Raw genomic sequence first — 72089 nt, forward strand, 5'->3', positions numbered from 1 at the left:
TAGCAACATGCCACTGCTAGCAGCTTGTCTCAGTGGCACAGACAGAGACACACAGCCTGAGTTCAATAAAAAAAAAAATCCTGCAGTTAAATGAAAAGCATGGCTTGCTTGGCACAGTATCAAAAAGGAAGAAATATCTTTTTCAATGGAAAATTATATCAAACTACTAGAAATTGAATATATCTCCCACCCACAACACCCAAATCCTGCTTGCACCCTACCCCAGGGGGGTAAAATATAAAAATAACCAGCAACATGCCACCGCTAGCAGCTTCTCTCAGTGGCACAGACAGAGAGACCTTCTTAGATCAATAAAAAAAAAAAGTGCGGTCAAATAAAGCATGACTAGCTGGCAGCACTGCAGCCAAATCGAAGAAATATCTTTTTCAATGGAAAATTCTATCAAAGTAGCGAGCAATTGAATACAGATTTCAGACACTCAGACTAGCTCTCAGTGCAGCCACCTCCTTGGACCACCTCCCCAGACCATCCCCACAAAGAAAGTGAGTGGCACGCCGCATGCTTAACGTATAAATAGTTCTGTGTCATCAGGAATAGTGTCACGGAGCACTGAGTGAGAGCGGCAATTGACTGCATTAGAAAAATGCTTAGCTCTGATAGGTTGCATTCTGGTCTCCTTGCCAACCTGTCTGACCCACTCTATGACAGGGCTGTAAGGTCACTTATGACTCACAGGAAAGGGCTGGTTTTTGCTATCTCCTATTTCAAATGGCTGCTAAGAAATTACTGCGAGCCAAAAGAATGAAACTAATATGATATGTGTATTCGTGGGGGATTGCGATGCATTTCGCGAACCCACGAATACAATGAATAGGGACTTATGCATTGTGGATTGCCAATGCGTTGAAAACGAATGCACATCTTTAGATTTATTACATAAATTCAATCTAAGAATGAGCTTTTTGCAATATCATACTATGTATGTAATAAATTAATCCACACTCATGATCACATGATAATTACTCCCAATCTCATAAGTGACAAGAATGTTCTACCATGTAGCTTGAATGCTATCCGATAATATAATCACATCATCACAGAACAGGAGCAACCTCTCTCATGTTTGAGCTTTTGGTCTTATGTGCAGAATGAGTTTTTGACCAAGTTATTTTATCAAGTGGATGTTTATTGTGCTATGAAATATGGTAAATATTTAACAAGTTTACAAATGTTTGTACAGCTTCCAGAATTGACCATACCAGTACATGCAAAGCTATTTAGTTGAGACACAGAAATATATTATTCCATAGAAATAGAGAATAGTAAACAAACAAGCACAACAAATTGAAATGCATTATAAATAAAGGATTGCAATCCCCATCATGACATGCAAAACCTGACCAACATCTCTCTCACTTCTGACTGCCAGTACCTTGAATAGTTTCATAACTATGCAAATCTCACACAAGATTAGCACAGCTGGCCTGCAAGATTTGAAACTGCTTGCTGTGCCAGCATTGGGAAAGGGATTGTCAGCCAAGAAGGAGCAGGTTCAAGAATGGGAGAATGCAGCTGATTCTCAGTGGGGGAATTTCCCTGTGCTGTTGGTTTTCAGAGAGGGCTGCCCACCTGATGGCTAATTCTTGGGTGGACATTTCCAGGGGCATGGCACTTTGCTCAAAAATTTGCTGAGCTCTGCCATAGATGCTTCCCATACTCATGAGTCCCTATTCTTGTCAATAGCATCCCACGGTTATGAATTATTTGCTAAACTACCTAGTTCTTAGTAGGAGGTAAAAAAGGCATTTCAAAATTAGGCATTTAAAGCTAACATTGGTGCAGCACTGAACACCACAACCAGGCACCTCATTAATTTTGTTGATATTCCCCTTAGGGATATTATTATTAATTCAAAATAAAAAGAAATGGACTATAAAAGAAATGGGAATCTTTGATGTTTAGTCTGGCATTTCCCTATGAGACCATTGTAGATTTCATTCATTCTTCTGTTCATTTATGCATGCTATAATCTTTCAGTCTAGAGAAAAACACTTGAAAATAATCAGATTTTCTTTCTTAAAGAACAGATAAGTGCTAAGTGATGTGAATAGAAGCAATGTATAATTTTCCCTTTATTATACTAGAAGCAGCTATTTTCATACTGGTTGTAGCATAATGATTCACAGTGTTTCTACTTTTATTTTAATGATATGATAGTGCCATAGACATTTTTAAGCAACTACATGTTTCAATTTAGGAAACAAATTTAAGTCACCAATAAAAAATAATTGTAGTCAAACCATACAGATGTGTTGAGAGAAATCATAATAGCAGAGAGCTTCTGGCAGAATAAAAATGTACTGGGAGCATTTTTCCAACTATATGTAACCCCACTTGGGGCACAAAAATGTAACCAGTTACTGACGAAGGAAAAATCCAAATACATACACCGACTACTGGGTTCTTATAAAGAGTGGTTGATCAATTGTTGTAGTGGACCATGCTCTCAGGTGACAGGGAGACTTTCCCTTCTATGGATGAACAGTTTACCCCCAAATGTGTAGCTTCTTCAAACACCAGACAATTATTTATTTATTTATTTTATTTATATTCTTTTAATATACCGATGCTCAAGACCATGTCTTATCTTACGATAAGACATGGTCTTGATTAGCAATGGTCTTAATTAGCAATCTTCACCTCAGGCAAACCCGAATCCTGCAACAGAACTGAATCCAAGCCCATTTGGTGGTTCGAATGTGCTAAAATTTATTTAACATAAAACTTGAATGACTACAATGTTCACAGTCAGGTAACAAAAACATCCAGCAGCAATTAAATCTCTTTAGAGGCTACAGTTCATCTCCTAGCAAAAAAAAACCCATTTTCTCCACAATAGCAAATTCCACTTTCTACCATTGAGATGAAATCCAAAGATGAAACATCCCATCGATTAGATTCTTTCAGTGTAGTATTTCCAAATGAGTTTTTCTACCTACTATTATAAGAATCAACCTATAGAAACATAGAACATAGAAATGACGGCAGAAGAAGACCAAACGGCCCATCCAGTCTGCCCAGCAAGCTTCACACGTTTTTTCTCTCATACTTATCTGTTTCTCTTAGCTCTTGGTTCTATTTCCCTTCCACCCCCACCATTGAAATATCTAGCTTGATTAGTTAAGGGTAGTAGGGGGTAGTAACCGCCGCAATAAGCAAGCTACACCCATGCTTATTTGTTTTACCCAGACTATGTTATACAGTCCTTATTGGTTGTTTTTCTTCTCCCCTGCTGTTGAAGCAGGGAGCTATGCTGGAAATGCGTGATGTATCAGTCTTCTCCCATGCTGTTGAAGCAGAGAGCCATGCTGGATATGCATCGAAAGTGAAGTATCGGACACAATTGGTTTGGGGTAGTAACCGCCGTAACAAGCCAGCTACTCCCCCACTTTGTGAGTGCAAACCCTTTTTTCTTCTCCCCTGCCGTTGAAGCAGAGAACTATGCTGTATATGCATTGAAGGTGAAGCATCAGGCTTATTTGGTTTGGGGTAGTAACCGCCGTAACAAGCCAGCTACTCCCCTCTTTGTGAGTTTAAATCCATTTTTCCACATTTCCTCTTGCTGTTGAAGCTTAGAGCGATGTTGGAGTCACAGTAAGCATGTGTATGTTTATTGAATAAGGGTATTGTCTCCAGGCAGTAGCCGTCATTCTGGCGAGTCACCCACTCTTCATTGGCGGCCTCTTGACTTTATGGATCCACAGTGTTTATCCCACGCCCCTTTGAAGTCCTTCACAGTTCTGGTCTTCACCACATCCTCCGGAAGGGCATTCCAGGCGTCCACCACCCTCTCCGTGAAGAAATACTTCCTGACATTGGTTCTGAATCTTCCTCCCTGGAGCTTCAAATCGTGACCCCTGGTTCTGCTGATTTTTTTTCCTATGGAACAGGTTTGTCGTTGTCTTTGGATCATTAAAACCTTTCAAGTATCTGAAAGTCTGTATCATATCACCTCTGCTCCTCCTTTCCTCCAGGGTGTACATAAACTAGGATTTGTTGATATAACCTCAATCTCTTCTGTTAGTTGTATCCATAATCCTGTGAGGGATTTTGTCAAGAAGCTAGAGCAGATTATTGACATCTTTCCCTCCATTAAGTAAGTTGCCTCATGGGTCTAGTACTGTCTTACAGCACTCAATCAATCTCCTTGAACAACTCTGAATGGAATTACAGACCAGATCCATGCCTAATCTAAACTCCATCTCAACAGCTACATTTCTCATAGCTACATAACCTTACATACTTATACATGGGCAGAGTAGACATCATCATTTCTTAAAGATATAACTTCAAGGTTACCTCATGTAGCTAACCCACAATAGGTAGAGGTTATGTATCATTTGGTAGAGGTCAAGGACTGACCATTTGTATTTGCATATGAATATATGGGACTTATGCAATTTGGGACAAAGTCCACACATAAAGTTTACCCACGGACTTTGCCCCAAGTTTGAAAGCATATTATGTGCAATAGTTTCACTTTGAAAACTTGCCACAGATATAAAAATACCCACAGTTATTTGCACTAGGAATGTGAATTGGGCTTCGGACGATTGAAAATATCGTCGATATTTTCAAAATCGTCAGAAATCGGGGGCTTTCCCAAAACAATAGGAAAAAACCCACGATATTGATCGTGGGGCTTCCCTTATCGTTTGGGGGAGGGTGGGAAAAGCGGCACACAAAAATAACCCCTAAACCCACCCTGACCCTTGAAAAGTAACCCCTTAGCTTCCCCCACCCTCCCGACCCCCAAAAACCTTTTTACAGGTACCTGGTGGTCCAGTAGGGGGTCCCGGGAGTGATCTCCCCTCCGGGCCGTCCTCCGGCTACTGGGCCATCCTTTGCCCTTACCTTGTGATAGGGTATTCGTGCCATAGGCCGGATCCTGTCACATGGTAGGAGCACTGGATGGCTGGCGTATAGCAGGGCCCCTGGAGGCCATGGCTGAACCAGGGCGTCGATCCCGTGAGAGAACGGATCTCGCTTGCGGCTGAAGTATCTGGGTACTTGAGCATTGGACCTGTCCGCTAATAAGTCCATGTCCGGAATCCCCCAGTGATCCACAATCATCTGGAAGGCTGTGGGTGACAGCTGCCATTCCCCCCGGATTTAGGCTTTCTCTGCTGAGGAAGTCTGCCGTGGTGTTGTCCCTTCCAGCAATGTGGACGGCGGAGATGACCTGAAGATTCACCTCTGCCCAAGCCATCAGCGGGGCTATCTGTAGGGACACCTGTCAGCTTCTGGTTCCGCCCTGACGGTTGATGTATGCCACCATGGTGGCGTTGTCGGACATCACTCTGACTGCCCAGTTCTGCAGTCTGTGAGCAAATTGCAGGCAGGCTAACCGGACTGCCCGTGCCTCTAGGCAGTTGATGTTCCACCCTGATTCTTCTCTGTTCCACCGCCCTTGGGCGGTGAGTTCTTCGCAGTGTGCTCCCCATCCGCTCAGGCTGGCATCTGTGGTGAGCAGAATCCACGTGGGGGAGGACATCTTCGCCCCCCTGCTCGTGTGGTTGAACTGCAACCACCACCGTAACTGGGTCCGCACTCTGGCTGGTAGAGGTAGATGCACGGAATAATTCCGGAAGCGGGGGCTCCAGCGAGAGAGCAGGGAACATTGCGGAGGTCTCATATGGGCCCTTGCCCAGGGTACCACTTCCAGGGTGGATGCCATGAGGCCGAGAACCTGCAGATAATCCCAAGCTATGGGCCGGCTGGCTCCCATCAAGGAGCGTAGACGCGCCTGAAGTTTTAACCTTCTCTTGGTGGTGAGATTGACCTTGTCTGCCTGGGTGTCGAACTGGACTCCCAGGTATTCCAGTGATTGGGAAGGCTGTAGGCAACTCTTGTTGAGGTTGACTACCCATCCCAGGCTTTCCAGAAGGGCGATCACTCTGTTGGTTGCCCGATGGCTCTCCTCTCGTGATTTCGCCCTGATCAGCCAATCGTCTAGGTAGGGATGGACCAGGATTCCTTCCCGTCTGAGCGCCGCTGCTACCACTAAGATCACCTTGGTGAAGGTCCGCGGCGCCGTGGCTAGCCCGAAGGGCAAAGCTCGGAATTGGAAGTGGCGTCCCAGAACCTTGAAGCGTTGGTAGCGCTGATGATCTGGATGGATCGGGATATGCAGATAGGCTTCTGACAAGTCTAAGGCCGTGAGGAATTCTCCTGGCTGTACTGCGGTCTTGACTGAGCGCAGAGTTTCCATGCGAAACCTCGGGACCCTTAAGTATCGGTTGATTGACTTGAGGTCCAGTACGGGACGGAAAGTGCCCTCTTTCTTGGGTACCATAAAATAAATGGAATAATGTCCAGAATCCATTTCCCATGCAGGTACTGGGACTATGGCTTTCAAGGACAGGAGCCTCGCCAGGGTAGCTTCCAATGCTGCCTTCTTGTGGATTGGACATGGAGATTCCACAAACCTGTCCGGAGGGAGATGATGGAAGTCCAGATAATACCCCTCTCGGATAATGGCGAGGACCCACTGGTCCGACGTAATCTCGACCCATCTGGGGTAGAAGAGGGTTAACCTGCCCCCTATGGCTCCGTCCCCTGGATGGATCAGCTGATTCTCATTGGGAGGCGCGGCCGGGCCCTGAACCCGAGCCGGCTCCCCTCTTATGCTGCTTGGTCAGAAAGGACTGGTTCCTGGCCTGAGGACGGGGTGCCTGGTAGCGACTCCTATAGGGAATGAAGCGTTGCGAGCTTCTGCCTCTGGAAGGCCTCGGAAAGGCGCGCTGGTTTCTCTTGAACCTATCTTCCGGCAGGCGAGGTATTGGAGAGGCCCCCCATGTGCTGGCCAGTTTATCAAGGTCGCTACCGAACAGGAAAGAACCCCTGAAGGGCATTCTGGTGAGGCGTGTCTTCGAAGGAGCATCAGCTGACCAATTCCGTATTCAGAGCTACCTCCTGGCAGCTACAGAAGATGAGATCCCCTTGGCTGTTGTACGGACTAGGTCGGATGCAGCATCCGTGAGGAACAAGAGAGCGAACTCCATGTCTGCTGCTGGAGCATTGTTCCTGACCTGTGACAAACAGGAACGTGTCACCACTGTGCAGCAGGTTGCGATTCGCAAAGACAGAGCTGCCACCTCAAAGGTCTGTTTCAGGATGGTGTCCAGTCGCCGGTCATGTGGTTCCTTGAGGGCCGCCCCCCCCCCCCCCTCAACTGGAATGGTAGTGCGCTTGACCACCGCACTAACCAAGGCGTCCACCTGAGGGCACGTCAGCATCTCCTTGATTGCCAGATCCAGGGGGTACATGCCCATCAGGGCCCGACCCCCTTTGAATGAGGCCGCTGGTGCAGCCCATTCCAAATCTATCAGTTGCTGTGCGGCTTGCAAGAAGGGAAAATGGCGGGCTGAAAGGTGAAATTAAGGGATATATTATTTAGAGTTTGTGTGTGTCGGAGGTAATAAGCAAGCCAGATATAGTTAATTCTAGTGTCTGTCTTTCCCACCCACTCAATCCTTGATATTTAGGCACAAGACACTGTCTCATAAAAAATCAATCAGGCTCTTATCTAAAACATAATATTGTACCAGCCCTTATTGAAAGTTTAATCATCCCCTTGTAGTACACTAGCTAATTAATTACTAAATTCACCTGTAAATTTAAAGTACTCTCATTCCAACTCCCTTAGTATCCTAAACTTACCTAGGAACTCAATAAAACTAAGATGAAGGCAGCAGTCCAGCAGAAAGAGGGGGCTTTCCAGTCTTTTGCATTGAGTGTCACATGTATGATTTTTTACCCGCCGGTGAGAGATTGTATGTGTGCACTCGGTGCAAAGAGCTCCTGGCTCTCAGGGAACACCACTGTGTTCCCTGAGAGCCAGGGAGGCAGAGAGGTACATTGATGAGACCTTCAGGGACATAGTAGCCAAGTCCCAAATCCATTCTGACAGCCCCACTGCTGCCTTGGATCAGAAAGGTCTCCCAGTAGGAGAACATCACCCTGGTGTAGCAGGAAGTGATCCTGTAGCAAGGACCTGCTCTCCAGGTGATGTATTGTCCTCTCGCACTGAGGACAATCTCAAAGGGCTACTGCCCAGGAGGGAAGGGTTAGGCCGGCCATCATAGTTGGTGATTTGGTTATTAGACATGTAGCTAGCAGGGTGGCTGGTGGATGTGAGGACTGCCTGCTTTCCAGTTGTTTGGGATAATTCGGAAATCATTAGCTTTGGTGATTTGTTACATATAGGCATATGAACTATGTTTGCTTTTAATGGAACCTCTCTGTTGGGATGCCCTAACTCTCCTGTTTCATTAGTATCCTTCAAGGATACATTTCTCCGAACCATGCACTGCTAAGTGACTGTCGGCTTTCCCCCTTGTTCTAGTTTAAAAGCTGCTCTATCTTCTTTTTGAAAGTTAGTGCCAGCACCTTGGTTCCACTCTGGTTAAGGTGGAGCCCATCCTTTCGGAAAAGTCTCCCCTTTCCCCAAAGGTTTCCCCAGTTCCTTACAAAGCTGAGTCCCTCTTCCCTGCACCATCGTCTCATCCACGCATTGAAACTCTGGAGCTCTGCCTGCCTCTGGGGACCTGCACGTGGAACAGGAAGCATTTCAGAGAATACTACCCTGGAGGTTATGGATTTAAGCTTTCTACCTAAGAGCCTAAATTTGGCTTCCAGAACCTCCCTCCCACATTTTCCTATGTCGTTGGTGCCCATATGTACCATAACTGCTGGCTCCTCCCCAGCACTGTCTAAAATCCTATCTAGATAATGCGTGAGGTCCGCCACCTTTGCACCAGGTAGGCATGTTACCAGGTGATCCTCACGCCCACCAGCCACCCAGCCGTCTACATTCCTAATAATCGATTCTCCAACTATGATGGCCGACCTAACCCTTCCCTCCTGGGCAGTAGGCCTTGGAGACATATCCTTGGTGCGAAAGGACAATGCACCACCTGGAGACCAGGTCCTTGCTGCAGGATCCTTTCCTGCTGCACAAGGTTGATGCTCACCAATCATGAGACTTTTTTCCTCCAAGGCAGCACTAGAGCTGCCAGTCTGAAGTTGGGATTTGGCTACTATGTCCTTGAAGGTCTCATCTATATACCTCTTTGTCTGCCTCAGCTCCTCCAGGTCTGCCACTTTAGCCTCCAGAGATTGGACTCTTTCTCTGAGAGACAGGAGCTCTTTGCATTGCATGCACATGTACAATTTCTCACTGGCGGGTAAAAAATCATACATGTGACACTCAAAGCAAAAGACTGGGAAACCCCCCTCTTGCTGCTGGACAGCTGCCTTCATCTCAATTTTTTCAGTTCCTAGTTAACTTTAGGTTGCTATGGGAGTAGGAATGTGTCTAATTAACGTCCTTTAAATGTATTAGTGAATTCACTATATGTCTGGTAGTGGCCTACAGGGAAATGATCAAACTCTAAATAAGGGGGTGGGGGGGGGGGGTGGTTTGTTTTGTTTTTTTATGAAAGTGGCACCACCTATAAATTAAAGGATGAGCCAGGGGTGGGTGGGCGAGGGGTGGGAGGGTTGGGAAATACAAAAAGTCTAACTTCAGTTAGTCAGCCAGAGTGACTCACTGCTCAATTGTAACAGATTAAGAGAGTTCTTGGGTATGCCTAGTAATAGACTATTATGGTAATCAACATGAGGGAAAATAAGTGCACATACAATGGTGTGAAAATCAGAGTTATGTAGCAAGTGATGTAGTCCAGCAATTAAACGTAATTTGTAAAAACCTGTTTTAAATAACTGATTTAATTTAAGATTGAAATGATAACATTGAATCAAGAATGTCGCCAAGACTTTTGATGGGATTATTCAATGAAAAGGTCAAATTATCAAGAGTAATTGTATATTATTGAGGGGTAGAATGAGGTCTATGTATCAACAAGAGTTCCATTTTCGCGGTATTAAGTGATAATTTGTTCTGGTGCAACCTTTGTTTTATAGATGACAAGCAAATCTGAAGATGATCTAGAGTATTTTGAACTAGCTGGAAAAGTACGTGACCTTGGAATAATAATGGACCCTGAAATCAATCTAAAACAGCACATATCACTAAAAGTAAAGGAAGGATATGCAAAACTCATGGTACTCAGAAAACTAAAACCACTACTAACTCAAAATGACTTCCGAACAATTCTACAGGCACTAATTTTCTCCAGCACGGATTAAGAACATAAGAACATAAGAAAATGCCATACTGGGTCAGACCAAGGGTCCATCAAGCCCAGCATGCTGTTTCCAACAGTGGCCAATCCAGGCCATAAGAACCTGGCAAGTACCCAAAAACTAAGTCCATTCTATGTTACCATTGCTGTAATGCACTGCTGCTAGGACTACCAAATACAGCATTAAGACCACTTCAAATACTTCAGAACACAGCAGCTAGAATACTAACCGAAAAAAGAAGGCGGGACCATATAACCAAAACCCTAGCGGAACTATATTGGTTACCGATTGAACACAGAATTAAATACAAAACCCTATGTACCATGCACAAACTAATTCATGATGAGAAATCAGACTGGCTAAACACAGCATTACGGGTACACGTCCCACACAGAAATCTTCGATCTGCAAATAAAGCACTCCTAACCATCCCTTCAGTTAAAACAGCAAGACTAACCCAAGTGAGGGAAAGGGCCTTATCACCAGCAGGACCCACAATATAGAACACAATGCCTCCAGAGATCAGATTACAAAGTGATCTCAAGGCATTTAAGAAAAGTTTAAAAACATGGCTTTTTAAACAAGCATTTTACAAGGAGACAGGAGAATAGAAATTATTCAGGAATAAGCAGATAAGCACCAACACACAGTACTTAGGATGGTACAGTAGAGTAGTCTATGAACCCCACATCACAACTAGCATATTGATAACACTATGTATGATAAATTTACCCGTGAAAGTACCTTCAGTACACTCGGTCATGACCCACTTCTCTAAAAATTATTTTGTCTAATGATATATTGTAACCGAACCTTTGACGGCACCTGTTAGAATGTACTATAAGTACACTTTAACCTACATTAAATATGTGCCTACATGTAAACCGTTGCGATGGTATATAACTTAGCGACGGTATAGAAAAGATTTTAAATAAACAAATAAATAAATAAATAAACTGATTATCATCAGCATACATTTTAAATCCATCAGTAATGCTTGCAAGGAGTTCATTGATGGGAGCAAGATAAACATTAAAGAGCATGGCGGATAAGGCTGAGCCTTGTGGAACACCAGACATTAAGTGGGACCTTCAGATTGCTGGTGGTTAGATTTAATTAACTGAGTATGGTCTTTAAGATAGTCAAAAAACCAATGTAGAACAGGACCAGCAATGACACATTCGCGAAGGTGGAAAAGCAAAATCTCATGATCGACTGTATCAAAGGCTGATGATATGACCAAAGACACCAAAAGATATTGGTGACCACTGTCAAGGCCATGTTTAACCCCTTTCAGGATGAGAAAACATAATACAATAGACTCACTGACGAATATGTTCGGAGTTGACCGGAAAGGAGTTAATAGTATCAATCAAGGAGTTTAATAATAATTCAGTGCTCATAAATCGACAAAATATGAACTGATGTGGGTTTAGAATCTCATTATCTTCTAAAATGTCAGTGAGTTCTATTCATCAGTTGCTTTGAAATATTCTTTATTATTGTGGTTTTACTATTGTGATGGATGGTTTATATATCTTGATTTTATTGTTTGATGTTTAATGAGGAATGGTGATATATTTCTGCTTTTCCACTTGCTACTGTTTCCAATTCAGTTTTTGACTGCATGTTTCTAGTTATACTTTATTGTCTCTTTATTCTGTATTTGGTGAGGGTCTGTCTGTGTTCTGCATGTAGGACTGAGGTGAGGTATTCTGCTAGCATGCATTTTCTGTGTAGGAATCTATAACAGTTTGGTTTGTTCTGTTTTTCTAATATCAAGTATATTGATGTTTTAGGGTCTAGTTTAATATTTTTTTCATAGGAGTGAGTTCCAGAGTTTGGGGCTTCCGAGAGTTATGGCTCTGTTGTGGGTTGAGGTTAGTTGTTTCAGTTGTACAGGTGGAATTTTCAAGAGGCCTTTGTTGGTTGAGCGGAGGTTTCGTTGTGGTGCGTGGAGTCTTATCTTTGTGTTTAACCAGTCAGTTTGCCCTTCATGTATAAGTTTGTGTATTAGATTCAGTATTTTATACTCTATTCAGAATTTTATTGGGAGCTAATGTAGTGTTATCAGAATTGGGGTGATATGTTCATTTTTTTTTGTTCCGATGAGGATTCTGGCCACTGCATTTTGTAAGATTTGCAGTGGGCATATCGTGGAGATTGGTAGACCGAAGAGTAATGAATTGCAGTAGTCCAGGTTGGAGAAAATGAGTAGTTGTAGGACAGTTCTGAAGTCGTGTGGGTTTAGGAAAGGTTTTAGTCGTCTTAATGTTAGTAGTTTGTGGTATCCCTCCTTAATTTTGGTGGTAATGTGGTTCTTGAATGATAGTTCACTGTCGATGATAATCCCTAAGTTGCGAGCGTGAGTGACAGGTGCAATTGCTGTTTTTTGTTTCTCAATTTTTAGTGAAGGAGGGGGTGATGGCTTCTTTTTTCTATCCAGGATGATTATTTCTGTCTTTTCTATATTTATTATGAGTTTCAAGTCGGTAAGTATTTTCTTTATTTTGGTGATATACGTGGCTGTTTTGATGTAGATTTCCCCTATTGTGTTATTTATTGAGATTAGAATTTGGATATTGTCTGCATATAGGAAATGGGTGAGCCCAAGGTCATCAAGGAGGTGATATATTGGAAGAAGGTACATGTTAAAGAGTATCGTGGATAGTGCTGAGCCTTGGGTAACTCCGGTGTTTAGGTTTATTTTCTTTGAGAGGGTATTGTTGAATGAGACCTGGTAGGTTCTGTTTGATAGAAATGATGAAAACCATTGTAGTGTTTTTCCAGTTGCTCTTATTTCAGTCAGACGGTCAATAAGGATTGAGTATTTGACCGTGTCAAATGAAGTGGATAGGTCTAGGAGGATTAGTAGGTAGCTTTGACCGTTGTCAAAGCCTCTGAGTATGGTGTCATTTAATGAGAGGGGTAGTGTTTCTGTGCTTAAGTGTTTCCTGAAGCCGAATTGAGTGGGGGAAAGGAGGTTGTTCGTTTCTAGGTGGTCGGTGAGTTGGGAGTGTACGATCTTTTCTATGATTTTAGCAAAGAATGGTAGGTTAGATATGGGATGGTAGTTTAGTGGATTGTCCGGGTCTAGGTTGTTCTTTTTTAAGATGGGTTTAATGATTGCTGATTTTAGGCAGTCTGGGTAATTTCCTTCTGTGAGGGATAAGTTGACTATGTCAGTTATCATTTTATTTATTGTTGGTTTAATAGCTTTGCTTGTTGGTATGGGTATGCTGTCGATGGGGTGCATTACTGGATTCATTTTTTTGATGATTGATTGGATTTCCAGTGATGAGGCAGTTTCAAAGTTTGACCAGCTTTGTGTATGTTTAGTTTACATTTTGATGATTTGTGTGTTATCATTGAGGTTGTCCTTGATTAGATTGTTGATTTTTTCATTGAAGAATTCTGCAAGTTCACTTCTTTTCTTGGACTGTGGTGTTTTCTGGTCGCTTGTGGTTTTGGTAAGGTTTTGGATGATTGTGAAAAGCATTCTGAGGTTATGTTGGAATTTGTTTATTTTGTTTGAGTAGAATTCTTTCTTTGCATTGTGGATACGTTTGCTAGGTGTGATCTGTATGCAGTGAGTAGTGTGGTTGATTTATTGTTATATGGTAATAAACACAAGAGGCTAATATCTACCCTTATACCTAACAAATCTGATATCAACACATAAGGGTACTAGGCAATATTTAAATTATAAAGTTTAACACACGTACAATACATAATCTTTATTATTTTATTACTATTAAAAAGTTACAACAGGTATAATATCTCAATACATAGTCGTATTCATCAATCTCAAATACTTAAATCTAGGACACCTGTACAGTGCACCAACACCCCTATTACACTATCATAAATACCCCTTATCTTTAAAATTCACATACATTCATCCATCCACATTCACACTTATTACATCACAACACATAATGAAATACTACAACCCTACTATACTTCATTGCACCATATTCCAATTTTTTGCTATAATTTACTTTTCTTAATCAAAACACATGTATTTAATGTTCATATCCAGAATCTTCAACTTATATTGGTATTTTATGCTTTCACTTTTAGGCTTTCTCATATAAGTCCGCCTCCCAAGGAACTTCGTTCACCGGTCAAGGCTTCTTCAAGGGATTATCTTCTCCAATTCTCTTTAATGTTACACTCCCAACTGGATTTGAATCTTCCCCTCTGTCCCGGACTTTCAAGTATTCTCCAATTCTCTCTAATATTGTATTTCACTCCCCACTGGATACAAATATTCCCCGCTGTTTCAGACTTTCAAATTCTTATATACCGGTGTCCAAAAAAATTCCTATAACATACATGTAGTATTTTATTACATTAAAAACATATAACCACATATTTCCCAATTATACTCCCAAAATACTCACTCTCCACGGCATGTTTTACATCACCAACTCATCTCAGATAATTACTGAAATTCTCCAAATTTTCTTTCCAAATTAACTATAACAAAATAGATATTTTTATCATATATCCCATCCAAAAAAGATACAATTGCGATGGAGAAGGTACAGAGAAGGGCTACCAAAATGATAAGGTGAATGGAACAGCTCCCCTATGAGGAAAGACTAAAGAGGTTAGGACTTTTCAGCTTGGAGAAGAGACGGCTGAGGGGGGATATGATAGAGATGTTTAAAATTATGAGAGGTCTAGAACGGGTAGATATGAATTGGTTATTTACTCTTTCGGATAGTAGAAAGACTAGGGGGCACTCCATGAAGTTAGCATGGGGCACATTTAAAACTAATCGGAGAAAGCTCTTTTTTACTCAACGCACAATTAAACTCTGGAATTTGTTGCCAGAGGATATGGTTAGTGCAGTTAGTATAGCGGTGTTTAAAAAAGGATTGGATAAGTTCTTGGAGAAGTCTATTACCTGCTATTAAGTTCACTTAGAGAATAGCCACTGCCATTAGCAATGGTAACATGGAATAGACTTAGTTTTTGGGTACTTGCCAGGTTCTTATGGCCTGGATTGGCCACTGTTGGAAACAGGATGCTGGGCTTGATGGACTCTTGGTCTGACCCAGTATGGCATTTTCTTATGTTCTTATGTTCAAATATCCTACATAATCATTTTAATATCAAAACCATATGCCACAAACTTACAATGTTTGTGGAATCCGGTTCACATTATTTCGTTATTCCTCACTGCCCTGAGTTTTCTCCGGACGCATCTCACTCACCTAAAAATAATACACATCTCCTATCACATCATATCAACTGTTTTAACTATCCCACATCAAACCATTGAGTTATTCGTTCTCACAACGCCAACAAACAACGTATCACCATACCGGAAACTCATCTCCGTTTCCGCCTTTTTAAATGTTTCTCAACACTCACAAGGATGTCATTCAATCTAATTATCTTAACCACACCCACAATTCTCCAACCAATCCATTCTTATCAATGCTACACACCCCTATCTCTTAGCAGCCTGACATATAAATCACACCCCTTCCTTTTACCAACCAGCCCACTTCATCCTGTGTATTACCAACAGTCTTGTATATCACCATGTTCAATTTCAAGCATAATATGCCGCCCACTCAATTTCAACTGTTGAGCCCCCAAGGGTAAACCAGTTTGACCACTGAAAGATACATTTCTGTTCGGTACGGCCAAAGCCATCTTGTCACCTCTCCTTGATACCACTTACACATTGTGTCAACACCAAAAACCTTAATCCTTAATTTCATGTTGAGCATTAACCAATGAGCTACTAAAGGAGCTCCTTCTTTTTGAATCCTGATATTGCTCTTGTGCTCTATGAATTCATTGCCGGATCTTACGTGTTAGTATGACCTATGTATATCAGTTGACAGGGACATACAATAGCGTATACAACTCTCTTAGAAGAGCAAGTAAATCGACCCTTAATAAAATATGTAATTTTCTTATCAGAATGTAGAAATCTGTCAGCTATCAGTACATTTCCTGGCGTGTAGCCAGATGGACTCAGAACGAATGGGTATAGTATGCTCGTGCTAGCAGTTGGAGACGGATCTGACGTCAGCACGGGTATATATACCCCCCAGGAAGCGTAGCAACTCAGTAATTTCCGTCTCCAAAGCAGTTTGGAGAGCCTGCACGCTCGCTGAGCATGTTTCCAATCTACTTTCTACTTTCTTCTTACTAAATTTCTACTGCAACATCGAGCCCCGCACTCCTGCGGTGATACCCTTGGGGTCCCTCCCCCAGTAGAGTTTCCCGGGGTGATTTCCGTGATTCCCCGGAGGTTTAAGACCTCGGTCCGGTGGCTGAATCGTGGCAGGGACATAGCCCCCGGGCAAGGCTCGGGCGTGGCGAGCGAGGCGCCTCGGTCCCGGCGTGGACGAGGCAGTGGGTGCATATCCTCAAACGCGGCGGTGAAGGTACTTGCCCTATCCCCCCGCAGCCGGAGACCGCCCGGGTTCCAGCCGGGAAGCGCCGAGGATCAGGTAAGGCGTACATCTCTTACTTTTGGTCTCCGAGGATCGTCGGCGTGGCACGCCGTGGAGGGCGCCATTTTGTGGGCCTTGTTCAAGTATTGAGCGCCCGTGATAGGCGCATGTCTATGACTAAGCGCATATTATATACATCATTGTGCGTATATTGCTGACCGCTTATTGCTGAGAGCATATTGCATACCATTGAGTGTGTATTGCCAACCGCTTATTGCTGAGAGCATATTGCATACCATTGAGCGTGTATTGCTGACCGCATATTGCTGAGAGCATATTGTATACCATTGAGCGTGTATTGCTGACCGCATATTGCTGAGAGCATATTGTATACTATTGAGCGTGTATTGCTGACCGCATATTGCTGAGAGCATATTGAATACTATTGAGCATGTATTGCTGACCGCTTATGGCTGAGAGCATATTGAATATCATTGAGGTATATTGCTGCCCGCATATTATTAAGCGCCTGTTATACTAAGCGTATATTGTTGCCGCATATTATTGCGCGCCTGTTATATTAAGCGTATAGTGCTGTGCCGCTTATTATTGTGCGCCTGTTGTATTAAGCGTATATTGCTGTCGCATATTATTGTGCGCCTGTTGTATTAGGCGTATATTGCTGCCGCTTATTATTGTGCGCCTGTTGTATTAAGCGTATATTGCTCCCGCATATTATTGTGCGCCTGTTGTATTAAGCGTATATTGCTTGCCCGCTTATTATTGTGCGCCTGTTGTATTAAGCGTATATTAGCTGTCGCATATTATTGTGGCGCCTGTTGTATTAGGCGTATATTGCTGCGGCCGCTTATTATTGTGGCGCCTGTTGTATTAGAGCGTATATTGCTCCCGGCATATTATTGTGCGCCTGTTGTATTAAGCGTATATTGCTGCCGCATATCATTAAGCGCATACTTTTCAATGGAACAGAACGCCTCAGCGTCTTCAGCGGGGGCGCCCCCTGCCTCCGGCATTAAAGCCCTCGGCCTCTGCTTCGCATGCCAGCTTAGAGCCACGCACAGTGAAGAGCCAGACTCCCTATGTGCCCAATGTGAGGAGGCCGTGGGACCCTCGGGCCAGGACCAGTCTCCAGCCACGATTTGCTGACAGTTCCCCAGGGGCTAACCCCGGATTTAGCGGGCAGTCTCGACCCAATCTGGATCCCGGGGGAATCTCTTTAAGGGGATTCTTGCCTTTGTACAGATGCAAACGGCTTCCCGTACAGGCCCTGCGGTTCCTGCTGTTCCTGCTGTTTCTGCTGTTCCTGCTGTGGCTGCGACTGCGGCGCCTGCTGCGGCTGCTGCTGCGGTTGCAGCTCCAGCGGATCCTGTTCCTGGACCCTCACGCCCTTATCGTGAGTGGGTCCTCCCGCCGCTGGACAGTTCGGATCAGTCGGACCAGGAGGTTTCACCGGACGAGTCCGAACTCCCGGACGAAGGGGAAACTTCCCTCAGGGATTGAGCCATATAGAACCATGAGGGGGTTCTTCCCCAAGGAGGATCTCTCGGACCTGGTGTCTCAGTGCCTGGTAGAGTTGGATATTACAGGTCCCAGCGCTACGGTACCCTCTGCGCAGAACCCCCTGCTGGAAAGTCTTCGTCCTACAGCCCGCCATTTTCCATTCTTGCAAGCAGCACAACAACTGATAGATTTAGAATGGGCTGCACCAGTGGCCGCATTCAAAGGGGGTCGGGTCCTGACGGGCATGTACCCACTGGCACCGGCTATCCAGGACCTGCTGGCATGCCCTCAGGTGGATGCCTTGATTAGCGCTGTGGTTAAGCGCACTACCATTCCAGTTGAGGGGGGGTGGCCCTCAAGGAACCTCATGACCGGCGACTGGACGCCATTCTGAAACAGACTTTTGAGGTGGCAGCTCTATCTTTGCGGATCGCAACCTGCTGCACAGTGGTGAAGCGTTCCTGTTTGTTACAGGTCAGGAACAACGCTCCAGCAGCAGACATGGAGTCAGCTCTCTCGTTCCTCACGGATGCCGCATCAGACCTTGTCCGGACAACAGCCAAGGGGATCTCATCCTCCATAGCTGCCAGGAGGCAGCTCTGGATTCGGAAATGGTCAGCCGATGCGCCTTCAAAGACACGCCTCACCAGATTGCCCTTTAAGGGCTCTTTCCTGTTTGGCAGCGACCTTGATAAATTGGCCAGCACATGGGGCGCCTCTCCAGTACCTCGACAGCCGGAAGATCGTTTCAGAAGGAACCAGCGTGCCTTTCCAAGGCCCTCCAGGGGTAGAAGCTCCCAGCGCTTCATTCCCTACAGGAGCCGCTACCAGGCACCACGTCCTCAGGCCCGGATCAGTCCTTTCGGACCAAGCAGCGCAAGAGGGGAGCAGGCCCGGGCTCAGGTCCTGGCCACGCCTCACAATGAGTATCCGCCGATTCATCTGGGGGACGGAGCCATAGGGGGCAGGTTAACCCTCTTCTACCCCAGATGGGTCGAGATTACGTCGGACCAGTGGGTCCTCGCCATCATCCGAGAGGGGTATTATCTGGACTTTCATCACCTCCCTCCGGACAAGTTTGTGGAATCTTCCTGTCCCACACACAAGAAGGCAGCATTGGAATCTACCCTGGCAAGGCTCCTGTCCTTGAAAGCCATCATCCCAGTACCTGCCTGGGAAGAGAATTCTGGACACTATTCCATTTATTTCATGGTACCCAAGAAAGGGGGCACCTTTCGGCCCGTACTGGACCTCAAGTCAGTCAATCGATACTTAAGGGTCCCGAGGTTTCGCATGGAAACTCTGCGCTCCGTCAAGACCGCAGTCCAGCCAGGAGAATTCCTCACGGCATTAGACTTGTCGGAAGCCTACCTGCATATCCCGATCCATCCGGATCATCAGCGCTACCTACGCTTCAAGGTTCTAGGACGCAACTTCCAATTCCGGGCTCTGCCCTTCGGGTTGGCCACGTCACCGTGGACCTTCACCAAGGTGGTCGTCGTGGTAGCAGCGGCACTCAGACGGGAAGGAATTCTGGTCCATCCCTACCTAGACGATTAGCTGATCAGGGCGAAATCACGAGAGGAGAGCCATCGGACAACCGACAGAGTGATCGCCCTACTGGAAAGCTTGGGCTGGGTAACCAACCTCAGCAAGAGCTGCCTACAGCCTTCCCAGTCGCTGGAATACCTGGGAGTACAGTTCGACACCCAGGCAAATACAGTCAGTCTCACTACCAAGAGAAGGTTAAAACTTCATACGCGTATCTGGTACTTGATGGGAGCCAGTCGGCCCATTGCTTGGGATTATCTGCAGGTTCTCGGCCTCATGTCATCCACCCTGGAAGTGGTACCTTGGGCAAGGGCCCATATGAGACCATTACAACACTCCCTACTCTCTCGCTGGAGCCCCCGCTTGCGGAACTATTCCACGCACCTTCCTCTGCCAGCCAGAGTACGGACCCAGTTACGGTGGTGGTTGCAGTCCAACCACATGAGCAGGGGGTCGAAGATGTCATCACCCACATGGACTCTGCTCACCACAGATGCCAGCCTGAGCAGCTGGGGAGCACACTGCGAAGAAGTCGCCGCACAAGGGCGGTGGAACAGAGAAGAGTCAGCGTGGAACATCAACCGCCTAAAGGCCCGGGCAGTCCGATTGGCATGCCTTCGATTTGCTCACAGACTGAAGAACAGAGCAGTCAGAGTGATGTCTGACAACGCCACCACGGTGGCATACATCAACCGTCAGGGCGGAACCAGAAGCCATCAAGTATCTCTGGAGATCGCCCCACTGATGGCTTGGGCAGAGGCGAATCTTCAGGACATCTCCGCCGTCCACATTGCCGGGAAGGACAACACCACGGCAGACTTCCTCAGCAGAGAAAGCCTAAATCCGGGAGAGTGGCAGCTGTCACCCACAGCCTTCCAGATGATTGTGGATCACTGGGGGATTCCGGACATGGATTTACTGGCGGACAAGTCCAATGCTGAAGTACCCAGATACTTCAGCCGCAAGCGCGACCCGTTCTCACAGGGAATCGATGCCCTGGTTCAGCCATGGCCTCCAGGGACCCTGCTATACGCCTTTCTCCGTGGCCCTCTGCTGGGCGCATCATCCACAAGATTCAGAAACACCGGGGGCCTAGTTTCTTCTAGTAGCACCAGACTGGCCAAGAAGACCCTGGTACGCGGACATGAGAAGACTACTGGCAGGGGAGCCTCTTCCCCTGCCTCCTCTCCGGGACCTCTACATCAAGGCCCCATCCTCCACGAGGATCTCGCTCAATTCTCTCTTATGGTCTGGCCATTGAGAGGGCTAGACTGAAGAAAAGAGGTTACTCGGAGCCCGTGATAGATACACTCCTCCGAGCTCGCAAGTTTTCCACATCCCTCACCTACGTAAGGATCTGGAGAGTATTTGAAGCATGGTGCGACACTCATGGCACCAATCCACATGCGACTACAATCCCTATTGTGTTGGATTTCCTGCAAGATGGACTTCAGAAGGGTCTCTCCCTCAGCTCCATCAAGGTTCAGGTGGCTGCGCTGTCTTGCTATGGTCCCAGGAGGGATGGCAAGACCATTGCCAAGCACCCAGATGTTTCTCGCTTCCTGAAGGGAGTCAAGCATATTCGTCCGCCACTGAAGTGGCCTTTGCCCTTATGGAACCTCAATCTTGTTTTGGATTTCCTCGCGGGATCCACCTTCAGACCCCTTCGGGGCCTGTCTCTCCGTTCTCTCACTTTGAAGATGGTGTTTTTGCTGGCCGTATGTTCAGCACTCCGCATCTCACAGCTACAAGCACTGTCCTGCCGTGATCCCTTTCTCAGAATCACTCCTGAGGCTATCCATCTTCGGACGGTTCCCTCCTTTCTACCGAAAGTGGTTTCACAGTTTCATCTTAACCAAACCATATCCTTGCCTACCACGGCGGGTTTGAAGAAATCTGAAGAAGGGCGTTTATTACGCCATCTCGACATTGGCAGATTGCTGCCCAGATATCTGGAAGTGACACAAGAAGTACGAAAGACGGACCATCTGTTCGTCCTGCACAGCGGAAAGAAACAAGGTGAAGCGGCCTCTCGGCCCACCATCGCCCGCTGGATTAAAGACGTTATCAGAGCAGCTTACGTAGAGGCGGGGAAATCTCCGCCTCTACAGGTCAAGGCTCATTCTACCAGAGCACAAGCGGCATCCTGGGCAGAATCTAGGATGCTGTCGCCTGCAGAAATATGTAAAGCGGCGACGTGGTCCTCCCTCCATACCTTCTCCAGGTTCTATCGTCTGGATGTCCAGGCCAAGGAGGACACAGCATTGCGAGGGCTGTACTACATGGTCCTCAGGCAGCCCTCCCGCCCAGGCTGGGAGTAAAGCTTTTGTACATCCCATTTGTTCTGAGTCCATCTGGCTACACGCCAGGAAATGTTGAGATTACTTACCTGATAATCTCCTTTTCCTTAGTGTAGACAGATGGACTCAGCATCCCGCCCAGCTGCCTGTGTACATGGGTTTCACCGATTCAAGGTAAGCCATGTCATCTGTTTCCATAAGAGCGTACACTCTACCAGGTGTCAACGCCTTCCGGTTGGGAATGCTGGCGGTCTCCAGCTACTGTCAATCGGTCAGGGGAATCCTGTTTCACTTTTCACTGAGCGTCAGTACACACATCCATAACAGCTTTTGCAAGGAAGATTACTAAGTTGCTACGCTTCCTGTGGGGGTATATATACACCCGTGCTGACGTCAGATCCATCTCCAACTGCTAGCACGAGCATACTATACCCATTCGTTCTGAGTCCATCTGTCTACACTAAGGAAAAGTAGATTATCAGGTAAGTAATCTCAAACATTTATCGGCATCAGTGTTCATAACCAGGGCTTGGAAAAGGGGCGGGGGGGTGGGCGGTCCGGGGTGGTCCGGGGCGGGGTGTGGCGTGGCCTGAGCCTCCAGGCACAGCGGCCATTTGCCGCTATGCCTGGGATCGCAGGCCGGCAATTGGCCGGCGCACGTAACTTCTTCAACAAAGGTAAGGGGGGGTTCTAGGTAGGGCTGGGGGACGGATTAGGTAGGAGAAGGGAAGAGAAGGTGCGGGGTGGCAGAAGGAAAGTTCCCTCCGAGGCCGCTCCAATTTCCTCTTCCCTTCATTTACATTCCGATTTCGGAGCGGCCTCGGAGGGAACAGAGGCAGGCTATGCGGCTCAGCGCACGCAAGTTGCACAATTGTGCACCCCCTTGCGTGCGCCGACCCTGGATTTTATAACATGCATGCGGCTGCGCGGGTTGAGTGAACAAATCTGCGACCGCGCGCAGTTTTAAAAATCTGCCCCTAAGTCTTTCATATTTGTTTAAACTTTCCCTATTTGTTTTGTTGATTTTTTTTTTTCATTTTTGTGAAATTTTTGTTTCGGTTTTGTGCACGTTAATTCAATTTAGTGCACGCTAAAATTGGAAAACAAATCGACCAAATGCACATCCCTATTACATTCAAGGCTGGCAAGTATGTTGGAATCATTATTTGATACTTACCTTTTCATTATGCTATGATTCTTATGAGGTACTTGTTTTCAGCATTGAAGTTTTGGATCTTATCAAATTAATTCCCTCAAAAATCATTTGCTTCATTGCTAGGAACTTTGCATATTCTAGCTAGATGTTTTCCTCCTTCATACTAAATATTTAAGTTTAGAAAGGAAGATTTGGAGGAGGGATGTGAGAGATGTCTTCATTGCCCACTGGAGTGCAGCCTAATATAGGGAATGTAGCAAAGTAATAGATAAAAAGCCATTGTGTTTTTGGCTGTAAACCTTTCCTTGAAGACAGAAAATTGATAACTCAATTTTTTTTTAAATAATTCCCCTAAAATAGTAAATCAGATTTTTTTCTGATTTTTAAATGAAAAAGTATCCAAATCAGAATAATGAGTGTTCGTACTCCAAATATGGCTTCTAATAATCTCTTGATCAGGACAATGTTTGTATGTACAAGGTCCCACATTATAAATTGCGTCAAGCCTTTAGTTTCTTTGCTGAGTTTCAGATAACTAAAAATCCATCTTCTTAAGTTGCTTCTCTTCAGAGACTATATTCTCAAACTGATATTTAATGTTTTTTTGATAAACTAAAATATAGTAATGACCTGTTAAAATCTGAACTTTCTAGCTCAGTTATAATTCTTCACAGCTCATTGATTCTGTTCAACACTGGAATCTGCTCAGAGACAGGCTGATTTCCTATCAGCAAAGCAATTGCTGTAAAAAATAATGAACTCACAATTGAAAACTGGCACTAAAAGCAGCTTCATAGGATAGCCAAATATATGGGCTTTGATCAAAACCACTGCATAATACGAACTCATCCATAGTTTTAGAATATTCATATCATTATAATCAATCAAATGAGATTACAAAAAAACATTAGTATCAAAGATATATTCAGTTGCATAGATGTAAGTACTATATTTTTAAATATTGTATTTCAGAAGTGTCTACAAATCCCTAAATTCTTAAACACATTTTTGGTTTAAATTTGTGTACCGTAATGTAGTTTGTTGTTAATTTTTGAAGACAGGAAACAAGAGTCTAAATATGTACATTTTTCTATCTTGTCCTATGGAGTTTCTTTCCCAAATAAAGTTGTAAATGACAACACCTATTTTTAATACAGACCACTAAGGGGTACCTTCTTTTAAAAAGAGCATAAGCAGTGTTATTATTAATCTGAAAGTCAAGCTATATAATTGCTAACAAAATATATAGAGCAGAAGGATGGTCTAGGAGAACTTGTCTACACTTCTAACCTTAAGGAAATATATTTCAGCTATCACAAATTATTTTCACATTTATTCACATATTCTTTCCAAATGGGTAATCAGTGCAGATGTCCAGTGGCAGGATAGATGTGTCAAAGTCCAAATGATGTCAGCTTTAATCATGAAGGAAGCTTTGACACATATGAAAGAGCTGAAAAAGTTTGTTGTAATCAATGAGGTCCAAATTCAGCTGCTGTCCTCCTAACAAACTTACCTCGATAAACTTACCTGGCTAACTTAGCTGGGATATTCCATAGTGTGGGCATACTCATCTGTCTTAAAGTTAACCCAAGTTTTTCCAGCTAACTATGGGGCCGATGCAATACAGTGCGCTCAGCCAAGCAAACTGTTTAACCCGCTGTCAGATGCGGGTTAAATAGGCGCTAATCCACCCCCTAATGCAATAGGGGGATTAGCGCCTATTTAACGCTAGTCCATTGCGGAGTGAATGAGTTAGCGCTCATTACATGCAAATGCATGTGAATGAGGCTATTACTCATTCACTCCAAATGCAAAAAAATAAATGTGCGTCTCACAGTTTATCGGCATCAGTGTTCATAACCGGCAGACTGCTGGTAACCACGGGGTTGCGTTAGCAAGGAGGCGCTAAGGTTGCACTAGCGACCCTAGCGCCTTCTTGCTAGCGTGACCCCCTAATTTGTTTATTGCATGGCGCCCCCTTGTGGGCACCATGCGTGCGCTAAGAAAGCGGGCACTGAAAAGTCAGCGCCCGCTTTCCACAAATTTTATTGCATTGGCCCCTATAGGACTGTTCCTTGGCTGACATAAATTTATCAGGCTCTGGTCTAGATTTATCAAAATGCTATAAATATAGCAGAAATAGTGCCCGCGATAAAAAAAAATAAAGCACCATACCTTAGCGCATCATGAGATGTATCAGAGCTTCACACAGTGTCAGCACGTCTTTCATAAGAAGCCGTGTGCCGCATAATTAGCCACATTATGTGAATAATAATGCATGGTGCACTATTTTGTTTGTTTATATATACAAGCTTCCTGCAGCTACCTCTTTGAGGGTGTGTCAGAAGTTTGAAAAAGAGGAGATAACTGTTGCTTAGTGGATAGTTGAATGTTAGAAGGTTCTTGAGATTACTAAGTAAGTTGTCCTGTTTGGTGTTCTCATCTGTTTCCCTTTTCTTTGGTCACATTTGTCTTTTTTTGTGTGTGAAAGTTTTTGTTAGTTTGTAACGTTTGTCTATCTGTCTTTTTTGTGTGGAGGAGTGAAGAGGAGTGGTGTGGAGGAAGTAGGACAAAGTGGTATGGTGGAGGAGTGAAGAGTAGTGGTGGTGGTGGAGGAGGAGTGGTGGTGGTGAGGAGTCATCATGGTTGTGGTAAGGAATGTGAGAGGAGTAGAGAGAGAGAGAGGAGAAGAGAGGTGTGAGAGGAGGAGGGAAAGGAGGTGGGAGGACAAGGGCAGGCGTGCTAGGAGGAGGAGTAGGAGTAGGGACAGAGAAAGGAGTAGAGATAGGCAGGAGGGAAGGAATAGCAGGAGGGCGGGAAGTAGAAGGGGATAGACAGGCGAGAATGGAGGGAAGAGGTCTGTGGGCTAGGGATAGAGAGATGGCAGGGGGAAAGGAGATTGGAGAGTAGAGGCAGGAGGGAGAGAGGAAGGGAGGGGAGAGGGAAGTGGGAGGGAGTTGATGAAAGGTAGGTCCCCTCTCTAGAAGCAGAAGTGGCACCCCTTTCTGGCAGCCAGGCAGCAGGATGCCCTCGTCTCAGTGCTCTCAAGTTCAGTGTACAGAACAATGAGATGGTGATTACAGAGATCCTGGAGTATTAGGCCATGCTTTTTAGCAACCATGCAGCCAAGACCTTGAAGTCGGCCAAGGACCAGATAAGTCACACCATTGCCCAGGGCGATCTCCAGGCATAGTGGTGTCCAATGCAGTGAGGAGTAGGTGGCTCACAGGTACTGGGAAATCAAAGCACAGTTGAAAGCAAAGATGGCGAGCCAAAATAAATATATATGCCAGACTAGAGGAGGAACTCCTTGTCCCATCATCCTCAAATCCATGGAGGAGTGCCTTGTGCAATGGCTGGGACCAGATGTGTTCAAGGGCATGGCTGAAAAGTTGGACATCATGTGAGCCGCAGTCGGTACTTTCACCTCACCTGTAAATGGCCAGGCTGTAACAGTTGTAGACATCACTTGGCATAAGATGTTCACAATGCTTTAGATTCAAAGTGCACTTTTGATACCAAATGGAAAATGGATACTTCCTGCCATTGATACTTATGTCTTATTCTTTGCTTCCACAGCTCTCGCCCACAAAGCTACCAGTCCCAGCCAACAAGCCTCAGGAACCTGCAGCACTCTAGCCCTTTTGCAGAGGGCCTTGCTGATGGATGCCCAGACCCAGGTGAGCGAGGAAGATGAGGATCATCAGCAGCAACATCTTCAGGAGGTGATGCAGATCCTTGAACCCTCTGGGCTCAGCCAGCCTACTGACTGTGTCCCTTAACAACTCCAGCATCATGAAGAACCCAGTATGGACTAGAAACCAGTTAATGCAATACAACAGCAAGCCAGCACACCACTGCGCCAGCCTAAACCACCAGGCCCTTGGCAGGAGCAGCCCAGCAGCCTACTCATTCTATATTTGGAGGCATGAATTTCAACACTCCGCACCACCAGCAGAGCACTGCCAGCAGCACCAGCCCCAGCACCAACAATATCCCCACCACTAACAGAGGAGTTGATATATGAGCATCTGGACCAGCTGGAAAGGAGGTATGGGGTACACCTCTGCCAGATATGGGCCGATCTAGTATGCCTCAGGTGACCTATGAACAGGCAGATCCAGGCCCTATGGGATAAGACTGCTGCACATATACAGGGTGAAACATTGCTGGCCACATCAATCAACACTATGACCAATGTGCTCATACAAATCCTTCAAAGAATTGCCTGAGCTTCCACTGGTGTCTTCCCCAGCATCACAGGTATCCATGCCCAGCAGCAGTCACAAGCCTGATAGACATTGAAGGGTAGGCCCCCAAAAGACATGCCCCCTCAAGTGGCAAGCCATGCCATAGCAAAGAGCCAAGAGGCAGCAGCGGTTGTGGTATCCAATGCCAAATAAGAAGAGCTGTACCAACAAGCCTGGCCAGGCCTTTCTACAGAGTTCTTGTGCCAGATAGATGGAAGAATCCTGCTGGGCTCATCCTCACTACAGAGTTCCTGGGTTGGCTAGATGGAAGAAGCCTGCTGGGCCCATCTTCACTACAGAGTTCCTGTGCCAGCTAGATGGAAAATGCCTGCTGGGCCCATCCTCACTACACAGTTCCTGTGCTGACTAGCAGAAGGGATGGTCTATTGTCTGCTACTGTGGTCCTGCTACCTAGCTCTAAAGCTCTCTTCGATGCTCTGCCAATACTCTAGCCTCCTTGATGCGGTCTTCAGTCATGGTCCAACTGCTGCCTCTTCTCATCATGTCTCATGTCCTGCTCCTGATGCTGGTGTCTCTCATCTCATCTCAACTCAACTCATGCTGCTGCTGCATCCATGCTGCTGTTTCATACCTCATCTCAGCTCATGCTACTGCTGCCTCCATGCTGCTATGTCTTAGCCAGGTCCTCGGCTTCCATGTTGTGCTCTCCAGTTCTGATCCTGCTGCCTGCTACTTTATCTTTACTGCCTTGGTCTTTCAACATGGACTACCTGGGGCTTTCACTTGAACTCTGCTGCCTTGGCCCTTAGACTGTCCTCCCTTTGAGTGTTCTCTTCCAACATGGACTGTATGGGCCCTTTTTCTTGCCATCACATAGTAAGGCTGTTATCAGCTCTTAAATTAGAGCTGTACTATAGCTATTGGGGTTGCCACATTGGCTTTCTATGTTCTTTGTTGTAATCATGATTGTACCAAAAGGAAAATATGCTAATCCTGTATATGTAATAATGACATTTCTAACAATGTATGTGCAGGTCTACAGTGAATGCACTCTTCAGGTCATTTACAATGTTATATGCTATTTGCTATCTTGTCCTTGCAGAATGTGATTACCAAAGATGTTTATTTTACTTTATTTGAAAACGTTGATTACATGTGTTCACTAATAAAGTAGTCACTGGTTTGAAAAATATACTTTCTGGTTGGGTAACTTCATTGTGTGGTTTTTGTCTTAAGGGGTCATTAGGTATAAAGTTTGCTCTCCATATGACCTTGCATGCTAGAGAACCCTTGCACATCCCAATCTCTAGCAGGAAAGACTATATAGGCTAGGCCATACAACTGAATGCTCAGTGTGTGCTATCAGAAAGACAGCAAGAGCTAATCAAGAAGCTCCTTATGTGGAGCTTCACTACTGGCTCCAGTTGTCTTCTTCACATGGGCCTGTATGTGAGATGGAGATTAGCTTACTAGGGTTCAGCTCCATATACTGACCAGTACAAAAGGTGTGGAAATACTTGGCTATAGGTGCAGTAGTTATGTCTTCACTCTGTAGGGGCCCAGTGGGTTGTAGAGCTATGCACCAGTCATAGTGGAGTGCTAACAACCCATTAGACTCTTCCATGGTGAAAATATGTCACCTCTGACTATACAATGGCCCTTATCTCTGGCTGTAGCACTGAATGCTCTCATTAAATCTATTTTGTCAGAGGCCTACTTGAAAAGTTACTCATGGTCAAAGTGTGGTTCATTTGTAGGGAGCTAAAATGTGCTGCTGCAGATCCCCAACCCAGAGAGTACTTTGTGTACATGTAGAGCTTGTGTAGTGTTAAGGGGAAGTTACAGTCATCACACAAGACTTTACCTTGGGCCCCCTTTCTTGTGTCATGACTCCACTTCAAAGGCTATCTGTACCCAACCCTTTTTATGTTTCACACTAAATAAACTATCATCTACTTATAGGCTGCAGGAACAGGGTTTCAGCTGTTGTAACAATTGAGGTGGAGGACTGAGGGAGTTGTCTTATATAGACAATGCCCACAGATCAAGAGCAGAGGGCCTAGAGGACTGCTGCTGCTGCTTGGGACCAGGCAGACTTTCACAGACTGGCTGGCACCCCTGTAGTGTAGCTTGGCTTGGGGATTTGTATAATAGGTGTAAGGTAAGGATCTCCTTCCATTCTGCCAGTCATGTGGATGAGCAAGGGCCTGCAACAATAAAACCATGGAAAGGTGGAGAGTGACCTTGGAAATGAACCAATCTGCAAGCTGTTCACACCAGGAGTGCTTAGTCTATGTTCTTTAAGGGTGGCCACAGATAGCATTAGGACTGTAATGGATACTAGCTATTGCTTCAAGCAAACTACTCTGCATATTTTCTGGGTACATATATACATACATACAGCAGCAGCAGCACATGACTATCTATATGCTACAACAGCCAAGGGCCTTGCACCACCCTGACATCTCCATATCTGACTAAGGCTACCTGTGATAGGTCAATTGACAGAAGGATCTTCTAACACACCTTAGCGTTAGGTTCTATGATGTGAATCCTTTCTTAGGAGAGATGTGGGTGCTCTTAGAGTCATTAGAATCTATATTTTCATGGTGACATTTCAGAAGTGATTGGAAAATACAAGTGAAGGCAGGATACTATCTGATTCCCAATCCTGCCTTCACATAATCGGACCTGCATCCTTGTATAGCCTCCCCGAGAAGCTAACTGAACCAAAATGACATCCCAATGGCCAAGGCCCTCACCTTCTGCACATGATAATTGACACAGAAGCCTAGGTAGATGTAGCAGGTACATGCAACCACAAAGAGGTAGGTTATCTTGGAAGGACCTGTGAGGATTGTGGAAATGGCACCATGTAGCATAGGCGCTTTACCCAAAGCTGTAAGTGAAGACATGCTAGGTGAGCACTCTTATGTCAGCAATAGGGTTACCAACTGCCTCCCAATTTTCAGGACAACTTGTTCTAGCCTTGGTTTTAACCCATTACATGCTGTGACTTGTTTTGATTTCCCTCTTGCATTTCCTAGGAAATGCAAGACTATAAATACCTGCATGCAAGGGAGTAAAACCAGGACTCAATCAACATATCCTGAAAAACTGGATCCAGTTGGTAACCATAGTCAGCAGTGGCTGAGGTTGTTCTGTCAGCAGTATCTTGGCACACCCATGTGACACCAAGCAAGGTGCTTGTAACCACAAAGAGGTAGGTTAGCTTGGAAGGACCTACAGGTACCTAACTTCACATGCACATGTTTGTCAGTTATGGGATGAGGCTGTAAAAAGGGAACTCTGTCATTGATACCTAAAACTGTCTACCTGTACCTTTAGGCTGTGCCTTTAATCTTCAGAGCCAATTGTGATTTATAGCTTTTCTAGAGCAGTTGCTCTCCATGCTCGAGGCCCAGCTGGAGTCCTATCACACCTATGGCATTATTTCACCCACATGTAAAATCTAGGACAGGGTACGATGGGGAGGTCCACCAAGCCAAACACCTCTAGCTAGGCCAAGCTATGTCCACTGTGTTGGCAGTTGTACACAAACTCTCTTGTGACACATGCCTCTTTTAGTCTCACTATCAGGCAGAAAACAGAATGCCAGCCACATGTATTTGATGTTATCATTACTTTGACTACTGTTTTTCAAGTACAGTCTACTGCTCCATTGCCAAGAGGAATCCTAAGTAGGCATACGTCTTTTCTGTTACACAGTGACCCAGACAAAGGAGCAATGAGTACAAGAAAGAAGATAGAAAGGAGAACACAAGCAAACATTCTACTGGCTTCACTTCCCTAGAAAGGGATTGGGTAGGTGAGGCTTAACAGGAAAAGTAGCTTTCTTTAAGGTTTGTTAAAGCTAGCTGCCATTCAGCATGGTGTCCTGGGCTTCTGTGGTACATATGGGGGATCTAGCGGTAGATCCTGAAGTATCTTTATTGGTATTCCATGGCATAAAGTGAGATTATGGAATACACAGCAGAGCAGCATTGTATCACCTACTTTGGGTGAGGCATATATTAAAGCTCCACCTGTTTTGTCCAAACAGCAAAATCTACTTTTGAGAACTCTGAAGGTGTGTTCTATGACACAGCTGGTAGAACATAAGCCCTCATTGTACCTCTTCTCCACCGGTGTATTGGCAACGGGGGTGAGAAGCCAGGTCCTGCAACTGTAATCAGAATCTTCTGTGGCATAGATAGATTTAGGGCATAAATCACAGCGCAGTCACTTGGAGATCTGGCTGCCAAACCACAGCATGCTATAAGACAGTAGAAACTAGCCTCTAGCTTAGCCTGAGCCTTAAAAGCCTATTTCACTACCCTTTGTGTATGCCACACTGTTCTGAGACAGTATATGTCCAGGACAGCAGTAGCCGAATCTAGCTCAGATCTTTTGGACTATTAAATAGTGTCTGGGGATTGCAACAAATGCGTGACAGGCCCTCACAACCAAGCTAAGGCTACTCATTTGTAGCAGTCAACCAACCTTGAAGCAATACATAGAAACATTAAAATGACAACCAAAAAGGACTAAACGGTCCATCCAGTCTGCCCACAAGCTTAGGGTAGTATCTGCTGAACCGTATAGGTCACCTCATACTTATCAGTTTCCCAGACTGTAAAAGTAAAGGCCCTTGTGGGTTGCTGTTTGAGTCCAATTCCCCATTACCTCTTGCCATTAAAGCAGAGAGCAATGTTGGAGTTGCAATACAAAAGAGCTGCCACACCTGCCCTAGCAGAAAACTGCTACCTCATGGTGTGATTGAGCAAGACCCTGGCTGCTCTGCAGTATGTCCTCCAGCAATACCAATTTGTGAGCCCTGCCACAGAGATTATGCCTGGCCCCCAAAATGCACAGGCCACTGCTTCTGGCTTAGTTGTGTGATGGCCAAGACCAACTGTACCCAACATCCTGGCTGACCCATCACTAACAGTCCACATGTGATCTGCCAGTACGAGCAGTGTGGACACTTCAAGCTTGTGATTAAGCAGTGAGAGTTCAACTGCTCCAAATGAGAGGATAGGAACAGATCACTTTTTAAAGTGAACACGTAGAAATTGTATAATGCCTGCTCACACACCAAGCTTTAGGGCAAGTGCATTGTTTGCCCTCACAAGATTAGCAGGCCTCTGCAGCATGGGGAGAAAAAGACAGGCCCTGGGACAATGGCCTGTAAACGTAAGTGTACAAGCCACTTGTAATGTCATCATCTCTCTTACATTGTTACATCCTTCACAGCCCCCCCCCCCCCCCCCCCCCCCCCCATGGATATGCCATTTGCCACAAACATATAGCCAGAGATGGAATAAAGAAAGAAGCATCTCTCTTATCTACGAGCCAACCATCACCATAGAGGCCTTCCTCAAAATTTACATACAGGCCCAATTGCCTAAGTACAAAGGAATCGTGCACAGCTCACGGGTACCTGGTCACCACATTGAGGATGCACATTTGAGCTTCACAGACTACTTGCACATTGATGGAGTGGAAGAGTTTTCTGTTGCAGAATATCTCCTCCCTGTCAAGGGTTTGGGATGATAGCAACGTGAATGCAGTCAATAGCTCCCAGAACATTGGGAAATTTGTAAAGGCATAAAATCCTCTCTTCAAGTCCATCAAGTCCTGCCAGTCCCGAAGAAATGCTATGTAGCGATTAATGTGGTCAAATAGCAGCTGTTATGATCTGCTCTGGACAGCAGGAAAAAGTGGTTTTGGATATTCCCCCCATGATCCCTACTGTCGTTTGGAAGGAGCCGGATGCCAGGAAATGCAGGGTGGCTAATAGTTTGGTGAGGCCCAGCACAGCATGGGACCTTTCCGTGACTGGATCCAGATCCCCTCTGATTTCTTCATATAATTCCAGTATAGCCCAAGAGCTGTGGTGATACCTGCTAACCACGTAATCCTCTGGTATGCCCAGCAATGAGGCTGGGAGAATAAATATGTGCTCCCTGTATCTTCTCCGCTGTAGCTGCCCGAATGCCAGGCAATGCCATGGGCTCCAACCCATTCCCTGCAGGGCCAGTAACTCGGGCTTCAGTGCAGAGTGTAGTTATTTCTGATATTAAATCCTGCATTATTGTGTGATACTCTACCACATTCCGTGCTAGCAGGCCCTCATTTCCATTAACTCCTCCCAAACTCCTCCCACTTGCATGCTAAATTTAAAATTTGCATACTAACGCACATTGCACTATTTATCGCACGTGTTAGAGCCATTTAACGCATATTCAGCCCTAACTCATTTCGATGAATGACTCTAACACGTGCGATAAATAGTGCAATGTGCGTTAGTACGCAAATTTTAAATTTAGTATGCAAGTGGGAGGAGTTTGGGAGAAGTTAATGGAAATGAGGGTCTGCCTTAAACTGTAAGTTGAACCTAATATCATCTCAAATTGCAGAAGTCAAAGCTACCATCTCTGAGTCTGGTACATGAATAAAAGAGGTAAAAGGCAGAGTAAGCACATCTGAGGAAGATATTAAGGTCCTGAAAGACAAAATAACAGCCATAGAAAACCGGAATGATGAACATACTGAGAAAATTGATGATTTAGAAAATAGGTCCCACAGAAATAGCTTGTGCCTAGTGGGTATCCTTGAGTTAGTGCCGGAATAAAATCTCTTGAATTTATTAGAATCTTGGTGCTCAGATATCTTGGAGTGGAAGATTTATGCCATAAAAATAACTTTGAGCTTGTGCACAGGCTGGGCAGCAGGCAGCAAGATGCAAGGCCGTGCAAAACCACGTATTGATAATGAAGGTTTTGAATTACATCCATAAAGTAGAAATCCTGCAAGTGTACAATAAAAAATGGGACCTTTCATATCAAAATTGGAGAGCATTGGTTTTTGAAGGCTATTCCAACTGTATGAAAGAGAATGTTTCTGTCTGGGTACATTCTTGGCACAGAAACATATATGTTACGTTTGCTGGTCACGGAGGGTCTTGACCGGCTTTGTGTCCTTACCTTCACCACGGCGGGGCTCAAGCGGGTCCTGGGATGCTGGTGATGGCAGGGAGCAGCTGCCGACGCAGCTCTTCCTCGCTGGCTCCCTGCCAGGATGATGCAGCTGTTTCTCGTTGCCAGCACGCGGCTGAATGCCGCCAAAGGCTCCCCCCAGGTGCCCTAGGCGTGTGTGTGCACCTCCTTTCAAAATTTAAAGGGAAAATGCCGTGGCCCCTCCCTCCTGATATCAGTGGCCCATCCTATTTAAGGCAAGGTCTGGCCTGCAGACCTTGCCTTGGCTACTTGGCTCCTTGCTCCTGATTTTCCCAGGAGTGTGTTCCTGAGTTTTTGAGTTCTTGACCCATCCTGCACCTCGGACTATCTTATGACCTTGACCTTCACCTGGATAACTGACCACAAGATTCACCACCTGCCTCAACCCTTGCCTGGATAACCAACCATGAGATTCGCCGGCAGAGGCCTCCGCCCTGTAAGCCATCCTGGTCCTGGTTCAGGAAATCCTGGAACAGCAGCGGGTCCTGGAGACATTGGCGGCATCCATATAACGCCTCAATGCTTGCTTAGACTCTGCAGCTTCAGCGAGTACGGCACCATCCACATCGAGCTCTCTGTTGGCGGCACCATCTTTACGCCCGGTCATTCCGCTGCCCATTCCACCTCGTTATGCTGGTGACCCCCAGTGGTGTCGAGGGTTTCTTAATCTGTACAATATGCACTTCTGCCTCCAGACCGCACTGTTTCTCGACAGTGCTACCAAGACCACATTTATCCTGTCCTTACTCGAGTGTAAGTCTCTGGCCTGGGCGTTCCCTTTGTGGGAATGCTCAAATCCTATTCTCCAGGAACTACCCTGGTTCCTGGACCTGTTCCGGATGGTGTTTGAGAACCCTGGATGTCTGGAAGCTGCAGGCACCATATCCACCATATCCATTTCTGCATATCCACCAGGGAGGGTGTTTTCTGACAGATTACACCATCACATTCAGAACCCTGGCTACCGAACTCCATTGGGAGGCGGCCTGCTTCAGATTCATTTTTCTGGATGGACTATCCTCGAAAATCAAGGATGAGTTGGAGGCCCCTGAGCTTCCCACCTCCCTGGATGCTTTTATCAAGATGACAGGCAGGATAGACTGCTGCCTGCAGGAGAGGGCACATGATCTTCAGGGCCCGAGGAGAAGTACGGCTGCTATCAGCCGCCCCCAACATCCTTTACCCACTTCGCAGCTTCACCCATCTTCGGAAGGACTGACAGAGGAGCCTATGCAGTTGGGCTGAGGGCCCTTGTCTCCCAAAGAGTGCCAAAGGCATCAACAGGCTAGTCTCTGCCTTTAGTTCAGAGACTCTGGGCACCTCATTGCTTACTGCCTTGTCCATCCGGTAAACTTCTGGGCCTAAGTCTCACTGGGGGAGTGATACTAGGCCTGACCACGTCAGCTCCCCTATTAACACTCCCAGTGACAGTCTCCATGGGAGGACATGATTTTCTGAACTAGCCTTAGTAAATTCCAGAGCGGAAAGACATTTCTTGATGCAGGACATTGTGGAGTAACTATTAATTCCCATGTGTCTATGTCTGGTCCCGCTGATCCTTTCCTCCATCCATGGGGATCCCCTTCCGGGAAGTATCACTCACCTCACTGTACTATTGAAATGCCTCAGCTTCTACGTCATTCAAAAGACCATCCATCCAGGGGTGCTCGTCATACTCTGGCTACAGCAGCACAACCCCCAGTTTGATTGGACCTCGCTACAGTTGACCCAATTGGGTCCCGCTTGCCAAAAAACCTGCTTGGAAAAGTTTTCTGATCCATCTTGTTCTTCCACTACTTTGGTCCTAAATGGGTTGCCTCCACAATATGGCCAATTTGCAGATGTGTTCTCAAAAAAGGCTGCTGATATACTATCCCCACACCGGGACTACGACTACGCCATCAATCTAGTACCTGGCTCCACACCTCCTCGAGGACAGGTTTACCCCCTGTCCCTACCAGAGACCCGCACCATGTCGGACTACATCCAGGAGAATCTGTAACAGGGCTTCATCCAATGATCCACCTCTCCAGTGGGGGCTGGCTTCTTCTTTGTTGGCAAGAAGGATGGGACCCTTTGGCCATGTATTGATTACCATGGTCTGAATGCCATCACCATGAAAGATCAGTACCCACTTCTCCTCCTAGCTGAACTGTTTGAAAGCCTTGAGGGGGCAAGGGTATTCTCTAAGCTGTATCTCCGGGGGGGCCTATAATCTGGTTCAGATACAGGAGGGTGGCGAATGGAAGGTGGCATTCAACACCTGGGATGGACATTATGAGTACCTGGTCATGCCGTTCGAACTTAGCAATGATCCCTCCATCTTCCAAAACCTCATAAATGAGGTGTTCCATGACCTCCTCTATGATTGTGTGGTCATGTATCTTGATGACATCTTGGTATATTCCAAGGACCTGCACGCTCATCGCTAGTATGTTGCCAAAGTTCTACGTAGCTTAAGGGAGAATTGCCTGTACGTGAAGTTGGAAAAGTGTGTATTTGAAAAAGAGTCCCTTCCATTTCTATGCTACATAGTCTCCAACCACGGGTTCCAGATGGACCCAGCAAAACTTAAGTGCATCCAGGATTGGCCACAATCAAGTGGCTTATGGCTCTTCAAAGGTTTCTTGGCTTTGCAAATTATTACCACAGTGTTATCTGGAACTATTCCAAGTTGGCCGCACCACTCATGGCCCTAACACGCAAGGGGCCAACACCCAGAACTGGTCCGCCAAAGCGGTAGAAGCCTTTCAAGCCTTCAAAGAGGCCTTTCTACAGAAGCTGTGTCTCTGGCACTTCTAATTTAGCAAAAAGAAGATGTTCCCGTAAATGCTGAAGAACATGGCGAACTTCTAAGCAGTGAGAGGCCAGGTCTCTGGAGTAGATTTGTACATCATTCAGGTAGAAGACTACATTGGTGTGGAGCATGTCCCGGTAGACTTCATTCATGAGGTTCTGGAAGATTGCCAGCATGTTACATAGGCTGAATGGCATTACCAGGTATTCATAATGGCTATCACGCATATTAAAGGCGGTCTTCCATTCGTCCCCGGGCTTGGTGCAGACCAGATTGTAGGCCCCGCAGAGATCCAACTTCATAAAGATTTTTTCCCCTTGGAGACGGTCCAGTAGTTCTGGAATAAGCAGGAGTGGATATCTGTCTTGGTGCAGGCCATCCAGTGCTCCTACCATGTGACAGGGGCCGGCCAATGGCACGGATACCCTGTCACATGGTAAGGGCAAAGGGCCATCGGCGCCATTTTTATTAGCACAGCCGACAGCCCGAGACCAGGAGATCTCTCCCGGGACTTCCGCTAGATCACTAGGTATTTGTAAAAAGTTTGGGGGGGGGGGGGGGTTTGGGAGGGTAGGGGAAGCTAAGGGGTCAGTTTTAAAGGGTCGGGGTGGGTTTTGTTTTTATCGGGCCATCTGCGCCATTTTTATTAGTGGCAGCCGACGGCCTGAGAGCGGGAGATCGGTCCCAGGGCTTCCACTGGACCACCAGGTACATGTAAAAAGTTTTGGGGGGGTTTGGGAGGATGGGGGAAGGTAAGGGATTAGTTTTAAAGGGTCGGGGTGGCTTTAGGGGTTGTTTTGGTGTGCTGGTTTACCCGCCCTGCCCCCAAATAACTCCCGTTAGTGGACACTAACCCGATTAACGATTTTTTTCACGATAAATCGGGGGAATTTATATTGTATCACACTCTTAACGATTATTGATGATTTAAAAAATATCGGATGATATTTTAAATCGTCAAAAAACGATTCACATCCCTATCCACAAAAAAGCAGGGGAGTAGCTTGCTTGATACGGTGGTTACTACCCCAAACCAAATAAACCTGATACTTCACTTTCAATGATATCCAGCATAGCTCTCTGCTTCAACGGCAGGGGGAATGATGAAAATATCTCTGCTTCATCGTCAGGGGGAATGATGAAAAGATGATGTGTATTCGGACAACAACCAACAAGGACTGAGTTGCACAGGCTGGATAAACATGTGTGGGAGTTGCTTGCTATGACGGTGGTTACTACCCCTAAACAATTAGCTAGATACTTCACTTAGATGCAGCTCCCACACTGCTAACTACATCGATGGTGGGGGTGGAAGGGAAATAGATCGATGGCGGGGGTGGAAGGGAAATAGAACAAAAAAGTCAGTTACAAGGGACAAGAGTAACAGATAAGTATGGGGGAAAAAACAAAGAAATGAAAGCTTGCTGGGCAGACTGGATGGACCGTTTGGTCTTCTTCTGCTGTCATTTCTATGTTTCTATGTTTCTATATATATATATTCTTCACAATGTGCAGTATATTTTAGCACCTCAATTAGTAGCACATGCTGACACTTTTGAACTTACTTGTCTAGGTAAATTATTCCTATAGCTATTGCTTTTAGTTTTCACGGGTAGTTTGGATTTAAACTGATTTTTACTAAAGTATCCCTTAGTGTTTTGAATACAAATTTTTGATAAGGAGTGCATTAATATGAATTATTGAACTAAGTTGATACACTATGTTTAGGGATACCTCAATTGTAGTTATTGGACAATGGCACTTAGGAACCGCTGTTTATTTAAAGATTATTTCCATACATTTGGTTCATGTAATCAAACTAGTTAGTTACTGTATTTTTCGCTCCATAAGACACACTTTTCTTTCCCCAAAATTGGGGGGAAAATGTCTGTGCATCTTATGGAGCTAATATATATATATAAAAAAAAAATTAATTACAACCCCCCCCTCCTGACCCCTCCCCAAGACTTGCCAAAAGTCCCTGGTGATCCAGCAGGGGTCCAGGAGCGATCTCCTGCTCTTGGGCCATCAGCTACTCCTTGTGGTGTTCTTGCCACTATCATGGTTCCTCAGTGTGTTGCTGCTAGTCTTTCTGCTGCTTTGTCCCTTTATCAGTGCCTTGTGGTTTTTTTCTGACACTCTTTCTGCTTGCTATGTTTCCACTTCATTGTGTTGTAGGATGTTGATGCCACTTGTCTTGCCACTTTGCCTGTCGTGCTGCCTTCGAGGGTTCATGCAACTGTTATTAGTGCTTTCTTTTGAAGCTTTGGTATGTTTTTGATACTCTCGCTGCTGTTTTGCACCTCTGTTAAAGCACTCTAGCCACTCTTGCCACTCCTGGTACCCCTTTGCCCCTTTACAGTGCCTTAGGCTATTCATGCCACTTTGGTGTCACTTTGCCACAGTCTAAGTACCTTGGAGCTCTTTTCTCGTTCTGATGATTGCTCCCCAGAGGTTTCATCAGAATTGATAATAAAACCCCAATTCCACAGCCAAACATAGGCTGCAAATATTTCCCCCATTGACTTTAATGCCAAACGAAAAATGAATGAAACTAATAAACAAATTGTTTTTTTCCCCCTATGAAACTAATGAAATGAATTGTGGTCCAGCGAAATGAAAATACGAAACAAAACAATTTTTTTTATTTCTGCACATCCCTACTTCCTATCTTTTTCCACTATATAAATTAATGACATCATATACATTAGAGCAGAGGTTCCCAAACCTATCCTGGAGGATCCTCAGGATATTCACAATGAATATGCATGAGAAAAAAATGTTCATGCTATGGAGGCAATGAATTCAAATATATCTCATGCATATTCATTGTGGATATCCTGACTGGCTAGGGTTCCTCCAAGACAGGTTTGGGAAACTTAGTTATCAAACAAACTCTTGCCTTACTTATACAAGAGTATTATTTATACAAGAGATCCTCATACCTGTAAACAGTTCTCTAGCTAATGCTCTAAATATTTGGAACACCGCCCTCACTGAAATAAATAAACTACTCACTGACAACTTTTTGGCCATTAACACCAACAAAACTGAGCTACTCATCACCTCACTGCCACACAACCCTGCAATGAATCAACATCCCTATCCCAAGTCTGCCCTCCCACTGCACTGCCCTCCCACTGCCCTCCCACTGCACTGTCCGCAGCCTTGGCATTATCATTGACAACCATTTTAAGTTAAAAAAAATCATCAATTCCACAGTTAAAAATGGATTCTTCAAGCTTCATACTCTAAAACGAATAAAACCTCTCCTACACCCGTATGACTTCCGCACAGTACTACAATCTACAATCCTGTCAAAGATCGACTACTGCAACTCATTACTATTAGGCTTACCAAAAAATACGTTACAACCATTACAAATGCTACAAAACGCAGCTGCCCGCATACTCACCAACACTCATCGCCACGACCACATCACTCCTGCACTTCGGTCCCTACACTGGCTACCCGTTGCATCCAGGATTATATACAAATCCATTACGCTAATACACAAGGCCATTCATAACCAAAACATGCAATGGTTTTCTGAACACCTGTATTTCAATAAGACAAACCAACCAACAAGAACTCAACACCTGGCCAAACTGCGGACACCTTCTCCTAAATTTACCAAACATGTATCGATAAAGGAATGTTCAATCATCATAGCAGGAACCATAGTATGGAACAGTATGCCCACTGAATTGCGCCAGGAACCTTGCCACAGAAAATTTAAACAAAACCTAAAAACCTGGTTGTTCAAAAAAGCATACCCAGGACTGACTTGACCTTCTACCGGCCGCTCACGTCACTGCTAACTTTCCACCTGTTCCCCCCCCCCATCTTGTCCTGCTCTTATTCCCTAGAAAAGCTCTCCACTGTATTTTTGCCTATACGTAGATTAAATTCTCTGTATATTGTGTTACTTATAAGTCAATGATATCTATTTTATTTTAAAAAAATGGTTCCAGTTGCTAAGTTGATTGTTAAGCATTCTGCATGTATTGCTCCGTTTAATATCTCATTGTAAAGTCTGTTGCTGAATTATTGTTTGCTGTAAACCGAGGTGATGTGCTGTACGTGCCGCGGTATATATAAATATAAAAATCTCTAAATAAATAAATTATTCTATCCAGACTGCCCACTGAATAAAAGAAAAATAAAAGAAAAACTACAGTTACCACAAAGATGGAAAGAATAAATATTTAGAGAGCAATATTCAGAAAGTTTGTCTAAGTTCGAGACTTAGCTGGGCAAACAGCGGGTTTCAAATTTCTCGCTGCTCTGAATAACCCCTATAAGTTAGCTAGATAATTTAGAGGCATTCTGGGGGCATTCCAGGGAGGAGTAAAGTTACCTGGATAACTTATCTGGCTAACTCAGATATTCAGAGTTAGCCTGATAACTTATCTGGCTAAATCTTGTTTTATTTAATTATTTATTTATTCATTTTTATGTGCTGATGTTCATGGGCACATCACATTGGTTTACAACATAGCGATATAAAAAACACAATTCAATTAATATACAATTAATTACATAATTAATTAAAGTACATTTAAATAAAATGAACAGAAAATTTCAAAAAGGAGACATCTTATAATAGTAAAAGACATTATAATAGATAAAAGATAATAGATAAAAGATAGATAAAAGTTAGAAATATATGTAACAAATGGCATCTGATACATGGAAATAAAATCTAAAAAGTGAGAAAGAGTTGCCATGTTCTGGTTATGTGAAAGCTTTCTGGAATAACCACGTCTTTATTTTCTTTTTGAAAGCTTGGGAGTTTGCCTCTAATCTTAGGTCTGATGGTAAAGAATTCCATATGCTTGGTCCTGCTAAGGATAGGGCTCACTCTCTTATGGTATTTAAATGTGCCAATTTGGAAGAGGGTATGGATAATGTGCCATTGTTTGTTGAGCGCATATTTCTTTGTGCTGTGTGTAAATGGAGGGCTGCATTGAGCCATTCGACTTTATCGTTGAATAATGTTTTATGAATTAATGTTAAGGTTTATTATTGGTAGCCAATAGGGATGTGAATCGTGTGCCATATCGTCTTAACGATTGAAATCGTGTGGCAGGAGAAGAAAATCGTGTTTGGCACGATAATTTCGTTGAAAAATCGTTAAAAATCGTTTTTTCCGATTAGTGCGCACTAACGGGAGTTAGTGCGCACTAACTGAAAATGATACAAATAAACACTTTCCAGGTCACTGAAGGTCAGTTAGGAATGAATATGTGTTCCTATTGGCTGGCTGCCCTCTTATCTATTGATGTTACCAAGGTTACCACTGAGGTGATGGTTGGGGGGATGGGAAATGGAACTGGAAACTCACGAACACCAACAGAAAATGAAACAAAGTGTTCACACTTCCCAGGTCAGTAAAGGTCACTTAGGAATGAATATGTATTCCTATTGGCTGGCTGTGCTCTTATCTATTGATGTTACCAAGGTTAACACTGAGGTAATGGTTGGGGGGATGTGAAATGGAAACAGTTGGAAGCTTGACAAAAAAAGTAATGTGATGATCAGCACTCAAGTGACTAGAACTTGTTTGTTTATTATTTTTGTTAGCAGGCACCTGAAATGCTAGTGCATGTTGAATTTGCCAATCACTGTGCATTTTAGAAAGGTGGTCCTGGCTGGAACTGTACACAGTTCAAATATATGTAATTGATTGTTGGTAAGTGTATTTTTTAAGTAGCCACACTGGCACCAGTATGTTTACTTTTCCTCCTACTTAACTCACTAGCTCAGCTTTGTAAGAAGGGCTTCTCTGCTTGTGTGTTGCTTTTGTTTGGTGTGAGGAGAGCAGAAACATCACATCTTTATTCAATCTACTACAGTCATCTCTTACAGTGCCCTATCCCTATTAATACCAGGAGTGTTGTGATCTTCCTGCACACACAGTGCCCTAACCCTGGCACCAGGGGTGTTGTGATTTTCCTGCACACAGTGCCCTAACCCTGGCACCAGGGGTGTTGTGATCTTCCTGCACACAGTGCCCTATCCCTATTAATACCAGGAGTGTTGTGATCTTCCTGCACACACAGTGCCCTAACCCTGGCACCAGGGGTGTTGTGATTTTCCTGCACACAGTGCCCTAACCCTCGCGGCAGGGTGTTGTGATCTTCCTGCACACAGTGCCCTATCCCTATTAATACCAGGAGTGTTGTGATCTTGTCCATTATCAAGTCCTCTAAGAACTGTGTCTGTGAGAGAGACAAGTAAAGTCTCTGTACTGAAAAATTTTCGGAAGCCATACTGTGCAGGGTACAGTATATTGTGTTTTTCTGAATGCTCAGAAAGTTGTTGATTTGCAACTTTTTCCATTAATTTAGCCAGAAATGGTAGATTGGAGACAGGCCTCAAATTGGATGGTCTGATGAATCTAGGTGGGGCTTTTTAAGGATGGGTTTAATTAATGCACATTTTAGATTTTCTGGGAAGCTTCCTTGATTTAAGGAGACATTGATAATGTCTGCTAGTGGTCTAGCAACTATATTAGATACTAGCTTTAAGGTTTTAATGGGAATTGCATCAAGTGGGTAAGCTGCAGGATTCATCTTTTTAATAAGTACCTCTATTTCAGTGGAAGATATGTTTTCAAAGGTAGACCATGTTACTTCTGGATTTTTGGGCAGGGTAATTTTATGCATGCTAGATATGGGGATGATTTTATTAATTTTAAAATCTTATCTCTGAAAAATTGTGCAAAATCATTGCATTTGGTTTCTGTATTATCTTGAAGTATTGCGTTTGGTATGGACTTTGTTAGGTCTGTTACATAGGAGAATAGGATTTTTGGATTAAATTGGTAATCATGAATATTTTTTTGAATAGAAGTCACATTTGGTTTTAATGATATTGGATCTATATTTGCAAAGGGTGGCCCTATAGATGCCTAGCACAGTGGGGGTTGGGTTTTTCCACCATTTTCTTTCCAAGTTTCTTAAGGTGCATTTGATCTTTTTTAGGTCAGATGTGTACCATGGTGCTTTGTATTTATTATTTATTTATTTATTTATTTATTTATTTAATGGTTTCTTATATACCGAGGCACGTTTGCAAAACATCACCTCGGTTCACAATGTAACATAACTTAGCAACAAGCTTTACAATAATAATAATAATAATAATAATAATAATAACTTAGGAACAAGCTTTACAATAATAACATTAACAGGTAGCGGTTAATAGGGCAGGGAATGATAATACGAGATATATATACAAATGTACATGTTAGTTTCAACAATAAAGTTATATAAAGCAATCAGGAAAATCAGCAGGGTGAAGTGAACGATGGAAGGGGAAGTTGAGGAGAAGACCTCAAGAGGTTGGGAGGGGGGGAGAGAAGATAGCGAGGGTGAGGGTCAATTGGGTAGGGAGAGAAAAAAGAAAGGGCGAGGGTCAGGTGGGCAGTCGGTGGGCAGTCGGCGGGCAGTCGGCGGGCAGTCGGTGGGCAGTCGGTTAGAAGGCGTTATCTCTTTTTTGATTATAGGGCATAAAGTATTAGCTAGATCAGTAGTTATTGTTGTGAGTGAACTGTTTAGTAGACCCTTGGGCTGACCTGTGAGAGACTGGGGAGAGGTGTACTATAGTCTCTAGTGAGTGACAGGTCGGGAGGCGGATACCAGGCAGGAGCTGGACGTGAGCTTCACCCTGGAAGCCGGTACTCCCCTGGGAGGAGCCCGTAGGAGCCCAGCCGCTGGGACTTAGGTGATTCACCCTGGAAGCCGGTACTCCCCCTGGAGGAGCCCATAGGAGCCCGACCGCTGGGACTTAGGAGATCACGGAAGCTGGAACGGGAGCAGGCAGGCAGGGATCAGGAGACAGGCAAGAACTGAAGCAGGCTAGGACTGAAGCAAGCAGGAACTGAAGCAGAACTGGCTACTGGAACCAGACAGGAGCTGAAGCAGGACTGGCTACTGGAACCAGACAGGAGCTGAAGCAGGACTGGCTACTGGAACCAGACAGGAGCTGAAACAGGACTGGCTACTGGAACCAGACAGGAGCTGAAGCAGAACTGGCTACTGGAACCTGGAACCAAGCTGGAACTGAAGCAGAACAGGTTACTGCAAGCAAGCCAGACAAAAGCAAGACTTGGGCACAGAGCAAAACAAGTCTCAGGCAGGATCGGAGTCGCTAACGCAATAGCACACTCCGGGGCACGGAGCAACAGAGGACCACAAGGAACCCCATTGCAAGGCAAAGTCCTGGGCTCCGCGACGGCCTTACATAGGCCGCGGCGTCTGACATCATCGATAGGGCGGAGCTTCCAGTGGCGGGAAATGGCCTTCATAAACGTGGATTGCGCTCATGCACGCGCCTAGGGAGAAGGCATCCAGGCAGGGCTTCTCGGCGGCGGCCCCCCCACGGAGATGCCGCAAAACAGGCCGCAAACCCTCGGAGACGGGCCGGGACCAAGGAGGTAAGGGCCTGGTCGTGGCTGCTGCGACTGGGACCGCAACAGTTATTGCATTCCAAGATGCTATGGCGGAATCAATGTTGGTTTTATTCAGATTTTTAAGGGCTTCGGGCAAGAGTTCTATTAAATCATCCCCCTGACATGGCTTTCTAAATTCAATCAAAATTTTAGGTGTTGGTAAATAGCATTTAGGATTATTTAGAGAAAGGTGTGCCTGGATTAGCCTATGGTCAGATGTAAGGAAAATGTTGCTGCCAATACCAGATTGTGCTCGCGCCGGGGACACGCTGGCCTGATCAACCAGCCTATGCCCAAGGGAGAGATAAGTCAGGCTTTGTGGTAGCAACTTTGGCGACAAAACAGGGATAGCAACTGTTATCGACTGTTGGAAACTGTTGGCAACTGTTTGCAATGACACAAGGGAAAACATAGTGATCAGCAACTTTCCTGACGTGTATAAAAGCAGAGGGGTGGAACGGCGAGACAGGAGTCTACTGGAACGCCTTCATAGATGTATAAAGTGCTGCAGATCCCCTTCTCGCCTAATCAATAGACCAGACTTCTCGCACAGACAGGCTGATGTATGAGGGGTGAGGAAACCTGAATATCCATGGACAGGTATGTTGTACATATGTAAATAGAACTATGATGCATTATGCCGTGATGTCCCATAAATAAAGGATATCATAGAACGAGTGGAGTCAGTCTATTTCTTGTTGCCACACATCAGACCATGGCACAGGTAAGCATGTTGGTGGGTCAATGTCTTTAAAATAAGATTTGCAAAAATTAGGTCCAAAGTATGGCCTGCTTTTTGGGTTGGAAGTTCCACAATTTGTCTAAAACCTATTGAGTGCATGGTAGTCAAAAACGTTTCACAGCTAGCTGAAAGAGGTGTGACGTCAACATGTAAGTTTAAGTCACCTAGAATAATAGCTGGGATATCCATTTCTATATTGTCTACAATGAGTTCTGTTAGGGGGGAGGTGCCGAGGTGTTGTGCCTGAGAGCAGTCCTAAAGATTGCCAGATTAGTTTATCCAGTTAACTAGGACTTTATCAGGCTATATTCAGCCAATTACCTAAATGGCAGTGATCTGCTGTGTATCTTTGACAATTTATTTGGCTAACTTTAGTTGAATAAATTATTGGCTCACCGCACTGCTGAATAGTGACCTCTTATTTTATAACAGTTGTTTGTTTTTTCCTATAGGACCCAACAGACACAGAGATAATAGGAGCCAAGTATTTCATTGTGAAGCTGCACTGTCTGCTAGAATAGATGTTTTTATATCCTGCACTGCATGCTTATATTTAATAGAATGTATAGCTGCATTGGCATATTCAGAACTCAATTTATATGCCAACAGGTAGATTCTCCTTTTGTCTACATAAACATATTCCTGAAAAAATATATGAAGTGTAACATTCAGCATATTTAGAGTCTTGTGAGAGTAATGACTATTCAAACACCTACTATGTTACAATAATTCATTGAGGTAGCATAATGATGATGTTCTCCCTCTGTGTGGGCAATTTATATTATGGGGAAAAAAAACCTTTCACACTCACTGATAAGACAAAATCAATGTCACAGCTGGAAGCTGATTTTTTTTGCTCTTCAGATTCTATCAGTCAGATGATATACACCATAAAATTCAATATTCCATTTTGTGGCATCTGAATATAAAAATAACTTTTTTTTTATGTTTAGCCTGCCAGTCAGGTACTTTGTGAGGTGAATAAATGGAATACCAATGCCATCACTTTGCTATAATGTATACATATGGTACAATGACCATTACCACTGTTGTTCCTGCCACAGCATGAGTGAGACAGGGAGTAGTGTACCATGAAGATTTTACAGTAAGCATTCATTTTATTTCTGTTAAAGCAACAACAGATGGATGTAGAGGGCTCTCTACTCCTCTGAGGTCAGGAAGCTGTATTCAGGCGGGGTAGGATCAGAACCTCCTCAATGTAGTGTTGCCAACTGGCTTCAGATTTTCAGCATAGGTTGATCCAACCCTAGTTTTATTCCCCTGCATGCAAGTACTTATAATCTTGCTTTTCTTAAAGAATGCAATAAGGAAATTAGAATAAGTCCCAGCATGCAATGGGGTAAAACCAGGACTGAATCAACCTGTCCTGAAAATCTGGAGCCAATCGGCAACTCTGTCTCAATGATACATGGATTTCATATTATATCCAATAAGAGTAGAAAAAATGTGTTTTAAGTAATTTTTAATTTTGGCTTGTGATTTATGTTTTGTGAAACTTCTAGACCTGTGACTGCTAAAAAGAAAAAAAAAAAAAAAACCAACTTCTCAGCTTTTATCTAAGAAAGACAATATGTGTTATTAGTCAACCTAGAAGCACTTAAGGATTAACTCACCCTTGCTAGGGATTAGAATCATTGGCAAAATACAAGGGAGGAAATCTCCAGTGTATTGTGTACTATGCTTGAAATTGGGTTGGAATTAGGCTTTTTATTTCTCAGTTATGATTTATAGAATTTATTGATTTGCATGTCCATTGCCTTGATTTTATTACATGCAATGTGGCCAATAGTAACTGGCAGAATCCTAAGAGGTAGATTCCAAGCTGCTTATCACAAGAATAAGCAGTAGTTGGGAGAGGTAGGGAGGAAAAGAGAGAGACGGAAAGAGAGAGAGAGAGAGAGAGAGAAGGAGAGAGACTCTGTAGGGACCAATATGTCATTCTACTATTTACACCTCTGTAAGAGGGAGCACTATTACCTTGGAGTGAGGTTTGGGCAGTGGGGTAGGTTTTGGGGGGCAGTTTTTTAAAATACAAAGTCAGAGGTATGAATAGCAAAGTTGCCGTCAGAGAAGATTTTCTGTCATTTGGAGTGATGAAAGTTAAAAGAGAAGTTGATTTGTACAATGTACTCTCTACCTAGCTTGATGCACTATCTACCTAGATACAATTTGCTGTTGCGAGTGCAGGAGAGTGGTCGCTTGTCAGGAGAGTGTGTGCCCTTGGACCACAGCACGACCCCAGAGTAGAACCCAGGGCATGTGCTGTGGCAGGCGGGATGTATCCAAACATGGATGGTCAGGCTGAAGACTCAGAGCCTGAACACACCAAGAAGAGTCCCAGTAACGCAATGCTGGTCTCTGGGGAAGCCCTCTGGCCACTTGATTGCCCTTTTAGATTTGCCGCCTGGAAACGACAGGTATGTCAGGACGGACAGGGGTCAAGGACAGAAGATGGCTCTGGAACAAGGATGAGACGTAGGCACTTGGAGACTTGGATGAGACAAAGGCATTTGGAGACTTGGACAAGACAAAGGCACTTGGAGACTCAGACAAGGCACCAACACTCAGTGCACCCTACACAGCCCCCTATGGGCTGGTCGTATACCACACTGTCCCTTTGCACGCCCTACAAAACCTAAAGAGGCTGGTCACGGACCACGAGGAGAGCGGGATGAGCACAGGACTGAAGCTCAGAGAGAAATAGGAATAGAGGCAGAGCTTGAAGGAAGATCCAACTGGAACAAGGCTCCAATGACTGGGAACAGGACATAGTTACAGAACATAGTTACAGATTCAGACATGGATTCAAGCTTATCTCACAGAAGGTCATCTGGAGACTGGATCTGGCAGGAAGAGACAAGGCTGGAACACCCAGAGCCAGGAACTCGAGGGTCAGGAACAACTGGACACAGGAACCAAAGAGACTGGATCATCTGGAGATAGAAACTGAAGAGACTGAAACATCTGGATAAGGACGCAGAATCCGTCAAGAGACAAGAAACACAAGACGAAGACAAGGGAGCTCCCAAGAAGAACAGAAGATCTTGAGAAGCAAAGGTGGATCTCGGAAGCCTCCTGAACGAAGAGATGAGATGAGGAATCCAGGAGCAGGCAGGTCCTTGTGAAGGCCACTAGGAGATGGCAAAGAGCCCTTTTAAAGAACTGAACCTTTAATGAGGGACCTATGCCATAAGTTGGGGCCACGGGACCTTTCCCACCGCAGGCCCTTTAAATGCAGAAGAGAGGCACCAGGGTCGAGTCGGCAGCATCGGTGGTGGCACCCAGGCTATGAAAAGGAAGCCAGTGGCGGTACTCCCACCATGAGAGAGGAGCGGTCGGTGGTGGCATCTAATCCACGAAGGAGAGACTGTCGGCGGCCCCCCACCACGAGACAAGGCAGAGACATTGGTGGCTCCACGCCGTGGAGGAAGAGCAATGACAGCAGCGACTCCAGCAGCCATGGAGAGGAGAGAGTGGCAGCGCACCACCGCAAGAAGGAGGGCAGTGGTAGCAGCCTCCGAGCCACATGGAAGCAGGGAAACAGAGCAGCTCCTTGCCACGGGAAGCACCAGGAAGACCTTGGTGTCGGCCAGTGGGAGGTGAGAGGCTGCTTGCAGTTGTGCATGTGAGCAGCATTGCAAAAGCACCCCCTCCTCAAAGACCCCCTCCTTAAGCCTCTTTTCTTCAGCTTGGAAGGGACAAGGTATAACATCCATACCATCAGGGAGAGATCGCGGGTCCAAGAACTGGAGATGGAATTCCTTGATGTGAGACTGAAGTGACAAAATATTCAAAGCTGATGACATGGAACGAAGGAAGTCAAAGATATAGATGAGGACATGCATATCACTGAAGGTGCAGATTATATATCTTACAGAATTGCAGGGTTGCTTCTTTGGGTTCTTACTAAGATATTGACAATCAAGGTCATAGGAAAGGTATTTCTATATTCCCTCTTGGAAATGGCAGAAAGATTAGTTGTTAGGTGATCCATTCTTAAATTTTCCAAGGCTGAAGCTGTTGTTGAAAGATGAACAACAGAACTGCAAAATTAAGTTGAGTTGAAGGATCCTAGGAAAGGGCTAGCACTCCAATGATTCTACTGTGGATGAAGCTGCAGACAAAGAATCCAGATGACAAACTAGGAAGTACCAGTAAACCTTGGCATTTCTTGAAGACTGGAAACATTCCAATGGTTATCTGAGTCCTGGTAGAGCATGGAGTGGCTATAAAGTATTTGACATTAGCCAATGGTTCAAGATCAAGGCATTAGAGGTTCCCATGGCCAGGTGACAAGACGATGTATCCTGGAAAGGCAGCCATATTCCCTTACTTGTGAAATTCTGATAGCAGTGCCTGAATAAGTGGCTATTTCCAGGTGGAGTAAGAATGGGTTTTACCCGGCAACAGACTTAACCTAAATGTCTTCTTTGCTAGTATTTGATCTTTATTCGGCAGTAGCATAGGTGATGGTTGAACTCACTCTTGCTAGAGATATTATTCCACAAGGATGAAGTATTACTTAATAGTAGAACAGGAATTATTGTGGGCATAGGCTTCCTTGTAATTTGCCTTAAAGGCCGAACCCTTAGGCGAGGCTAGAATTCAAGGTCTCTTGGTTTTAAAATTGATTACTCACTCTCAAGTTGTTCTTGACTGAAGGTAGAATTTGCCAGGTGCCATTTAACAGGCCAGGGCCTTGGCAAAGAAAGCCTGACTGATTAAGGGCTGATGGAATAATAGGTAACGTAGTGTCCTCTTGGGCACGTGAGAACAATGCCAGTGATAGTTGTACCAGAGGGGACACACACAGGACGACATCCTTGCTAGGGTGAATAACAATGAGGCAAGCTCAGGCTCTGAGGACAAGACAGCACCCAACGATAGGGTCTCCAAGCTGACTTCGGCAGCTTTTCTTCAAGTGTTACAAGAAGAAGCATTGGAATGCCAGAACCACTGAGAGATGATGCTGGTCTTTGGAATGACAGATAGTATGCTGCCCTGCAGGACTTCGAGTAAGGAAGGCTCTCAGTTTACACTTTTACAAGAGATAGGTGTTCCTCTCAGCAGAATACTAGAGACCAGGAAACATCCAGGTGGAATACCAGCAAGACCATTTCTCCCAGAAGATGAGGAAAGAAGGCACAACTTATGAATTGCGTGCTTGTACAATTCAGGAGATAGTGAGATAGGACTGAAGTATGGAAGCTGGCTGAAACTTGAAAATGCCATGTGTAGAGAAATGGAGAATAAAGCTGATGGCTCAAGATATGACTAGAAGCAAGGCTATCCAGGATCCAATTTGAAGATCAATGAAGATTAGATGCAGGCACCTTCTACAGGTCATCTAGAGTAAGGAGCCCGGAACGACTTTAGATATTAGGAGCCACAGAATGCAGGTACCCCCTGCAAGTCAATGATGCTTGAAGACAAGGGACATGGAGATCTCAACTGCAATAGACATTAACAACCTGGGTGCAGGTGCCTCCTGCAGGTCACAAAAAATAAACCCAGGGAAAAATGCAGACATCTCCTGCAAAACTAAAGAAACTATGACAAAGAAACCAGAGGCTTAAGCAGCTGTGGAAACAAATATGCCTGGGTGCAGGCGCCTCCTGTATGTCATTGAAAAAATAAACCCAGGCAAAATACAGATGCTTCCCGAGAGAAGTAGTTGGCAGTCCCAAAAAGATGTAGTTGCCTCCTGCGGGTCTTAGGAAAAAGAAAATCCCAAACAATGGCTGGTGCCTCCAGAAGGTCAAGGGATACACAAAACTTCCACAGGGAAAAACTTGAACAAAAATCTTGGCTTAAGAAAAAATTCTGGAAGTCCAAAACATGGGCCCGTCACAGGGACATGCTCACTGAGTACATGGCTTTCACAACCTGTTGCAAGCGCGGGAGAGCGGTCTCTTCATTGGGAGAGTGTGTGCCCTTGGACCACAGCATGACCAAAGAGTAGAACCCAGGGCATGCACTATAGCAGGAGAGATGTATCCGAGCATGGGCAGACAGGCTGAAAACTCGGAGCACTCTGACCTCTGCCAAATCTGAACACACCAAGAAGAGACCCAGCAATGCAATGCTGGTCTCTGGGGTAGCCCTCCGGGCACTCGATAGCCCTTTTGGACCTGCTGCCTGGGAACATCAGGTGCATAGGATGGACAGAGGTTGAGGACAGAAGATGACTCTGGAACAAGGACGAGACATAGGCACTTGGAGACTTGGATAAGATGAAGGAATTTGGAGACTTGGACAATACAAAGGCACTTGGAGACTCAGACAAGGCACCGATCCTCAGCTCACCCTACACAGCCCCCCCATGGGCTGGTTGCAGACCATGCTGTCCCACTGCAAGCCCTACACAACCTAAAGAGACTGGTTGCGGACCTTGTGGAGAGTGGGACGAACACAGGACAGAAGCTCAGGCAGAAAAATGAATCCAGGCAGTGCTTGAAGGAAGATCAACTGGATTAGGGCTCCAATGACCAGGAACAGGACACAGGTACAGATTCATACATGGATTCAAGCTTAACTCACAGAAGGTCATCTGGAGACTGAATCTGGCAGGAAGAGACAAGGCTGGAACACCCGAAGCCAGGAACTCGATGGTCAGGAACAACTGGACACAGGAACCAAAGATACTGAAACATCTGGAAACAGGAACTGAAGAGACTGGAACATCTGGACAAGGATGCAGGATCCATCATGAGACCAGGAAATCAAGATGAAGACAAAGGAGCTCCCACGAAGAACAGAAGACCTTGAAGAAGCGAAGATGGATCTCGGAAGCCTCCTGGAATGAAGAGATGAGACAAGGAATCCAGGAGCAGGCAGCTCCTTGCGACAGCCATTAGGAGATGGCAAAGAGACTTTTTAATGAAACTGGTGGCTCTACCCACCGCAGAGAGAGCGGCGGCACTCCGTCACAAGAAGGATGGCAGCGGCAGTAGCCTCCGAGCCACACGGAAGCAGGGGACAAGAGTGGCTCCTTGGCGCGGGTATGACCAGGAAGGCCTCAGTTTCAGCTGGTGGGAGGTGAGAGGCTACTCGGTTGGGCCCACAAGCAGCTTTTATGTTACAAACCTTTAATATGCAAGTTGTAGTGATCATTTAGAGCTCTCTCATTAGATTGTACAGGATTCATATTCTTTCAGATAAGTATTTTTCACATTCTTTCACTTATTTACCTTTATGGTCCTTATATCCACCACCTCCACAGGGAGAGATGATGTCTAGCCATCTCTGAAGTTAGCGTGTGGCACATTTAAAACTAATCGGAGAAAGTTCTTTTTCACTCAATGCACAATTAAACTCTGGAGTTTGTTGCCAGAGGATGTGGTTAGTGCAGTTAGTATAGCGGTGTTTAAAAAAGAATTGGATAAGTTCTTGGAGGAGAAGTCCATTTCCTGCTATTAATTGAGTTGACTTAGAAAATAGCCACTGCTATTACTAGCAACAGTAACATGGAATAGACAGTTTTTGGGCACTTGCTAGGTTCTTAGGGCCTGGATTGACCACTGTTGGAAACAAGATACTGGGCTTGATGGGCCCTTGGTCTGACCCAGTATGGCATGCTCTTATGTTCTTATATTTCAGAGTGGACACATAAATGTAATATTTCTTTCCTTTTTCTCTCTCCATATCTTCACCTTGCATGTGCTTGTAATTTCCCTACTGTGCTGGCAATTAAGCTCTGCGGTTGTTCCTCTCTTCAAGTGGCAATGCAATACAGCTCTGAATTCTCCCATCAGATACAGTTTAACTCTGCAAGCCAAGTACTCTAGTTTCAGGGCAGCCCCTGCCACTTCCTATTAGACATGGCCCAACTAGCATTTCCTCTTCCTGTCAAGAACAGCCTTCTTCCTCTTAAGGCATGACTAAACTTCCTTTAGTCTTGTGTAGTCTACACTTAAGATGTTGCATTAAATAAAACAACTATGTAACTGAGGCCTAGATTCACTAAGCTGCAATGTTTTATCGCAAGAGGGGTCCCACTATTGTGGGGGGGGGGGGGGGGGGAGGGCTCCACGATAGTGGGGCCCCTCCTCCTAAAAATCATTGCAGGTACAGGCACATTCTTTTGTCTCACAGCCAAACACAACAGGCGAAAAGAACATGCCCAACAGCCCTTTAACTTGGTAGTGGCCCCAACCTCACAGGACTGCCATTGCCTTAAAATGGCCCAAAAATTAAAAAGTAGCAGCAAAATGGAGAGGTTGCACGGGGGTCAGGCTGACCCCATCTCAACTTGAGATCACCGTTTGAGGCAGCCCTGAATCTCCAAAAATGTACCTGTACAGTGATAGCCCTGCCCCCCCCCCCCAAATCAATCAAATAAAATAGACTCTGACCCCCCCTTCCCATCCCCAACTCCTATACCCCCAAGTGAAAAATAATGCCGTGACATCCACCCACCCTGCAAGTCAAACATTAGGTCTCCCTACCACCACCCCCAAGAGAAAAAAAAATAATGGTCCAGGCCTTCTCCAGTGCACCCCAAAGCTTAAAATGGATGTCATGTAGGGGCTGGGTACATTGTTGCAATTGGCACAGTCTGTGCCATTTTCCAAAATGGTGCTGACCTGATCTTACCCCAGTCATGTAGGGTAAGGCCCAGGCTTGAGCCTCTATTTTATTTGATGGATTTCAGAGTGCTGTGGTCATCACCATTTGGGTGAATTATTTTTATTTTTACACTTTGGGGAGGTGGCCTCGGGTTGAGATGGAGGTCAGCCCTGACTCCTGCTCAACCTCCCCGCTTTGTCACTATTTTTTTTTTTTTAGTTGCCAGTTCAAATGTGAGGCAGGAGCCTTGGGACCTATGTTAGGGTCCCAGGCCTCCTGCCTCACATTTAAAGCTTTTGAAATAGGTGCAATTATTTTATTGCAGCTGACCATTTTCTTGGTCTGCGGTGAAAAAATATTTGCATAGGAATGCCTATAAATAACCTTCTTTGCATGCATATACATTTCATGCAAATGCATGCAAAGGTCATTGTAATAGAGGAAGGAACCTGGGTGGGGATATTCAAAATATGTTGTATTTTGCAGGATATAGCCATGATAGTTCTCTATCATGTGATATACTCTGTTTAATGTGCATTAGAGCACTACTGCAGCTTGATTAATCTCCCAGTAAGATAGAACAAGGAAACTGCTAAAAACCAAGAGCTGGGACAATATTCCTGGAAACCCATGGTCACTAGAAATGTGCAGTCCGCAATTTTTTGTTTGTTTTTATTTCTTTCTCTTCCATTCTCTTCTTCTACAAGACAGAACCCTCTAGATCTGTAAAGGTGTAGCAGGGCTTCTGTGCTTGAATAATTCTACTGTTGCAGGCTCTGGGGCTTACAGGGATCCACCAGAAAAAAAAACCCTCCAGTTCTCTCCAACAGTAATCTAACTACAATGAAAGAAAGCCTCCAATCAAAGCTACATCCAACTGCACTTAGCATGCTCAACCCAGTTTATAAGGGGAGGCAGACCAATCTCCAAAACAGGGGAATGGCCAACACTTGGAGAGGATCCAAAAATACAAAAACTGAAGATGTCTGCTAAGGGTGTGAAGTTACCAGTATAGAAAAAAAAATGGAATTGTTTACTGAAAGGAGCAAATACAAGCAGATAATATGGCCAGTATATCCTAATATTCTATTTAATGCAAAATTAATCAAGTTTTCAAATATCTCTTATACCACTGTACTTATCACATGCAAAAATATGTTTAACAATCTAGAAATTAGATATACATTTTATTCTTTGGTGATTCAATGTCATTATAGCCATAATTTCTCCCAGGCTGTAAACATGTCAAAGTACAAACAACTATTGCTCGATACATTTCATATTCATATAGGGGTGGATTTTAAAAGGGCCGCGTGCGTAAATCCTTCTGGATTTACGCGTGCAGGGCCCTCGCGCGCCGGCGGCCTATTTTGCATAGGCCGCCGGCGCGCGTAAAGCCCCGGGACGCGCGTAAGTCCCGGGGCTTTCGAAAAGGGGCGGGAGGGGGCGTGTCCGGGGCATCCCTGAAACGACGCAGCGTTTCGGGGGCGTGCCTCGGCGTTTCGGGGGCGGGCCCAGGGGCGTGGCGCCGGCCCGGGGGCGTTGTCGAGGCCTCCGGAACAGCCCCCGGGACCGGAGGACGGAGCGGGGCTGCCGGCGACGCGCGCAAAGTTACGCCTGCTGAAAGCAGGCGTAACTTTGCCGACAAAGGTGAGGGGGGGGGTTTAGATAGGGCCGGGGGGGTGGGTTAGGTAGGGGAAGGGAGGGGAAGGGTGGGGAGAGGGTAAAGAAAAGTTCCTTCCGAGGCCGCTCCGAAATCGGAGCGGCCTCGGAGGGAACAGGCAGGCCGCGCTGGGCTCGGCGCGCGCAGGTTGCACAAATGTGCACCCCCTTGCGGGCGCTGACCCCTGATTTTATAAGATACGCGCGGCTACGCGCGTATCTTATAAAATCCAGCGTATTTTTGTTCGCGCCTGGTGCGCAAACAAAAGTATGCGCTCGTGTATTTTTTAAAAATCTGCCCCATAGTGTAAGTGATTTTTTTTGGTATAGTAATATTATATAGAAATGGTTGTTGCTGCTATAAATAATGAAAAATAAAGGAATAAAATTATTTTGCAGCAGAGTACAGTGCTTCTGAAAAGTACTACTGTTGGCTTCTCTTTAATTATTGGCTGTCTTCTTTCAATAAAATAATATTTGACAGTCAAACCTTGATCTTGAATATATTTATAATTGCTAATGTCTTTGTGCTTTGCTATCCTAGAATCGTATAAATACTAATTGATTATACTCTGTATAATTACTTTGTTAAATGAGCTATATTGATAATTCCAGTGTACTCATGGAACAGTTGCTGATTTAATCATGGTATTGTACTTTTAATGACATCAAACCATACAGTATTTAAACATTGCTTTCTTAGTGCATTAATGCAGTTAGTCATCTACCACCTTCAAAATCATCTTCCATCTTCAAAAGATTCCTAGCAAAGCAAAACACAAAACAGCTTAACAACCCAAAAATAAATAAGTCTCCAATTTATATTAAATATTTCATTTCAATTTATTTATTATTCTTAATAATCCTCTTGTTAAGCATGTTATCCAAGTGATGGTACAATAAAAAAAAAAAACAGTTAAAAAGAGTTTTACCATGCCTTTTGTGAAGGATTTTCCCACAAGACGCACCTCTCAGTCTTCTTAACTCCAGTTCTCAAGAGCCACAAACTATCTTGGTTTTCAGATATCCATAATGAATAGAGATTTGCATGCACTGTCTCCATTGTATGCAAATATTTCTCATGTAGATTCATTGTGGATATCCTGAAAACCTGGCCTGTTTGTGGCTCTTGAGGACCAGAATTAACCACTCCTGTCTTAACTCTCTAAATCCTTTCTACATAGCACAGGGAAAGATAACTCTGGACCCTGAGTGCCAAAAACAGGTCAGGTCTTCAGGATATCTAATATGAATATGCATGAGATATATTTGTATGGAGATAGTGCATACAGTTCTCTCCAATGCATATTGATTGCAGATATCTTGATAACCCAGTCCATTTGTGGTACTCGAGGACCAGATTTGTCTATCCCTGATATAACAGGATTTTTAGGGACCTTTTGATCATTTCCTTAATTTGGGAATTTAGAGCATCTGATCCAGCAAGCAACGCCACCTTCACAGATGTGAAACTTGCCCTAAATAAAAGTGTAATCATTTGTTCTCAGAATACAGGAAAAGAAAAATAGCTTATATCACAGGTTAGAGTTTTCAACTCACTACAGGTCAACTAAATATATTGTTCTATTCTGGGATTTGCCTACATGGATTTGTAATTCTGCTTTTCCCATTGATTACCATAAGAAAACCAGAACTTTGTAGGCAATGGGATAAGACCAAGATTGGATCTGCATGTTCGACTGACCTGGGGTAAAGTTGCAATTTGCAGTCCTATCACTGATGTGACAGGTTTATCTCCTTTGATGACTTCTGTTATATCAGTCAAATGGATAGAATGCTGAGAGCAAATCCAGTTTAGCATTCTCCTAATTATTTCCCCATTTGCATTCTACTCTCTTTGTATATTGTTTTGTAAAAATGTGTTGTATGACAAATCTATTCTAATATGCAAAGGGAAAAATTAATATTTAATATGCACCATCTCTAAAGGACCATATCAATTTGTATTACATTAAGTGATATCTACTGCATAGACTAATCTGCCTTGCAAGGCTGCACATAAACAAAATTAATCTCCATCGTAAAATTAAAACAGGAATAGTAAACCAAGATTGGTCTGAATAAATGATTGACAGCTTATTTAACACTCATGTTGCCTAAGGCTCATGTTGCCTTAAACTACAGATATTCATCAGCATGAGAATAAAATAAGGAACACTGGTTCATTTAAGAAGGGTACTTGCACCTCTGTCCATAGATAACACTATTTATGAAAAGGAATGGTTTTTCTCTCTTTGCAGTCATGTCATCTTTGCATTACAGTTCCTCTGTTTTATAGGTGACAGGCATTTGGTGACAGAATCTGTGACAAACAGTTCAGATTAAATGCTAAATGGCATGTTGCTCCAGGGTAACTTTACACTTCCTACCACAAAAAAATATATATACACGCACACATATCTCTCTCTATATATACATATATATACTTACATACACATATAAATATACAATTATACATACATGCCATATGCATTTTAAAGCTTCTGTCAGGAAAGCTATACTTCTGCAGTTCACTTAGTAATCAGTCCCATATTTTGCTTTCCCAGCTGAACACCTGCATGATTTGTTAGTATAATGGCAGACTTTATTTGTACAGTAGCTGCAGTGAAGAAAAAACAACCTAGTGCACACAGGAGAATGAGAATTCTTTTGTTTAGCTGAATTCACTATCTTAAATCAAAAGATTGAAAGATGTATTGGAAATGTCTTAAATGTATGTTTATATTTGTATTTCGTGTTGCTTATCTTTGATTAAACAATTAAAATTTTGAATAAAAATGGATAAAATAGCATTAGTGTATAATTGTGAAAAATATGTCAAATTGTGAAATATTCCTCTCTGTTGCTACTTATGAAATGAATGAATCTGACTGCACTGAAACAATATATTTTTATTTTCTTTGTCTACTGAAACAAACCAATAACAATTCCTCATTAACAAGAATGACATCAGTGCCCTAGGGAACAATAGGAGCTTGAGCTAATATTTTTTTTTTAACTTGAACTGAATTAGAAGAGGAAGGGAGCAGGAGGGATCAACTCAGCTTAAGTGACTGGTAGAAAGGGAGAGACCCATAACCAGTAACTCTGTTACTGACAGTTTCTAGTCAAAGGAAAGCAGTAGAGTTAGATGCACCATTGAAATTTGTGTATGCTTCATTTCATTTTTATGGATGCTGAAATATGTGTGCTCTGTGAGACTTTTTTTATATGAACTTGATGGGTGAATTGGTTATTTACTTTTTCAAAAAATACAAAAGCTAGGAAACACTCCATGAAGTTAGTAAGTAGCACATTTAAAACAAATTGAAGTAAATTATTTTTCACTGAATCACAATTAAAGGGTAGATTTAAAAAAACCGTGCATGTGTAAATCCCGGGGTTTTCACACGTGGCTGGAACTTGCACGCGCCGGATGAATTTTCAAAGAGGCCCAGCCACGTGCGTAAACCCAGGTACACACCCAACTGCTGGGCCTCTTGAAAGGGGTGGGCTGGGGGGCGGGGAGGGACAGCGCCATTGAACGCTGTCTCGAAGACTTGCACGCCGGCAGCTGGCCAGCACATGCAACTTGGCTCAGCCTGGGGACCTGAAGTAAGTTCTGAAACAAACCAAAAAATAAATATAGGTAAGGTTTAGGGAGTGGGGAGGAGAGGAGAGGGGAAGAGGGAGGGAGTTTAGGTAGGGGGTAAGGAAGTTCCCTCCCAGTACGCTGCTTAATTGGAGCAGACTGGGAGGGAACTAGGGAAGGCCTGAATGCATCCTCATGCAGAGGTTGCATTAATTCTTCCCCCCCCCCTTCCGTGTACTGCCCACACATATGCATGCGAATTATAAAATCTGGCACACGTGTGTGGTGCCATTGGATTTTATAACATGTGTGCGCCGGCATGTGCAAGTTATAAAATTGGCACGTCCCATGTGCGGGCGCCGGGAAGCGTGCACACATGGACATGCACACACGTTTTAAAATCTACCTCTAAGTTCTGGAATTCAATACCAGAGGATATGGCAAAGGCAGCTAGTGTAGCTGGGTATAAAAACGTTTTGACAAGTTCTTGGTGGAGAAGACCATAAACTGTTATTAACTAGGTAGACATTAGGGAATAGCCACTACTTATCCCTGAGCATTAGCAGTATATTATCTATTTTAGATACGGCCAGGAGCTTATGATCTGGATTGGCCACTGTTGGAAACAGGACACTGGGCTTAATGCGCCTTCAGTCTAACCAATATGGGAATTCTTATGTTCTTATGAGAAGATGAGGAAAAATAGAAATTTGTGTTGGGAGATGCAGAGAAGAGAAATGATGTACATGAAGGGGTAGATTTTAAAAGAAGCGCGATCAGCCTACTTTTGCTTGCGCATCAGACTCAAGCAAAAGTACGCTGGATTTTAGTAGATACGCGCGGAGCCGCGCGTATCCACTAAAATCCTGGATCGGCGCGCGCAAGGCTATCGATTTTGTATAGCCTGCGCGCGCCGAGCCGCGCTGCCTCCCCCCGTTCCCCCCCCAAAGGGCCGCTCCGAAATCGGAGCGGCCTCGAGGGAACTTTCCTTTGCCCTCCCCTCACCTTACCCTCCCCTTCCCCTACCTAACCCACCCACCCGGCCCGTCTACACCCCCCCCCTTACCTTTGTCGGGGGATTTACGCCTCCCGGAGGGAGACGTAAATCCCCGCGCGCACAGCGGGCCTGCTGCGCGCCGGGCCGCGACCTGGGGGCGGGTACGGAGGGCACGGCCACGCCCCCGGGCCGTAGCCATGCCCCCGTACCCGCCCCCAAAACGCTGCCGACACGCCCCCGGAACGCCGCGACGACCGGGCCCGCCCCCCGACACGCCCCAGACACGCCCCCCTCCGAGAACCCCCGGGACTTACGCGAGTCCCGGGGCTCTGCGCGCGCCGGGAGGGCCTATGTAAAATAGGCTTCCCGGCGCGCAGGGCCCTGCTCGCGTAAATCCGCCCGGTTTTGGGCGGATTTACGCGAGCAGGGCTCTGAAAATCCGCCCCGAAGTGTGCCAGTGTGTGATTAACTATATCTAGAGAAGTATGGTGTAATAGAAGCAAGAGAGGGTGAAATATGAATAAAGGAGTAGTCAATAGGGAGCAAATGGGGAAGTAGACAATAGAGAAGACACTGCTGGAAAATGAAAGTGGACAAGTGTATATGGGAAGAGGACAGGAATGGATGATGGTGACATTAGCACTGAAAGATTATCTAAGATGGATCTGTTTCTCTTAAGGAAACGTGAAAGAGAGGAAAATCAGAAATTTCTGTCAAACCTGAATGAGGCAAAAATCCAGCTGGTTTGAGTTAGCAAGAATATGCATGCTATTCAAAGGGATCTGTCTATTACAGTGCATTAGCAGTACTGCAAGCATTTAGAGCCCAACTTTCAAAACCGCAGTACATAATCTGTGAGGATAAGTGGACATATGGGGATTTATGCAAATGTTTTATAAACTGTATGGCAGGTGCCGCACAGTTTATAAAATATTTTGTATTTCTACCCTGAAAGATAGTTCCTACTTATGTTGAAGTAAATGAGTTTATTTCCAATGCCAGAAAAAGCTTATTTTCTTTAGCTATTTTATAAACATGCATGCATATATTTTAGGTATGTAAAAATATATTATATATATGCCTAAGAATCCTGAATTAAACTTTGAGGCAAGTATTTTAAAAAATTTGCATGTATACGAACCTGAAAATATTTGCGCATGTACTTGCACTCACTAGTTTGCCGATACTGGCACCAGCTCACTTAGCTCTTCTCCAATTTACCTAGATTCTTTGACCCTGAACTGCCACAAGTTTGTCTAGATCGCCTATCCAAAAACTACAAATGACATATCCAATATGGTGACAAATCCAATAAGGTGTAAAAATGTTTGTTCAAGTTCATAATGTATACATGTATACCTCCTACAAAATACTACCCTGCATGCGTACTTCTGGATCTCATCCTCTAAAGGTGTGGTGCCAGGTTGGTGCATGGATGCCACCGATAACCTAGCGTCACACCTGGAGCGGAGGAGGGGGGATCACACCACTCACATTTGTGCATTGGCAGAGTCATCCTTGGCAGGAGTGGCATTGGCGCCACATGATAATGTAGCTGATGCACTGATGTCACTCCTGCAGCAAGGGTAATCATGGCAAAGTGCCATGCGGCCGGCTGCAGGGAGGGAGGAAGGGCAGAGGGGCTAGGCAAGGGGATGGCCCCGATGATGAAATGGGCCAGAGGGGGAGTGGGTTGGGCATCCAGGGATGGCCATTTAAAGCTCAGGGGCCATCCCAGGGTGCTGGGGCAGCGGTGCAGGGAGTTTTTCTGGGCAGCACGACCGGGCTCCGACCCTTTCAGATCCTATTCCCCTCGCTGCTGTCTTTGCTGCGAATCTGGAGTGCCACATTGCTGTTACTGACCTGAGATGCAAACTAAATGCATTTTCTGTTGCCTTTGCTGTAAACACTGCAGGGTCTATTGGTTCTAACCTTATTTATTTATTTAATCTAACCTAATTTAATTTGAATTGACCTATTCAGCTAATTGATTTCAAAATAAAAGGGTAAAGGAGGAAGAGGGTATATTTAAGCCCTTCTTATGCACCATGCAATGGGCCCGCCAACTGACTTGAGTAATCCAGAAAACTACAGCACAGCGAGGAGAATGGGATCAGGGCTTCCTGCTGGAGGTGGTTACATCCCTTAGTCCTCCCCAACAGCCCTCCAGCCAGTGGGGTAGGGTCCTCAGGGGGACTATGCAGTCAGCCCCCATGGTGACAGGGTGGTACTCAGCTGGGGAAGCCCAGCCATGCAACTTTCCTGCTTTCTGTACAGCGCATCATAGGTAGAGATATCAGCTTTGAGGGTTACAGAGGCTATACCTCCTTCCTGGCCGATGTGGCCACACTTGAGTCCCACTAGCTTTTTATCAGGGAGCCCAATCGCAATGGCAACCTAGGGGTGTCCCCTTGGCATGAGTCAATGGGCTCCCAGATATGCTATGTGCCTGCAAGTTCAAAGCAACAACTTACCCACATTGCAGGAGCCTGTGAAGCCAGTTCCTTCACATGTGGGAGGCTTGACACAGGCTGCTGCCAGCGGTGCAGCTCCTAGTGAGAGTACCAGTCCTTCGGACTTGCTGGATCTCCAGAATACCATCAATATGGATCCTGCTCTGATGCCCGTGGTATAGTCAGTGGCACTGGTGTCTGCTGAAGGTGAGTCTAATGTTGTTATTCCTGAGGCCATGGATGGGGAGACCTCTGATCAAGAGCTAGGGGTAGAGGGGGTAGACATTGCCTAACCTCCTGCAGAGGGCAACAAGGCTGTGGGGAGGAGGCCCAAACGAAAGTCACTGCCGCTGCTTCAACTCCTCGGGCAGTAGGAGTTCCTCATCAGCATCCTCCTCTGGTTTAAGTGGTTCATCTGTGGCAGAGGGATCATGGAACACCACTGGTGCTAGCACAGGCTTACTTGCCCTCAACTCTATGAAGCACCTTTGCAAGGGCACTGCATATGCCATCAATAGTACATTCATTAATTCTTCCAATCTCCGCTAAAGTGAGACCAAACTATTTATGCAATCTGTATATCCCAATAATAATCTTACCCACCTTTAAACCTTCACTTGTTTGTTCAAAAATACATTCTTTTAAAAAATATTATAATGCGGGGAAAGGTAAGTTTCATACGCTTGAATGCATGCCTTCCACAGCCTTGCTTCTTTTATGTGATGTAATCATTAACTTACCTCCCTCCCACTCCCTTTATTTTTTACTCTATTTTTTTGAAAAACATTTTTTGTTAATGAATTTTTGTTAAAATCTGTTAATATTCATTAAATAATGCTCTTGAGGGCTTTTCAATGAATTCTTATTGTTATCCAATTTAATTTATTAACCAAAACGCCGATGTCATACTATTGATTTCTGCCTGTACAGGCTTCTCAGTGATTCATTCTCCCTTAAACCCCAAACGGGTGAAAAATTATATCACTTCTTTCTTAACAAAGAGCTGTTCATTCAAACGCCGTGATTTAGAATATAAGACTTATCTCCCAACACAGCTGTGTTTCGAAAAGGTGTCCTTTCTTCATCAGGGGAGCTTGTGTCCGTTCTTTAATACGCGCTCTTCAGGTTCTGAAAACTCTGCTCTGTGGCGTGCTTCTTTTGATTTCTTGCCTCAGGTTAATAAACGCTGATCCATGGCGTGCTAGTTCCTTCCTCTCTTTCGAGCTGAACGGCTCTGAGTGTCGGCGTTATTTCTCCTGCACTAAAGATTGTGCTTTTTAAATTGGTCAGCAGATCTAAATTCCGCCAATGGTTAAGAGGACGTCTTGCATGTTACGTCACACGTTGTGTTGTCAATCAAAATGTATCTCTGTTCCCGATGTTGTATTCTCCAAGTCTCGCAGAGGACCTAGAGGACCTCATAAACTTTTTTCTCTTATGTTATGAAATAGATTCCTTCTATTCAAAGCAATGTCATCCACTCAATCTCCTCATTTAGCCCTTGTGGAGTTACCGTATTCAATCTGAATATCCAGTACTGTTCGTTGTAATTCAAAGTTCTCTTCTGATCACCTCCTCGTATATTATCCTCTACCATATCTAGAATGGTCCATCTTAATTGTTGAAATTGATGATTATTTGTAACACAATGGTCAACTATTGGAGCTTCCAACGTTTTGGTGTTGAGTTTTGATCTGTGCTCGATCAGTCTCATCCTAATGTTTCTTGATGTTCTGCCCACATAGTTTTTTGGACATGGGCATTGAATAAGGTAGACCACATTCTTAGATGTGCAGTCTGTGTCTCTCCTCCTCCTTACGCAATATCCTGTAATGGGATCTTCCCATTCGCTGCCCTCTATAGTCATAGCACACATGTTGCAATGTTGACATGCTCTATGTTGTCCCCTATGACATTCATCTTTTCTTATTATATCTGCATGTACTACTTTGTCTCTTATATTTGAACTTCTTGTAGTGGATGTTTTGTTAAATTGTGATGTCTCAGAGTCTCTTTCTTTTCCATGATCTCTAAGTTTCTCAATATCATGTGTTTAAATGTTATGATATGTGGATCCATCGGACCCTGCGGTGCCCAGCGAGATTTAGGGCGTACTATTGAAATGTCCGTAGCTTCTGTTCCTCTATCTTGGGAACTGAAAAACAACTTGATTTGTAATTTTCTTATAAAACGGTGTATCCAAATACGAGTTTCAAAAGGTTTATGAAAATATGTTGGGACGAATGATAGTCCGTTCTCCAATACTTGTATTTGATCTGTTGTCAGAGATTTTTGACAAATTAATTATGGCTGATGATTTTTGTTTGATATCTGATTTTTGTGATATTGTTGTCTCGTAACCCTTCCCTGTTTGTTGATGTCGTGTTTTGTTGTTTGTTTTTTCTGGTTGTTTTGACTTCTGTTGCCTAAAAAATCTTTCGAGTGTGATGTTCCTGTTTCTAATGATTTTTGACCTCTTTTGACTGTTTTATTTGATTCTTGTCTTTCTTCCTCAATGTCTCCTTCTTCAGAGCTACCCGAACTTTCACCAGATGAAAAATTGAATTTTACTTTTCGCTGTTGTGGGAAGATCCCATAACAGGATATTGCGTAAGGAGGAGGAGAGACACTGACTGCACATCTAAGAATGTGGTCTACCTTATTCAATGCCCATGTCCAAAAAACTATGTGGGCAGAACATCAAGAAACATTAGGACGAGACTGATCGAGCACAGATCAAAACTCAACACCAAAACGTTGGAAGCTCCGATAGTTGACCATTGTGTTACAAATAATCATCAATTTCAACAATTAAGATGGACCATTCTAGATATGGTAGAGGATAATATATGAGGAGGTGATCAGAAGAGAACTTTGAATTACAACGAACAGTACTGGATATTCAGATTGAATACGGTAACCCCACAAGGGCTAAATGAGGAGATTGAGTTGACGACATTGCTTTGAACAGAAGGAATCTATTTCATAACATAAGAGAAAAAAGTTTATGAGGTCCTCTAGGTCCTCTGCGAGACTTGGAGAATACAACATCGGGAACAGAGATACATTTTGATTGACAACACAACGTGTGACGTAACATGCAAGACGTTCTCTTAACCATTGGCGGAATTTAGATCTGCTGACCAATTTAAAAAGCATAATCTTTAGTGTAGGAGAAATAACGCCGACACTCAGAGCCATTCAGCTCGAAAGAGAGGAAGGAACTAGCACGCCATGGATCAGTGTTTATTAACCTGAGGCAAGAAATCAAAAGAAGCACGCCACAGAGCAGAGTTTTCAGAACCTGAAGAGCGCGTATTAAAGAACGGACACAAGCTCCCCTGATGAAGAAAGGACACCTTTTCGAAACACAGCTGTGTTGGGAGATAAGTCTTATATTCTAAATCACGGCGTTTGAATGAACAGTTCTTTGTTAAGAAAGAAGTGATATAATTTTTCACCCGTTTGGGGTTTAAGGGAGAATGAATCACTGAGAAGCCTGTACAGGCAGAAATCAATAGTATGACATCGGCGTTTTGGTTAATAAATTAAATTGGATAACAATAAGAATTCATTGAAAAGCCCTCAAGGGCATTATTTAATGAATATTAACAGATTTTAACAAAAATTCATTAACAAAAAATTTCTTTCAAAAAAATAGAGTAAAAAATAAAGGGAGTGGGAGGGAGGTAAGTTAATGATTACATCACATAAAAGAAGCAAGGCCTTGGAAGGCATGCATTCAAGTGTATGAAACTTACCTTTCCTCGCATTATAATATTTTTTAAAAGAATTTATTTTTGAACAAACAAGTGAAGGTTTAAAGGTGGGTGAGATTATTATTGGGATACACAGATTGCATCAATAGTACATTGACATATTTTGTCTGATGGAATGGCACACACATGAGGAAGGGATGCGCAAAGGGCATAGGCTGCATGAAGCTCCTATGGGTGCCAAGCGAGTCCCAAGGACTATTAATAAATGGGTGCTGTCCTATGCACGGTTGGCATATATAGTTGGCCAAACTGACCCCTTACAGCACTTGGCAATATGGTCTTACCTGGACACCATTGTCAGTGCTAACGCTACATTCTAGGTGATCGTGTGGTTAAACTTTGACGAATGGTTCAGGTAAAGGATGACAGATATCCCAAGCATGTCCTGGGGCATTTACAACCTTGTGTTATGGCTGATCCACATGACAGTGCGGAACTTGGACACCCAAGCTGCCAATCACTCCTTTTGGCCCCAGGGGGACCCCCAGCTTCAGGGACAGGCATCTAATCTTGCCAAACGTCCCTGGTGGTCCAGCGGGGGTCCGGGAGCGATCTCCTGCACTCAGGCCGACGGCTGCCAGTAATCAAAATGGCGCAGTTAGCTTTTGCCCTTAGAATGTCACAGGAGCTACCGGTGCCATTGGACAGCCCCTGTCACATGGTAGGAGCACAAGATGGCGCCTGCCATCCATTGCTCCTACCATGTGACAGGGGCTGACCAATGGCACCGGTAGCCCCTGTGACATAGTAGGTCAAAGGCTATCGGCGCCATTTTGATGCGAGGCAGGCCCGACAGCCCGACGGCACGGAGGGAGAAATCGCTCGCGGGACCCTGCTGGACCACCAGGGATGTTAGTAAGTCTTGGGGAGGGATCGGGATGATGGGGGGAAGGGGTTGTATTATAGTAAATTTTAATGCTTGGGGTCATTTTTTATTTTAAAAAATAAAATATGCCCCTCCCCCCGTACAAACCCGAAAAACAAATTTTCCCCGAAGTTCAGGGAAAATTTATTTTGGGGTTCAGGGCCCCCGACCCATGACGAATTAGGCAATTTCATTGAAATTGCCTAATTCATGATAAACAAATGCACATCTCTAGTGCACACTACAATAATTACACTGCTGCTCCTATCCAGCCCTGAGATGCAAGATCGAGGACTGGAAGAGATGCAATGCTGAGTCCTGATGTTTCCTCAACTCCTCCAGTTGGGCCACACTTCAGTCCCAACACTGTTGAGCCTGTCCAAGCCTGAGATGCAAGATCATGGGTGAAAGAAATGCAATGCTGTGTCCTGCTGTGTCACCAACACTGCCAGTGGAGCCACACTTCAACCACCACACTGCTGCTCCTGTCCAGGCTCGAGATGCCAGATCAAGGCTTGAAAAGGTTTGAAATGCTGTTCTGCTTTGTCCTCAACATCACCAGCTAGTGCACACTACAATAATCACACTGCTGCTCCTATCCAGCCCTGAGATGCAAGATCGAGGGCTGGAAGAGATGCAATGCTGAGTCCTGCTGTTTCCCCAACTCCGCCAGTTGGGCCACACTTCAATCCCCACACTTCTGCGCCTGTCCAGACCTGAGATTAAAGATTGAGGGCTGGAAGAGATGCAATGCTGTGTCTTGCTGTATCCCTAACACTGCAAGGGGGGCCACACTAAACAATCACACTGCTGCTGACTTCACGGCTTGATAAACCAATCCAATGGCCACAAAACATCAATGCTGAATCCTGCTGTGTCTCCAACACCGTCAGTTGGGCCACACTACAACCACCACACTGCTGCTCCTGTCCAAGCCTGAGATGCAAGATCATGGGTGAAAGAAATGCAATACTGTGTCCTGCTGTGTCCCCAATACTGCCAGTGGAGTCACACTTCAACCACCACACTTCTGCTCCTGTCCAGGCCTGGGATTAAAGGTTGAGGGCTGGAAGAAACGCAATGCTGAGACCTCCTATGTACCCAACACCACCAGATGGGCCACATTACAACAAGCACACTGCTGCTCCTGCAAAGGCCTGAGATGCAAGATAGTGGGCTGGAAGATATGTTATGCTGTATCCTGTTGTGTCCTCCATACTGCCAGTGGGGCCATGCTTCAATAACCACATTGCTGCTGCCTCCACGGCCTAAAAAAACAATCCAAGGGAAACAAAATATCAGTGCTGAGTCCTGCTGTGTCTACAAAATCAACATAGGGACCAACATACAATGACAAAATCTGCCTGCCTTGTCCATACCAACATCATAGGGGCCAATATGCACTGACTCTCTCCGCCTGCCTGAAGTTGTGTCTCCATCCACCAAACTGGAGCTTGTCACTCCGTGCTGCCTCCTGACTTGTCCCTAACCACAAACTGGTGTCTAACTCAGCTTGCTTCCTCCTGACACGCTCCCAAGAAAAATACTGGGACCTGACACTATAGGGGTCTGACAGCACATCCAGTAGCAGCCTTTTACTTTCATACCACAACCTCAACAACACTGGGGTCTAGCTGAGCTCATGAGAGTCATACCTCAGAGGTGGTGTAAACACCACTCCTGAGGCCCGATTCCACTGACCTCCCCTGCCCGCTTCACCTTAACAACTATTTGGACTGAAGCAGGCAGGGGAAGTCAATGGAATCGGGCCTCAGGGGTGATGTTTGCCAAACACCTCAGAGACATGACTCCACTCAGTTCCTCTGCCTCCTTTTAACAAACGCTACCTATGAAGCATGAGTCTGCTAAGTTCCTCTGCCTCCTTTTAACAAATGATACCTAAGAGGCATGACGCTTCTGAGTTCCTCTGCCTCCTTTTAACATATGCTACCTCAGAGGCATTTCTCTACTAAGTTTCTCTGCCTCCTTTCCCCAGATGCCACCACTGAGGCATGACTCCACTGACTTCTGACTACTGAGGCATAATACAGACTTCCCCTGCCTGATTCACCTCAAACAGGTCTTGAGGTGAAACAGGGAGGGTAAGAAAGTGGAGTCACAACTGAGTGTTGATGTTTACATAACACTACCATTGAGGTATGATCTCACTGCCCTACCCTGCCTGCTTAGCACCAAAGAGTTGTTGAGACGAAGTAGGCAGGGGAGGTCAGTGGAATCAGGCCTCAGTAATGGTGTTTGCCAAATAACACTACTGAGGCATAATACAGATTTCCTCTGCCTGATTCACCCCAAACAGTTGTTGAGGAGAAGTAGGCAGGGGAAGTTAGGGGAATCAGGCCTCAGTGGTGTTTACACCAGCAGTGAGACATGACTCCCCAGCATCCTGTTTCCAACAAAGGCCAAACCAGGCCACAAGAACCTGGCAATTACCCAAACACTAAGAATATCTCATGCTACTGATGCAATTAATAGCAGTGGCTATTCCCTAAGTAAATTTGATTAATAGCTATTAATGGACTTCTCCTCCAAGAACTTATCCAAACCTTTTTTGAACCCAGCTACACTAACTGCACTAACCACATCCTCTGGCAACAAATTCCAGAGCTTTATTGTGCATTTATTTTATTTATTTATTTATTATTTTTATATACCGACATTCATCTCAATTGAGATATCACACCGGTTTACATTCAGGTACTGTAGGTATTTCTCTATCCCCAGAGGGCTTACAATCTAAGTTTTTGCATTGAGTGAAAAATAATTTTCTCTGATTAGTCTTAAATGTGCTACTTGCTAACTTCATGGAATGCCCCCTAGTCCTTCTATTATTCGAAACTGTAAATAACCGAGTCACATCTACTTGTTCAAGACCTCTCATGATCTTAAAGACCTCTATTATATCCCCCCTCAGCCGTCTCTTCTCCAAGCTGAACAGCCCTAACCTCTTCAGCCTTTCCTCATAGGGGAGCTGTTCCATCCCCTTTATCATTTTGATAGCCCTTCTCTGTACCTTCTCCATCGCAATAATATCTTTTTTGAGATGCGGCAACCAGAATTGTACACAGAATTCAAGGTGCGGTTTCACCATGGAGCGATATAGAGGCATTATGACATTTTCTGTTCTATTAACCATTCCCTTCCTAATAATTCCTAACATTCTGTTTGCTTTTTTGACTGCTGCAGCACACTGAGCTGACGATTTTAAAGTATTATACACTATGATGCCTAGATCTTTTTCCTGGGTAGTAGCTCCTAATATGAACCTAACATCGTGTAACTACAGAAAGGGTTATTTTTCCCTATATGCAACACCTAGCACTTGTCCACATTAAATTTCATCTGCCATTTCGATGCCCAATCTTCCAGTCTTGCAAGGTCCTCCTGTAATGTATCACAATCTGCTTGTGATTTAACTATTCTGAATAATTTTGTATCATCCGCAAATTTGATAACCTCACTCGTTGTATTCCTTTCCAGATCATTTATATATTTCGACGGGAAGATCGGTGAACTGGGCCTGCGCAGCCGGCGCTGAAAGCCCGTCGGGGTAAGGCCTCCTTGTTCCGCCTTCCCCAACAGGGCTCCCACGCCGGCCACCAGCCTTTTCTTACCCGGCCTAACTTACCTGATTGCCCGCAACGCGTCCCGCGATCCGGCCTGCTTCCTCCGTGAACCGGCCTCCTCAGACGGCAGGGCTGCGAGCCCCCACCCCCACCAGACCCGACGCACCGAGGCCCGCCCCGCCGGGCGCAGGGGTGACGTCAGCGACCAGGGA

This window comes from Rhinatrema bivittatum, chromosome 4, assembly GCF_901001135.1.
Source record: "Rhinatrema bivittatum chromosome 4, aRhiBiv1.1, whole genome shotgun sequence".
Taxonomy (NCBI): domain Eukaryota; kingdom Metazoa; phylum Chordata; class Amphibia; order Gymnophiona; family Rhinatrematidae; genus Rhinatrema; species Rhinatrema bivittatum.